This window comes from Miniopterus natalensis, chromosome 21 (genome assembly GCF_054644295.1).
Source record: "Miniopterus natalensis isolate mMinNat1 chromosome 21, mMinNat1.hap1, whole genome shotgun sequence".
Taxonomy (NCBI): domain Eukaryota; kingdom Metazoa; phylum Chordata; class Mammalia; order Chiroptera; family Miniopteridae; genus Miniopterus; species Miniopterus natalensis.
The window spans coordinates 18081054-18153142 of NC_142101.1; positions in this window are offsets into that span (position 1 = coordinate 18081054).

A 72089-nucleotide genomic window follows, 5' to 3' on the forward strand; every position below is an offset into this window, starting at 1 on the left:
CCAAAGTCCAAACCACCATGGATGCCTCTTCAGGTGCCACGTCCGACACCAGGAAACGTCAAGATCCAAACTCTGCAGACCGAAGAAAACAAAGCAGAGAGGAGTTTCCTCCAGCTCCGATTCATTCTCCCATTATTTACGCTCATGGGAAAAACATTTAAACTGCCCACAAGAACTATTATTTATTTGAAGTGAATTCTTAGTACAAACCTCATATTCATTTTTATACACTTGTGTTGGGTTTAACATAACCAGGTACTACACGGATTTTTAAAATGACTCCATAATTAAGATTACGTATCTTGACTTCCTTTCCTCCCTCACCTGTGAAGCAAATGGACTAATAATTCGACCTGTTTTATAAAACAAATTTAAATGGTGTGTTTGTGGGCAAAAGGAGGGTCTGCGGTTTCCTATTCCACCATCTTGCTGACATCACTCCTTAAATTTTCAAAGATACATTGAAACCGGTGGTCAACAAACTGGGATATGTGCTGAACTGAAGTACATGTCTTATATTCTAAAATTTTAAAATTAAAATGCACTTACCAGTTATACCTTATATGTGTATTTTTGATAACTAATGTTTCTAATTATAACTGTAATAATATTATAGGTATTTGGGTATGAATATAAAATTTCTGACATGCCTTTGAGCAATTACAATTATGAGCGCCTTTCATTACTTGTGTTACATTAATTTCCTACGATATAAAAAAGGGACATGTGAATAAAATTGAAAACTGGGAGAAAAATTTCCTTCATTATAAAGCCAGCTATTAAAGCCTATCTCTGGAGAGCCTCCGTTTTCATATTTTTCTTTGTATCCAAAGGCGTCATTATGACTCTCTCCCGCCTTTCTTGTCTGCCTGATTTTGATGTGCACGCATTCCAGCTCCAACCCGGCCGCGCAAGAGAAATAAATCAACTTATTGACAGTCAACTCTCGCAGCCGAAGCGGTGGCGCTAATGCGCTTGAAAATAACCGTCATTATTCCGTATCCACGGAATATACGCGGCGACACCGAAACACAGCTGCCACTTGGGTAGGAAAATTAAGTCACAAATGTACGTGACCGCAAAGCCGCCCTCGGTTTAGAAGCGGGTTCGGGGTGCGAGTGGCATTACAGGCCCAGTTCTCAGCAACAGCAGGAGGATGCGGCCGACGCTCGAAGAGAAGGGGGGATGAACCTGACGCGAACGCAAGTCTTGCGGTGCCTGGGCGATGCACCCGGACAGCCTTCCATTAGCAACAGGGTGGCCTTTCTGGGCTGCGACCGGGCTCTTCATCCGCAAGAACCAGCCACGTGGCCGAGCCAACCTGGGCAAAGAGCGGGGAACACAGGGAGCCAGGAGGCGGGCTCCCGGGGCGGTGGAAGCGCGAGGCGCCCTGGGCCAGCGCCCCACTGCACCTGCGGGGCGCCCGGGGACGCGGGGTTCCCCTTCCAGGCTCTCTCCGTCGCAGGCGGCGCCCACCCAGAACGAGCCCTGACCTGCCTCGCCGCCTGTCGGTGCAGACGTTGGGGTCGCCAGTGCGTTTCGTAGGCTCGAAGCGCGTCTCCGGTGCTCCAGCCACCGGCGCGCAGCGCTGGACACTGCAGGGGTCAGGCTTGTCCTTTGTGTCCTGTTTCTATCCGCGGCTGCCGTCGGGGCTGAGCAGCACCAACCCGGGGGAGCCGAGCGCGCCCTTCGCCTCCGAGTTCCTCCTAGGTCCCCGCCTCCTGTCCCGCGCTCCAGGAACTTTCTGGAAGGAGAGCAGTGGGAGCGCGGGAAGCTTCGGGAAACAGGGAGCAGGTGGGAGCGCGCGGGGGCTCACGGGAAGTCTGGAAATAGCAGGTGAGAGCTCTCTCGCAGGGGCTCATGGGAAGTCTCTGGAAATAGAGAGCTGCTGTGATCTCGCAGGGGCTCATGGGAAGTCTCTGGAAATAGAGAGCTGCTGTGATCTCGCAGGGGCTCACGGGAACCCTGGAAATAGAGAGCTGCTGTGAGCTGTCGCAAGGGCTCACGGGAAGTGGAGCGGCGCCTGCGCACAGCTTCCCGCCGGCGTGCGGCCCTCAGAGCCGGCGAGCGGGGCGCCCGGGTGGCGGTGTCCGCGGAGCGCAGGGTGAGTCCTTGCTGCCCGGAGCAGCCGGGTGACCGCGCGGCCACCGGGGTACCTGCAACCCCTGGAAGTCCGGCCCCAGGAAGGCTGCGGGGCCTGGTCCCTGGAGGTTCTGGGAACTGAGCGGCCCCAGTGGCGGCAGCAGCCTTGGGCCCCGCCGGGGTTCCGGAGGTAATGCCGCCATTGTCGTGGGCCTCTGTCCCCACTGGGAACCAGGCTGGCGGCGCCCGGTGGGCTCCGGCTCCACGGAGCCTGGGGACCCGGGCCTCGCGCGCCCGCGGGGCTCGGGACGTTGGGGGAGCTCCCCTCGGGCCTCCGGGGGAGCCCGGGCGGGCGGGGCGCCCGGAGAGGCGGGGCCTGGCGGCGCTGCCCCGCGAGGCCGCCTGCGGCCTGTGTGAGCCCTGGGCCTTAGCGCGGAAGCACAGGAGGTGCGAGGTTCGGCGGGAGGCCTGGCTCGCTTCCCCGCAGCTGTGCTGGGTTTTCTCCGGCCGTCGGCCCGTCCCTTCTGTCCCTGGGCGTCCCGTCTCCGCCGGGCTTTGGCGCGCGGACTCCAGCCGTAGCCCTCGGGAAGTTCACGTTTGGAAAAGGTGACCGCGTCCTGTGTCCTGAACCGACTTTTTTTTTTTTTTCATTACTCTGGTTTAAAAGTTTGGGTCATAGATAGCCTCTCCTCTTCCGCTTATTGTAGATGAGCCTCACACAAAAGCTTTTTCATGTGAAACCAGTTTTCAGAATGAGTCTGTCTCATCTCCTCACACGTCTCGTCCTTTTCATTCCAACGAAAGGATCACTTTTCAGAGCTCTCAGAATTTTCTCACGGATGTGGCCCCCGAGATCGCACTGTTCCGCCTTTTCAAGAATTGTTCTACATCAGAGATATTCATCGTTTTGAAAGTGGATTTTAAATTTCAGCAGACATTTATTTTTGCCTATCCTGGAAGTGAATCTCGTGTTTTGTTCTTATTGTTGATCTTTCAAAAATGATTAATGTGATTTCTGTTTCCTACGTGCACCCTCATTCACATATTATTTCACAGGCAGGAGCCTGAGTTTAAGACTCTGGCTAAAGGTACCACTCATCTCAGTCTTCTCATTTCAGTCAGAGTCAAAGCCTTAGTTAGAAGTGATAAAGCAGCAATGCTAACAAAATGTTGACAGGGAATGAGTATTTCTCTTTCCTGGTACATTGAAATCAAACACAAGTTGGTATAGGTTTCTTTTAATACCTACAACTAAATACCAGTCTTTAGGTTTCCACCATTCAAAACTATTTATAGACACAATCTGAATTAAAGAAGGTAATGTTTTAAATCATGAATAATTAATTATAGATTCTAAAACTATGAGCGGATAAGGAAATCGTGTGTGCCCTAAGTTGCATTTTCTTTTATATTATGCAAAGTAGCTATGAGCTTCGGTTTATAAATATTGAAGAGTGCTGACTGCATATTAGCAACTGCAGGGAATATTATACTTGTCTTCTGAGAACCTACATTTTAAATAAGACAATATCAGAAATCATTTTTTTATTTAATGACTTTAACCATTTCTCATAAGATTTATGAAGAATATGACCAGTATTTAATCAAGATAAATACTTGGGAAACTGTTGGAAACATTTTGATAAGTGAAGTTGGGAAACTTGAATATATAGGACTTCATGAGTAATTTTATTAATTTACAAGAAACAGCTTAAGAGCAACCAGTGCTCTTTCTGGAAATGTCATGGGAGCATTAAAGAATTATATGCATTTTGGGTGAAATAATAAATTTTTCTCATTATTTAAGTTGGTGCATACATTTCAATGAAACTCAAATAAATGCAGAAGTATTTCCTAGTTATTTATAATTTTTATTTTCAACAAAAATGTCCCCATCTTTCATACTTCACTTAGAAGAAGTAATTATGCATACCCATAATGTAAAAAGAAATATTTCACTGAAGATTCCAATGAAAAACATGAAATAATTATGTAAATATGTAATCTAAATACTTGTAAGTTACAGGAATAGGAGCATGAAATAAATTTGAAAAGTGCTCATTCTGTTCCTAGGAAAGGGAAGTCGGTTTACTCCTATGCTGTGGGGGTGCAATTTGGACTAAAGGGGTTTTATCCCAGCCTCCTGGTGTTTCCACACAATTTATAGAGACTTAGGCAAAAGTGTGCTGACAGGAACATCCTATGTGCCGTGAATCAATGGCATTGATTTCAATTACGTCTGATTTCTGCCTTGGGGCTCGCAGCTTAGAGATCAGGCTCAAGTTAACCATTAAATATGATTTCATGGCTCCCTGCTCGCTAGTCTCACATGGTCCCCAGGTGTGTCGGTGACTTCGTCAGTTCGGTAGGAAGTTGTGTCACCTTAGCTGTTCCCAGTGAACTGGGGAAGTGGAGATCGAGGACATACTGTCCTTGTTTAATGGAGGTCTGCATGAAGTAATCGGGGGCTGAGGGAAATATTTCATACCATCCGCCTTTCTTGCAAAAATTCTAAAAAATCCATGATTCAGGGCTTATCTCAGGAAGCTTGGGACAAAGGTTTATTTTTTTGGGTGATTTCAAGGTTATTTGTTGGTGAATTGGCTTGAATCCATTTACTATGTAACAGGAGTAGCCTGTGTTTAGAATTAGAGTCCCCACCATCTCTTTAGGATAAGAATGCATGGAAGTTGAAGACCAGAGACAATCATGAAATCCTGGGTTTCTTTCTTAGTGGTTATAATCCAGACTATCCATTTAATGAAGCAGTTGGAAATTTAGATTCCAATACACTTTTACAGAATATATAAATTCATATGACTACAATAGCAGATTTCCTGTGTCCTTACAGACATTAAGGCTGCCTCTTGTTATCTCCATGAGTCATAGCAGAGGCAAGAAAAGGAAACCCTCAATAACGCAATGATATTATTCATAAATAAGTAAATGTATATTAAGTGCATATAGTATTTATGTAAGTATGTGTGCGTGTATACAGGGTGTCCCCCCAAAATGTACACACACTTTGAATAATTACAAAGGCAGTGTTTATTAAAATGCATTTCATTTCCAAAATGTAATAGAATCTATAGACATAGTGTGTACACATTTTTTGGGGGGGGACACCCTGTATATGTCACTTTCTGAAAACTGAAGACGTATTTAAAAACTATTGCTCAGGGACAACAAAACCGAGGTGACACTCCCTGACCTTGCCAATGCCTATATATTTTACCTCGGGCAAGATATTCAGACTCTGTGGGGCTCAATTTTCATTTCAGTAAGATTTCAGGAGAGGGAGGCATGAGTCTCTGAGGTCACCAGATTCTAGTGTTCTTTGATTCTCCTTATCTTCAATTTAAAACTTAAAAAAAAATTTGTGCTTTTTGTAGATTATCATCAATGGCTGAAACCCTGAGAAAAATAAATGTGGGAAGGCTGATATTCCACCACAGCTTTGCAAGAGCCTGCTTCTTGGAGAGTTGAATTTCCACAACAGGCCACAGGAAACGATTGCGCTGTAGGTCCTGCCTCCAAGCGAGAGAACATGTCTCCACTCCAAGAAGGCTGGAAAACGACAGATGGAGGTATGTGACTCATACCATCCTACCCTGTTTCTATCCTCAATGACAAATGTAGCTTTTATATGATAACACTTGAAAGTCACTGGCTTTTTTTTTTTAACGACTACAGTGTGTATGTGTCTTGTTTGCACACCTGTGGACTTGGGATTTATGAGATTGTGTCTGCTAAAAGTTGTTAATGTTTTGGATTAGGAAGCAGTGGAAAAGTGAAAAATTCACTACTAAAAATGTCTTCAGTTTGGCCTAAAATTAGAGCATATCCTTGACATATGTTTCTTTGTCCGTCACATTTTAATGGGGCTCATAGCAGCTGTCTGCAGAGTCTTAGTTTGTACGGAATGGTGAGTTGAATGGAACAGGCCGTGGGGTAATCGTGTGGCTTCTTCCTTGGTCCTTTGTTACTCACCGAATCTCAGCCTTTCCTTTACCCTTACCTGTGTGCAGGTGTGTTAGAAGTGGGAGTGGAAGGACCGGAGGTTTTATAATACAACATCCTAGGTTCTAGTGCCATATGTTAAAGATGCAGGCCCATTGAAGTTACCGTCTTACCCACAAGGTCTATTTCTGCTTAAAGATGTAATTTAGGCAGGATATGACGTCATAAGAAATGAAATAAGAGTGGACACTTAAGTATCAGGCAATGGTGATTCTGAACACGCACATTTGTACTTTGAAATTATAAGGTATGAGCTATTTAATCATGATGATTTGTAAATATGTAAATAATGTATCATATCGAAAATGACACAGGGTTTTTAAATTTTATAATTTAGCCGTGCAAATATAAAATAGAACTAAAAATAATTCATATCTCATTGAATTTTAGAATTTTTTAAAAACCATAATGATAGTACAGTTCATAAGGTATTAAAATGTAGGGAACTGGCAAATATTTATTTTATAACGTATTAACATAACTAAGTAATACATCATCCATATACTATTGAATTATGTGTAAAGTTTTATAGTGTGCATAAATGTAATATAATGTACTGATATATCATGAACACTGCAATGTGATTATGAGTCTGTATGGATATGTATGTGGGGCATATGGTATATGTATATTGTAGGTAATAGTATATTGCTTAACATTCCTTATTAATGACCATCAATATTATTAACCAGGGATGAAAAGTAATATTTGTAACTCGAATAGCATCATTAAGGCTAACTTTTTAACCTCTAAAATATGCTAAGGACTAAGTTTCGTGATGAGAAATATATTTTCTGTCTCAAAGGTTTAATCTTCTTTCCGAAACTTATTTTTATTCAAGGCAGCTAGGCAAAGTCTAAATGTTCTTTCCATGAACTGTCCATCATTTGCATTACATGAGTAGATAAATAAACATAAATCAGAAAGAATGTACAGAATCAATTAACCAAACAAATCATGCATAGACTCAAAAGATGTAAATTCTAAATGCTAAAATGCATTTGACTGAAAAGTCTAGCCGAGTGTCAACATAATAATTATTTATTTTTCTTTAATGTAATTTGTTTTCATTATGGCCTTTTAACCTAAAAGTCCATTCGAGTGTCCAAGGAGACAAATGTGAGAATTCTGGTGCACAGTGATTCTTGTTTTTAAAGGTAAAAAACGTAAGACTTTTGTAGCTCATTGCCCCACATAACCACAGCTCCAATGTTCCCAGTACTAAAAGAACACTCATTTGAAACTCTTCAGTACACATAGAAGGGTCGGCAATACAAGGTAGAGCTTTGACTGAGTTTTTAGGAATGAAATTAATTCTTTGCCACGATTCTCTGCTCAGAATGGTACTATTAAAACTAGAAATTTTGAATTACTTTAAAATTGAGTATCAGTATATTTATTTATATGGTAAATATGCTTTTGCATTAATACCATGATCTTGTCTCAAACTTCTGGTTGTTAAGATTTATATATCAATGGATAAATTGAGGAAAATCAACTTCGATGTCAAAATATTTAGCTGTTCACTTGAGTACTTTCTTGACTTGATGGTCACCATTGTGAGTGTACTAGTCACTGTCATACACTGTGATACTGTATGCATCAGACACTGCATAAATCAGGGCCTCTGATACATAGTCTTCATCTTAACTGCCCTCTAAGGTACTTGCTCAGAAATTAGTATGTGGACTCTGCCTCCAGCTGAACGGGGTTTGTTAAATGGCTATGAATCCAGTAAGTTCCCAGCAAAACCCCCAATACGCTCTTGAGAATTTGCCCCTCCACTGAACTGGGAGTTGAGTTTCTGAATAATACAGGAAGCTCTCAGTTCAATCAATTATTAATAAGGATGTCTTATTAATAGTAAGAATGTCTTATAGTTGAGGTCTCTTTCAGCCAGTGTAGAAATAAGTCCCCAATTTAAAATAAAGGTTTCCATAGGCATGCCTCCCATCTTATTTCACTTGACCTTTGCAGCATTTTACCGAAGGCTGGATAGGAATGACTGCCTTTAATGTCCTTTTAACCTGACAGTTAAACCAACCAATTTCAGTGGCTGAAACTAATTTCATCCTGTTCTTTCTCTGTCCCTTCTTTGTTGTTAGAATTAACGGCTTTGTGCTTGTTTTTTTTTCCTGCCATCATTCATGGTCGCAGTCTACTGTCCAGATTCTCTGTAACATCACCTGAGAGATTAATCCCACTGCAGATTCTAAGCTGAGTCCTCTGGTGGAGATAAATTCACCAGAGCCAAGAAAAATAAATAGGCTTCTAAACCTAGGATTCATTTATTTGAATATTTTCAATTTCGTTGTTTGTGTTCTACTGATACTATTTATTCTAGACTCAGTTGGGCACCCTTGCTTGGTTTTTTTGGATCTCCGCGATAGGCACTTGTTATTTTAATACATTTGTGTTTATCTATGCTTAACCTTGGCCTTGACATTTTACTCAGTTTCTCTTGTTGTTTATCTCCAGCGCATTTATCACTGGCTGGCTCTCTTTGATGTTAATTTAGCATGATTCAAGCTGCACAATAATTTATCAATTTTTTACATCAACCACTGCTCATCTTCGTGATTTCATATGCCTTTGATACCATTTTTGATCAGTTTATTTAGTGACTCAAGTATTCCAAATTCCAGGAATAATCACTGGCCCAAACTTGACCAAATGACTGAGACTGCATCCCATTGAGTTTTATATATGTATTGTCTGGAACCCTCTTGGATGTTCTTTCACGCTCAGTGGGTCCATTGTCTTCTTTATTTAATCATATTTTATCACATATTATTTTAATTTAATATGCTTTAAAACTTTCTGAAAACTTCTCTGGCATTTGTGGATTCATAAAATGCAATCAATTTGTAATCTCACAGCACCTATCAACTCAGATTGTTTATCAAAATGACATTAATTGTGGGGAGGTCGGAATGGTGTCTACTCTCCTGATTACTGTAAGATCCCTGACAGCAGGAGCCACATTTACTGTAATATTCAGTTTTTATATCTTATGACGCGTAGATGCCAGTAAAATGGTTATCTCAAAAATTAAGAGCAAATACTCAGTTTTCTTTTCTTTTTTTACTTAATTTTTATTGTTGACACTATTGCAGATGTCCCCATTTCCCACCCTTTGCCTACCTCTACCCAGTCCCTCCTTCCCTCTGGCCATCACCTCACTGTTGTCTGTGTCTATGGATTATACATACATGTTTGTTGGCTAATCCCTTCATCTTTTATCTCCTCTTTCTAACACACAGTTCAGCCATGTGACATGATTTTAAAATTATACTTTCTCCCACCTTCCACTTGAGCTTTTGCTTTATACAACTTGTCATACTTTCTATATTCATTCAATATAGAATGAGAACCTCTTATTAACCCAATATATTAACTTAAAGATAATGATTCCATAGTTTAAAGTGGTCATCCTGTGTCTTTCTTAACCAAAAAAACCCCCAACAACTTACTTTTGAATATTAAAGGATAAAAAATTCCACTTTTATTAATAGAAGCAAAAGGGGGAAATGTTAGAATGCATGAAGCTCTTTTTATATATAGGATTATTTTCTTGGGCTAGATTCCCAGTATTGTTATTGTAAGAGCCAAGAGGGAACATTGGCATATTGAGATAGGATGATTTTCAGATTATGTAAATTGCTTCCTGAGGGTACCTCACATGTAATATTAATACGGCAGATAAGGGTTATAATTATAGTATTTTGCCATAGGAAACATGGAGATGCTTTATTAGAGAAATTACATTTTTTAAATTATATTTTATTGCTATGATTTTTTTTGTGTCAGTGTGGTATATGATAAGAATTTTTGACTGACTGTATTATTTGCAAAACAGTTTATTCAAAGGAGTACCATTCAGGCTCATTGTTATATCCAGTCATGAAGTGAACAGCCTGAGGTTCCCTTCACTGAGTCTCTTGTATAGTTTCTTCTCACATCACATCAAATAATAACAGGGTATCACGGTTGTTAGGAAGCAGCTCAGAATAGCGGTCACCAAGCACTGTTGTCCAGGTATGTTGTAGAAGAAATTAGAAGTATAATGCATTTCAAAGATTTGCAATAAAACATATGTCAGTTTAAATTGGACATCTAAGGAACAAAATAAACTGACGAACAAAATAGAGCCAGAGACGTGGATTGGGGTTCGATTCCCAGTCAGGGCACATGCCCAGGTTGCAGGCTCGATCCCCAATCTGGGGCGTGCAGGACTCTCTCATCATTGATGTTTCTATCTCTCTCTCTCCTTTCCTCTCTCTGAAATCAATAAAGATATATATATATTTTGAAATTACCTGTTTTTAGTGAAAACCCTTCAACTGCAGCATTGAGCTCCTCTCGCTTCTAATGTATCTGAGTATAAAGCCCGGCTTTTATTAATACATCAAATTCCAGTAAAACACTGCTGGCTGTAGTGAATTGCACAGGCATTTTCTTCACCATGTTTATTGTAAACGATAGGAAAGATGGGGTAAATGAGACTTGCTTTCTATGTACTCATGATTTCAAAGACAGCAACTTTGGGGCTTGGACACTCGCAACATCTGGCTTTTATCTGTACGCCCAGGGTGGCCCTTCACTTCTGTTATCCTCCAGCCATGAGGAAAAATGTGGGGGACCAGGGCAGCAAATAGTCAGTTCTTTTAAAGACGGTGTTTATATTAAGCACTAACTGCTGCTGTAGGAAGCACTAAGTCTCACAGCTCAGCAACCAGAAGGTTGTCTCATCATCGTATCCAGCCAAGGGATAGGTGAAAAGTGGGAAAATTCATGGTTAAAAGAGAAGGTTGCCATGCTACATACCTTTTCTTAAAGAAGAGGGAAACACACGGGGTTGGGGAGTGAGTCACTGTCTGCACCAAGGACCAAGGAACTGCCTTGGGTATTTTTCTTACAATTAAAAAATGCACAGGATATTATATGAGTCACTGTACAACAAATAATTATCATATTATGTCTCTAAAGAATTTTGATATTTCAAGTGACTGAAATAATTTTGATTAGAGGGCTCTTCAGTCAGGCTTTATCAGGGTTCCACATTAGAGATGGTGCCACCAGCTGGGCCTTTGGACACATGGACCCTGGGATCTCATTAGTTGGATTCAATTCCTGGTCCCATCACTTGCTACTGTGGGGATTTACACAAACTTCGTGATCTCTTTGTGGATAGGTTTCCTCACCTACGAAATTTAAACACAATACTAATATGCCATTTGGGGTTTGTAAAGATGAGGTGAATTACGGTTTCCATCTGTGTCTGGACCATGGCACACATTATGTATGGGTGGGCTACACTGCATCACGCTATTGTTACCATCTCTATGTTTCGATATCTGTTCTGATTGTGTACTTTCTAATAATATAAATCTTTATCAATTTTGAAAAGAACATTATTCCAACAAATACTTTTTTAGAAAAATGAGAACAGAGAAGTGTGAAAAAATGCATTTTTGACTTATGATATTTTCAATTTAGGATGGGTTTAGAGTGATGTAATCCAGTCATAAGTCAAGGCACATCTGCATAAAGAACTCTTAGAGCTTATTAGTGAGAGTACAAACAACCCAGTACTAAAAAAGGGTGATGATTAGAACAGATACTTCACCGAAGAAGAGAGAGATGCATGGCAAATAAACAAATGAGAGAATGCTCAGTGACATTTGAGAAGTGAAAATTAGGATCTCAACATGATAACACAAAACACCCACCAGATGGCTAAAAATTAAGAAGACTGACTATATATTTTGAATATTTCATTTTTGCTTGATATGACTATTAGAGTGCCACTAAAAAGATACTGATTTTCTGAGATCAAATAGTGATTATTTATGTATATATGTTACAAAAAGAAGGAACTAATGTGGGGTTACTTAGCAAGCAAAAGTCTCATATCCTAAGAATAAGTGCACTTACTTATTTTCTGAAGGTGTTCGTGAGTGATGATAATACCCCAAAAAGAAACCTTAATAGTAATGAGATCTCTGACTTTTCGATGTTACTCTTCATTCAGTATATGACTATAAAAAACATGATCGATCAGTTCATTTACACCCTTAATATTTGTGGACAAAATAAGAAATCATTACAATAAAAAAGACTCACAGTCCAGAAAAGAAGCTAATTAACTTTATTTTTATTCCTACCTCTCAGCATACACATTGGATTTATATAACTTCAGAGTTTCAAAGCCAGAGTTTTTCAATACTGTTTCACTTGTCAGAATTGATTTGGGAAATGGGTAGGCATGAAAAAAAAATTAGCTGCAAGAAATCTCAATACTTGCTTTTAAGTGAAGGCACGTATATCAGGCGGCAATGGAATGCTTAAATCTTAGTAACAGCTATATAATACCCAGTATCCCAAATTACATTCACTCCAATATTCCACATTTTTGCCAAAGAATTACTCCTCTCCAAGGAGAGAAAGTGTGACTAGAATTTAAAATATCTCAGATAGAGTAGAATCTTCATAATTTGACGGGAAGAATGAGATGAGATAGCAGCGATCCATGGCATGGTCACGATATGTTTAGGTTACAGGTAGTTTATTAATTATTTTTGAGAAGAAGAAAGCCAATAATGTTCCTTTTTTTGTTTAGATGCTAGCATCAGAAACCCACTTATAATTGAGTCTTTGTCTCATGATCTTCAGGGATTAAACTTTAGGAATTCTGAGGACAATCACCCCAGAGCTGTGTAACATCTCTCACTGCTTGAGTGAGCACAGAAGCCTTAGGAGTAACCCTTGGGGGGAATCTGCTCTCTCACTGTGTACTTAAAAATCATTATGCTCCCTGGATCCACCACTCAAGCAGGCCATGCTAGCAGAGCAATGCAATTAACCTTTCCAATAAATTAAATGTGCAAATCTTCTATGGAGTACTTGCTTGGAATAATTCCCATCATTCGCAGAATGTGCTAGAAAAATAATTTTCTACCAATGGCTAGGCAGTTTGAAGATTAATTGCAGGGTTACTTTATCCGTTTGTAGGGGCATGATTGATCTCTTGGCCAGGTAGATAATTCTCAGTTGAAAATACATAATTATTCTCAGAAATGAGTCTTAAAAATTTACATTTTTTTATAACACAACATTCACACACTCTTACACTTACATATATGGTCAGCTGAACTTTGACAAAGGTCTAAAGAACACTCAATAGGAAAAGGGCAGTCTCTTTAACAAAAGGTGTTGAGAAAACTGGATGTCCACATGCAGAAGTATAAAAGTGGGCCCATGTTTATACCACACGCAAAATCAAGCAAGCACTCCCTATGCATAAGAGCTCACTGACAACGGTGAACTCATGAAGATATTCTCCTCCTCCTGCAAAATAAGGGTGTGTGTATAGTCTATTGAAGATACTCTAGAATAGATTGGCTCTTGGATATACTTGTGTAATATACACCGACTTTGCTACATGATGCTACAAATATATATAAATATACGTGTATATATATGCAAAAGAAATATGACATACCCGCATGCAAACATTATTTTTATCAGTTACCTGTTTGTTACTCTACATTCTACCTTTAACCAGTGAGTACTGTTTTATCAATAATTGATTTCACAGTGCATAAAAACATGTTAATTAAAATGTATTAATTCATTAATTAAAATATATTAATTGATAAGCTGGGTTCGTCGTTTTAGATGTGCTAAAGTAATGAAGCTGGATAGCATCCATCCTTCAGTGATGAAGGAAGGCCTACTTAACTGCCAACGAGACTGTGCTTTTTCTAAATGAACCAGTAGTAATACAAATTAATGTAAGTTGATAAAGAGGAAGGTTACATAGCTTATTTCAGTTGATAAAAGGGGTTTTTGTGAAGTAAATCTAAAACATTTTCAATATAGCCCATGTAAACAAATCCATTGAACTTCTTCATTATTCATCCAAAAGGAACAAGCACATAAGAGTAAAAAAAAATTTTAAACTTTATTATAACAGTACTTGTGTAAGAACAATTCTTACACATCTATAATATAAAAATGCTCGTGGAAATTCAGTATACTTACTGGGACGGCAGCCAGGAGTAGCACATTTCACTCCTGGGTAATACAGCAGTGTAAAGCATCAGGTGTGTAGAACATCAATTAATAGTTGTTAATTGCGCAAGAAAACATCATTGCCTCGGACAATTTTCAGTCATCAAAGGCCTGGAATTTGACTTCTGTTGCTGTGGAAACTGCACACGTGCACAGTGGAGGGAGGGATTGTTCCTTAATAAGCGCAGTGACCGGCACAGAGAAAGCGGCTCCCTCCTGCCGTTAGCAGTGCTCCTCCGACCAAGCTGAAGCCGGGGGGTCCTGGGAGAGCAAGAAGGGGCCCGTGGGTGATGCCTGCGTGGTGACGCTCGGACCCTGGGAAGACGGGCGCATGGCCCCGTGAGCAGATAATGTTTTATTGAGTCATACACTTGAAACCCCTATGGTTTAGTGAACCTATGTCACCCCAATAAATTCAATAAAAAACTTTATACGTATATACATATAAAATATTTCAAGTCATTTCAGTTTCTCATGGTATCATGAAAGAAGCATTCACCGTTATCTGGAAGTAACTTATGAAAATTAGAGCAAATATACCAGCTTATGCAATGTAAAGCTATCGTGAAGCGTGGATCATGTCACTCTATAACTTGGAAGAAACCTGTCTAAAAGTCAATAAACGAAATTATCACAGAGGGAGGGACAACAATATATATTTTACATTGAATGACTGTTTTATTCCTTAAAAAAAGTTACATTGCTATTTGAGAAAATTATTAACTCCTAGTTAAAATTCATATTGCTCAATAATAAAAATAGTATGCGATGGACTAAGTAAATAGTCTTTTTACTGGGTCTTTGATTTACCAATACATCTGCATTTTACATCACGAATGAGCTTTCTGCAGTTGATCTTCATAGGCAGAACAAAGTTCACCGGTAAAGTGATTATTAGAATAATTCAGCTCAGCAACTTTGCTTTGTCTAACTAGGTCATTAGAAAAAGAAGCTTTTTAAATTGTAATTAGCTGGATAATTCTCTTAATTCTAAAATTATTCAGTAGATGTGGGACGATCAAAACAGTCTGCACTCAACTTCACTGAATTAACGAGTGGGAGAGTTTTCAGGCGGGATGAATCATAGTCCGGATGTGCTTGCTAACTGGCCTTACACAAAGAAAGACTCTCACTGATGCCATCAACCAGCTTGATGTGGTTTTCGTTAAGGAGAATGTTCAGGACTCAGGTTCTGGCCCCAAATGTCTGGGAGTTGCTCCCACCTCTGCCACTTACTAGCTGTGAATATACCAGGGGTACCTGTGTCTCAGTTTTCCTCCTAATAGGGTGGTTGTGAAGATAAAAAGAGTAAATGCATGTAAAATGCTTCAAATAGTATTGGGAACACAGTTAAAGTAAATCAGTAAAAGCCAAATATCCATCACAAAAAAAATGAATAAATTATAGATATTGCAGAGTAATCAAACAGGAATTATGGTAATACGAAACATCATGTTTGCCTCTCAAAGGCAAAACATTAAGAAATAATGGCCACAATAAATCCACACTGTACATTCTAAATTTATTATTCAGGAACACATACTGCTAAAAGTGTAGAAGTAGTAGAATGATGCATAAAGTATTTGGGAAAGTACATCATTCCTACCAGGAACATGCAGCCACTGAAGGACCCAAATGGTCTTCAGAGATATTGTTGCATCTGTTAAATGGGTTTTATGGGCACATGAGTGTGTGCTTGTATTATATAGTGTTCTTTAAAATATCTGTATTGTATATGTGAGTGTACTTGTACATTTAATATTATATTTATATAAGTATATGAAAATAGATGTTTAGCATAAAATAAGTAATTAGTACGTCTACCAAGAAAGTTATTTTCAGCAGGTTGAAGAGCTGTTGCTGTTGATGCTCTGAGGAACTATAGTTTCATGGGTTTATTAACTTACTGGCTGAGCGCATTTTTGGGGCAGTCACTGGAGTGCACCACAGATTTCCAGTCACCCAAAGGCTTCGTCAAAAGCAGTGCATGTCCTACAGTACATTTAGAAATCTTCACGATTGTAAGTTCACAAATGCCAGACATAATCATACAGTGGATTTAATATAAGATGTGCCAAGAAGAGCATCATAACCTAAGTTTAAAAGGAAATAAATGAAAAATCAGGTCACAAATTGGTAACTGTCCCATCTTTTCCCATCTTGGTTCCTCTTATATTTTTTGAGAATAAGAACATTCCTCAAACTTACTACCTCCTTATGAAATTTAGATGCACAAATTATAGCCCCATCCTACCCAGATTAAAAATGAAAATGTCATGTCGCTCTGTAACATCTAGACCACAATGCAGGCTCTCATTGTTTATTGCAGGAAACAGCCAGTGAAAGTCAAAACGCGTTCATTTATCCTTAAGAAATTGGGTAACAGATGCCAAGATAAATGGAGCCTATCAATAGTATGTAAATTTTCACAAACACAGTACACACAGTGTTTCCAAAATAAGGCCCTTCGGCAACTTTTTAGCTTCAGAATTTTTAATCTGCACTTCCGAATCCGGGCTACTTAAGAAAGGGTTCAAATATGCAAACGCTTGGAAGCCATGGAATGCGAAAGTTGGCTTGGTGCACGTGGTAAGTGCAGGAAATTCATCCCTGGTGCATAATGGGTAGTGACAGAAAACACCACAGAAATAAGGTGTGGAAGCTGGAAGCCTTACAAACCCCAGTTCTCTACCGTCTGCCCATCCACAAGCGTGCGGACGCCAAGAGAAGTCTGGCTGCCATCCCTGCGGGAAACGAATGCAATTAAAGGAATTACAAGGCACAGGTCAATACGCACCAATAGACTTGCGTGCAATAGCAGTCACATGAGAAAATATATAATTGCTCCTAATGGGATACAGAGTTATCCCAGCCAATATGTTCCCCCTCTCAGAGATGCGGATTATGAAGAAAAATTGAAGTTAAGCTGGTTCTCATAGGAAATAGAGTAGGAGTCAGTTGAAGTTTTCAGCCCAGCAGGGATCCACCAGGTCATCCAAATGAATGCCTAATTCTTGGGAAAGGGAGTGACAATCGGGAATCACCGGAACATCCATTCAAGATTAACTCGTTTACAGATCAAGGGAAATGCGCTATTTTGCCACCATATCCTTGCTATTACAACATCGGTGTCTTAATTTCTATATCACACCTGTTGTCTGATGGTTTTGAAATCCTGTATTGGGTTACCTTAGAGCATAATTTAGAGAATCGCATGAAACAGTTTGAAGTGAGCACATTGCAGGAGATTTCACAAGTCAACAGGAAGGAAGGAAGGGAGGAGAGGGAGGGGGGAAGGGAGGGAGGGCCATCCATATCTCACAACCTAAACCAGAAAAACACTCCAAGGTGACCAGAGACTTAATGTAAAATCATATAAACACTAGAAGGAAATATGGGTGAGTTTACCCATTACCTTGGATAGAAGCTGTCAATTCAAAAAGGATCTAAATGTGACTTAAAATGTAAAAGTGATACAGCCAGCTTTATAAATGCAAACACTTCTGCCTGAACAAAACAAACTCTAAGAGCAATGACAACCTGGAGAAAAAATGCAAAACATAGCAGACAATAAAATCTCTCTTTCTTACACTTAAAAACTCCTAGAAATCAAAGTGGGGAGATGAGAAAGATGGCGACAGTAGATCAACAGTTCACCGAGAGGTAAATGGCTTTTAAATGTAAGAAAAGAGAAATCAAACTCAGTTATAATGAGAAAAATACAAATTACTGCTACTCAGATACACCATTTCTCTCCAGGCCTATTGGCAAAAAGCTCAAAAGTTTGAAAATCACTTTTTGGCATATACGTGGGAAGATAACCTTCCTCATTTCATTAGATAATCATAAGACAACATTTTAAGTGACATCATAAGTTATATGAATGGATCATGCATCTTAACTAGAATTCATCTCATGCTGTAGACATCAGTGACTGTGCCTGTCTTTCTCCTTTACTGGATATTAGGTTCTTCAAAGAGAAAAATCATCAAGACGCTTTTTTCTTCTGATCCTTACACCTAACTTGCAGGAAAAAAAATTAGTTCATGAAATTTCTTTATTCTCAAAGTTGGATGATTCTTTCCAGTCCTCTAACTGGAGTCGATGTGCTGTATAACTTTGAACTATTTCGAGTAACCCTGAGGTCTGTCTTCATAGAATCTAACCCTCAGGCAGTGCCTAGTGCTGAAACTGTTCACTAATCTCTAAAATAAAGAGAATCTTACCTCTTTTTTATGAAAACTGCATGAGTAATTCTGTCCAATGTAAGACGAATTCTGAAAAACTTTAGAATGAGCTCTCTGGAGAAAAAAATGCAAAAGTCACCATATGTTCTGTTTTTACCTTTCGTGATCCACCAGTCCAGAGGTAGTTGTTATGGACATAAACTCCATATGAAACCAGACCAGTTGTTTACCCCCAGGAATAAAAATGGCTAATGCCTCCCATTAGCAGCCTCAAAGGCTTTGAGGAAATGTTCTGTGAGCTCTCAGTTCACCCAGTGCCTACACCCACCTGTGATATTAGAAAACGTTTGAATAATGACCATAAAAGTCACATATCTACTTAGGTACCCTAATAATGTGTAGATTTAAATTTTTCAAACAGATTTAAGGTATTTATATATTATTGCTTAGATTGCATTAACTAGACTATGTACTAAGAAATTTATATAAATAAAAATTTTAATGAGTGTATTTGACAAACACATTTGAAGATATGCTGACTTGCATATATATAATAGATTGTTGTGTCAAATTCCTTAATGTGCTCCGAAACTACTACTAGAAAAAGAGGCAGAAATGATCAGCAGGTGGTATTTTTATTTACAAGAAAATTTCTCTGCTTTCTTCCTTTTGGCTACTATTTCTTACCAGATGTGTTTTTAACCTTCCCTTTTAATTAAAAACTTTAATGTGATTTATATCTTCACTAGGTTTTAATACCTGAGAAAAAAATAAGTTTATATACTATTTAATCACCATCAAATATTGTAGGATCTAAGGAAATAAGACTAGGTCAATGCAATATGTAGAAAGTAACTCTGCAATAAATATTAGATAAATTTTCTATTATTAAAAAAAGAACTTCTGGAACTACCTAAAACATATAAATTCAGGTTGTAACATATGTAGTAGTTACATATTTCTAACAGTCAGTACAATATAGCTATGTCACTGTATATCGACCTTCCAGGGTTAGATAGAAAACATTTGCAACATTAAAACCGTCTCAGTACCTGTCTACATCAGATGATGCTAAAATATGAAAGTTAGTATTTTTATTCTCTTTTGAGAGATGTTTTATGACAATCATAAAATCATTTTTTTAAATAATGGAAGATTAAGAAAAAATTAAAGAGAACTCGCAGACCTAAATATTTCCTATTTAGGTTAAATAGAGGTAACTTAGTCATTATTTTAATCATAATTTTTTATTCACAGACTTTAAAATAGAAAAGCAAATAGGAAAACATATAGTAAACATAACAGGTGGCAACTGTGTTCGATCCCACAACTGTCTAGACAAAAAACCACTCAAGACGTAAGAGGAGGGGCCCCAGCGGAGGTAAATGGAAGGAGAGATTCCATATATAAAACTTAAGTGTAATGTTATGGAGACCTAAAGAAAGGTGACTGAAACTAGAGAAATTAATGAAAACATTCTGTAGAAAATAAGAATGTTTTTTATCTGGAAACATAAGCAAACATTTCCTACATAAAGTAATGGAAGGGTGTGATATATGAGGAAGCTCGGAAGGGAAGGGATCCTGGAGGTTGAAGGATGGGGGAAGGTCTAACGACCTTGGCAAGATCAGGAAAAATAGATGCTGAGAACATTGCAATGCATGTTCTAACTCCACACACATAACGCACATGCACACTCCACACACACCTCCCTTCTTTATTCTGTGGCCAAGATAAATGGAAACTTGTAGTTCTTACGTGGGGATATGTAGGTTTTTTCATAGATACTATAAATGTGTTTTCCTTATGGTTTTCTTAACATTTTACTTTATCTAGCTTAATTTATTGTAATAATGCAGTACATAATATACATACAGAATATCTGTCACATGAAAAAGGCCAATTCTTTTCAATCGAACATTGTAAAGAAACTGGAAAATTCCTACTTTAGCTATTAAAACTTATATCCAAACTTAAGTAACTTTGTTATAAATTTTTTAACCTGGTTATTTCTTATATAACACTGCACCCTGTAATTAGTAGTCCGATGATACCTCAGCTTTAAGGAAACATAATTTGATGAAAACTAGAGTATACAGTGCCTGCTTCCATGTACTATTTTACCAAGACATTTAAATGTCTCTGGGAGGCAAATCCATTTTATCACAATGATAGCTGGGTGGTACATAAATTCCTCTACTCTTTGACTACACTGTCAGTTATGCTGACTTTGCTATTAACATGATTTTCATTACCTACAGCAATGCTCCGCCTATGAGAAACAAATTACATATTCTGCTGCCTCCCCATCATAAACTAATGTCAGCCACGAAGTCTTCTGAATAACAACTTTCCACGCTGTTAGGTAAATTTGGTCGGAGAGTAATGTAGACCGACTCATTGAGCAGTAAGTAATAACTTGTTTTATTTTGGTGAGTCTGTGGGATTTAAAAAAGAAAAGATTTAAAAACATCCCATAAACTGGTTATTTTTTAGGTATAAAAATGCTCCCAAATAAAGATTTAGTCACAAATTTTTGTACTTACCAAAATATAAGTAGGACTTTTACTTAAAGGTAGCACATTAAATACTTGAATTTTGTTCCACTTCCCCTCAAACATGACTGTAATAAACATAATGTATCTTCTAATGGATGAGATCATAAGGACAAAAAGCATGGAGGGGTAAAAATAAAAAAACAGCAGCATGAATACTCACAGATGACAGGCAGGGCAAGTGATAATTATTAGCACATTATGTGTTTTCTGAGTGTGAAGGATTCCTCTCTGTGTCTCATATTTCTTTCTATGAAAATGAAATGTCTTATCCTCAGATCTCCTGCTCTTTTCCCTGTTCCTTACTCTCTTTGGGAGGTTTAGAGTGCTTTACGTAATTTCATAGTAGATACACAGTTTACATGAGAGACAATACATATGTGCTCACAAAAGGGATTCAGAGGTGTATTAGGTGGTTTGATTTGGGATAAGCTAATAAAGCAGTAGCTGGATTTAGACACCTAAGTGAGGGGGGAATTTAGCATCTACAGGTAAAACGGGATTGAAATAAAGAGCCCAATGTACAGTTCTCAGCATAAGAGTGAAAAAAAAATGGAGAGAATTGATGTGAAACTGATATTGTGATAAAATTCATCCAAATGTGTATTGATGAATAGGCAAACATTGTTATTCTTAAATAAGGGAAGTTGCACAAAAATTGGGGAAAGAGAAGTGGGAAACTGACTAAAAATAATTATTTCAAGAATGCTGATAAATGTTGTTGGCAAGACTATTGGAAAATAGACATAAACTCTAAATCTTTGTGCTTAATGAAAAGGATGAGTGGTTTATGGTATCTGTTTACCCACCTCTCTACCTACCTACCTACCTACCTAGCTATCCATCTGTCAATCTAATTAGTAGGTTTCTATATGGACATGGCAAATGCATGATGTGTGATAGGCAACTTTAAGGCTTTCGGTGGTGATGTAGCTATGAAAAGGGTTGTTAGTTACTAACAGGAATTCTAATAAACATTCCATGGGTTGACTAACAATTGCTTCTTTATTGAAAAGACAGCACTATAGCATCAGCTTAAAATTTTTTTCTGATAAAGCTGTATAAGAATTATAATTCACCCATAACCCATGCAGTTCAATGCCTCATTCAGAGTGTTTACAAGTTGTTATGAGAGTGTATCTTGCTAATAGGCACAGATTTAGTTAGGTTTAAAGTAATATGGGAGTGAATAAAACTCTATTACAACACGAGGAGAGAGCTCTGGTCACACCCCAGTGCCTGTGTTATCATGGAGCTCTACACTTTAATAGCTTTCACTTGGTGCCTGAGCCAAGTGGATGCATTTATGCGCCCATCAGAGTAAGTGGCCTTAACTTAGTATCAAAATTGCCATACATATTCTAGCTAAAACGTTCAAAGTAATTAAACGAATACAGATAGAGCATAGGTAGATATACTCTGTGGGGTAGAAATAATACCAGAAGTTTTACACACATAGTATTATTACTACCATTATTATTATTAGCATTATTATTTCGATTTTTTTACAAATTTATGCAGATAACTTTGAAACTGACTTTTATGTATTATGCTACCTAAATTAGGTCAAAGGGAAGATTTGGGGGAATTCAACATAATTTGTCAAAAGCAAAGGAAGTTTATTAGGAAATTCTACCAGAAATTGTCAGATGACAGAGAACTAAATGTATTGTTTAATTTCATGCATTTTGTACAGTATTTCTAGATTTCCTAGAATTACTCACTGACAAGAGATCATCTCACAGAAGCCTTTAATAGTACTGATCTATGTGCAGATAAGTGAAAAATTCTGATCATTTTCGTAAGCATCACAAAACATATATTAAAACAAAAAGAATCAAGTATTCAGGGAGGAAAAATACTCATGAAGGCAGTGTGGTTATTGAGAATTGATAGGCTGAGTTTTAGCCCTTTGCCCAATTACTTTGCCAAAAGCTTGGGTATTAATCAAACTAAGTGTAAAAGGTACATGGAGATCAGCCAGATAATTTATTAGCTCTTCAATTAAGTCATCAGTCTGTTCAAAGGCTAATTAGACCAATCTGTGAATGTATCAATCCCATAATTACTCAAACTAATTATATTAATCACCTAAAACATGGTCTCAAGAAACTTCGAATCTGTACCCTTGTGGTTTGGGGGTGACCTTAGTTCAGGGAGAAGATGGTAGCCATGTATGGCCTACTGTGTGTGGCTTGTGATAAGCAGACACAATAGGATTTTAAAATATTAGATGCAGCAGGGACTTGGCAAAAAAACAGACTGGAGAAACTGAGCAAATAGGCTACTGCTTGGTGCGTTCTTTCTTCAGGACTCTGTGGACGCGAGTGCGCCTGTGTCTGCACCCACGTGGGCTTGGGCCATCTGTATATGCATGTAGATTCTTATTCTCAGAAATATCTGTTAAATTCAGATGGATTCAATAAATGTATCAAACCATTTGTGATTGATAGAATCTACTCTACTTTCCATGTAGCCTTTCTTAGGTTATCATCACAATCAGGTCACCATGGCTTACGGAAGAAGTAGGTAGCAGAGCCTGACTGTGCTCGAGTCAACACTAGCTACCTTTACAGGCTGAGATTTAATCCGGAAAGCAGTAAGTTTAGCCATCGTTCTTAGACGCGAAGGATGATTTTTTAAATTTTTCCCCATCACCATTTAGCCCCTGTCCCCTTTTCCACCCCCTCCTGACCCTCCAGCAGTCAGTCACCACACCCTTGTCCGTGTCCATGAGTTCTCTCTTTTTTTTCTTTTTTGCTCAGTCCCTCCACCCACCCCCCCAACAGTCTCAAATACACTTTTCCACTCATGCTGTGAGAAATTTCCCAATACTCACTAAGTGAATATTCTGCATTTCATACCCAGTGAGTTCTGGGAACAGTTAGCAGAATACAGTCCCAGACGATCACGGCCCATGAACACGGCTCTTCACGTCTTTAAATGCCCCTTCTCAAATGTGCATGTGTGTCTTCAATGAAAAATGGCTGGCTCTTTAACACACTGCCATAGTGTGCTGTCCGTATTGAATTACAAATCCTGCTTTTGAATGTGCAAGCCTGGAGTCTCGCCGGAAACAAGCTCTGCCTTCCTGAGCCCTCTGAAGGCAGAGAGAGCTTGGGGAAGGAATAAAGTATCCCTGGGGAGTGTCCTGACAAAGCAATCATGAAAAGGTTGTGCCATTTTTCATGTGGCATTTGTCTTGTTTAAGGAGAGCTGTGTACCAAAATTAGTTTCAGTTACTGATAATTGGAAACATTATATTTAAAGAGGAAATCAGAACTACCTTCATTCTAGACTAAACACACCAGGGTGAAACCTTTAACAAAATGACATCCTTTTAATACTGGCATTCGGATTTATTCTCGAAGCCTTTTAACTTTTCCTACCGATAAAGGGCACTGAGTTCTGCAACTTCTATTTTATGGTAGCTTGAGGCCAGTTTTTAACTGTTATTATATAAAGAATCATGGCTTATGTCTGAAGGCTGGGATGGGAACAGAACATAAGCACACCAGGACATGAATTCAGATGGACACATGGAGAACCTAAGTATAGAGCTTACCCTGACAATGGACAATAATAGCAGAGTGTTTATCAAAATACTTCAGCACATTTCATTGAAGGGTAAAATATTGAAATCTTACGTGAGGTGATAGTCTCCTCAGTAAATGTTACAACATTTTATCCATCTCGTCACTAGAGATCTGGAAATTTCTAAACATTGGCTCAAAGACCTTAATATCTCTTGATGACAAATATACTTCGAGTGGTCGCAACACAAACCATCAGTTCTTCTGTGTATCCTTCATTATTTATAGATTTATCTATGTATTAAAATAAACCAAACAAAAATCTCTTTCAAACACATTTGGTAAAAAAAAAGTTCATGAACAGTTTTATATATATATTTGGTTTTACCCAATGGTCATTTGCTTATATTGTCAGTATAAGTATGCCTACAACCCACAGTCATTCACGGTAAATGAACACTGATACGTGGAGGCTTCTATATTACAGTGACAGTGTTAATTTTTCAACTCAGAGACAGCGGCGTTATTATAAGAGACAGGCAGAGAGGTGTGACATTAATGTCATTACATAGCAAATAGAGTAAGAAGCACCACAGACTAGATAATGTTATGTGAACATTCACTATTAGCAATGACCCGCTCGACCTTAGTGTCTTGCTGAACACTTGTGTTCTTTCTTGCTTTGCTCTTTCTCAGATATTCACAGAAATACCTATTTCCTTGCAAGGTGTTCTCCATTTGGCACTTCATGTCTGCACAGAGAAATTATATTGAGTAGAATGTGCTATAAAGAAACAGTCAGCAGGCAGTCCTGTCGAAGACCCAAGCTGTGCACAGATATAAAGCCAAAGAGACTTGGAGCCACCTAATTAAAACATCTACTCAGAAAGTAGACGGCTATTCTAGGAGCACACACTTATTTTTTTTTTAATTTGGGGAGGTTTTAGTTTTAAAATTTGTCCTATGAAATTGAGAGTAACTTCAGGAATGTCCCTTTTGGTGTAGAGATTGGATGAGAGAATCGAAAAGTTTGTAACAGAAAGTTGAACAAAAAGAGACGTTTGTGGAAAGACATTTTTCTATGTTTTTTCTCTGTTGTTTGTGTTATATTTGTTTTGTTTATTTTTTCTACACATCAACTTTTGTTTTAAGGAATGGTCAAATAAATACAGAGTGGGGCAAAAGTAGGTTTACGGTTGTTTGTATGGAAAATAATGCAATCAGTAAATAGTAATATAAGAGTAAACTCCATTTTGCATACTCACAAATGTAAACCTACTTTTGACCCACCCTGTACAGAATTCAATGTGAACTTGGCAATGGCAGTCATGACAATCACTGGTTCTTAAAAATGCCTGAAAATGGTATCGCTGCTTTAAACTTATGACCAAAAAAATCGTAGAGAATTCTACACTTATCAAAACACAGTTATCGCTTATATAAATTCAGTACTATCAACCTTCAAAGTTTATGTGGTAAAGATATCAATGTGATATGATAAAATATAGGAATAATAATTTATTATTATTATTATTATTAAAGTCTAACAAGAAGATGACTAAACTGACTAAATATAAATTGAGGTAATAAATATATAGATGATTTGCTTTGAAGTGAGTGAACTTGGGCAAGTTGGCTAAAACCTGCAGATACCAAGGCCAGAGATGATTTGGGCTTTTCCCTGCACATCCTGGGATAAGTTGTGTTTTTCCAGGAAAAGGGACATGTTGAGTATTCAGGGTCCTGACAGCATAGAAATTTCCCTTCACTGCTTTAAAGAGGTCACCCAGTCTGCCAAGGACTAATTAAACCTGAATATGTGTAAGTTATTAGAGTTATGACCCAACAGGCCCTTCCCACTAGGTAGCCTCCTGAGTCCTGATTGCTCAGGGGCCTTGACGTTGGCATCACCATGCTTTTCCCCAATTACTCCTGATGGAGCTTCCATAGAGGGAGAGGACGAGTGTCACTCTGCCTTTGAAACTTCGAAAGTTAATTTGATTTTAAATTTGAGACTTTAGCTCCATGAACCAGAAGTGACATTTCTATATCTTGTGAGAGGCTCGCTCTTGTCAGTGGTGTGCTAGACATGTAGGATGAACCCTCAGAAATGACTTATACAAATTCAATACTATCAACCTTTCAAAACCTACTTTTGCCCCACCCTGTATTTATCTCTTGATCATTTCTCAGTTTGTTTCTATATAGCATCAAATGAATGAAAGGAGAGGACCTAGAACTTTTAGTCATCTAGGGATTTCCAAAACTCAGTTGCTTTGACATTATAAAGAAAATGACCCAATGAATATGAAATGTCATTTTTTTGGTGGTGGGGGGTGTATGTTATCTAAAATAAGACAAATATGTTGTTATTTTAAAATTTATAATTACAGGAAACTGGATTTTGTTCATATTAAACTGCTTGTTTATGTGATCTCTTTCATTGTGTGAAAGGAAGTCTGGTAAATGTGGTGGGTGAGGAAGGGCTGTCTTCCACGCAGATATATTGGGCAGTGGACACTTCACCTGATATTCAGAGATTTTGAATATATCAGATATGGTCAGAATTTGATGTATTAGATATATCAGAATTTGAATATATATACGTATATAGTCACAAAAAAGAAAGTGACAGAAACAAGACTCAACTTTGGATTCTGCCCAACTCCATCTCCACTCTTTACACCACTACGTTCACTTGTCTTATATCCAGGTCTGAAAAATAAATTTGCTGTACTGTGTTTAGGCAATTGTAAGTACATGAAGAAAATTCTAGAAAAAAAAATGTATAAAAAGAAGAATATGTTAAGAGGTACTGATTTAGAAATCTCAATGTGTGATATTTAAATTGGGAACAGATGGCCCATATATGTTAATAAGTTTTAAATACTACATAGTGTTGTTGAAGTTAGTGGGGCGATATCCCAAGTTAATCTTGGATTTATAAGATATAAGGAGAAGGTTAGGCCTTAAGAAGTAAATGTGTGAAAAAATAAACTATTGAAAGCACAATACTTTTAAAGAAGTTTTTCAGGAATACACCAGCTAAAAGGAATTTATGAAGTTGTATTAAAAGGGAACTTGTATCCAGATTTTAAAGAGAAAATTTGGGTACAATGCTTGAAGATCTCAATAGATCTAAAGTCAAAATGTATTCTTATATTTAAAAAATAATCTTTTTAAATAAATAAAAACATTTAAATAAGTTAAATAAACAAATATGAAAATATTCCTCTGGAAAAGTAATTCTTAATTCTACATAATGGAGCTAATGTATTCCCAAACTCAACCTCTGATTGAATGGTAAGAAAACTGGCAAAGAGAGTGTGTTAGAATCAGGAATAGATGACAGTAATCTAAACATAAGATACAGGTGAATAGTTCCTTTGTAATGACAACAACAGCAGAACTCTGAGAAATTTTAATGCCTAATTTAATGGTATATAATAATACACAACATTCACAGAGAGTAGGAGCAGCATTTTAATAAAATCATGAGTATTTCTAATCTATTACCTGAAAAAAATGAAAGGATCTAAATGAAATTTTTGAGGTGCATTAGCTCCTGTCATGGGCTTTCAAAAAAGAGAGCATTTTTTAGTCCCGATAGCTACTCGTGTTTAATAAGTTGTAAATATTTCAATTATGATTTAAAAAAAGTATTTGATGGTATTTAAATTATTTATGTAGGGCAGTTTATTACTATAGTAAATATACTACTTAACTCACTATTTTCATTTGTAACAATGTGAAAAGAAGTCAACAATATCTTGTTGGAAATTCAATCCTTGAACTTAATTAAGCTAGGAAATCTCAACCCAGGATTTCTTAAGGTTCCTGCTCTAGTGACAGAATGAGAACCATAAGAGATGAGGACCGGAGACCTAAAGCCAGGAGTTCTGTTCTTATTAGGATGGAGGATTCAATGGCGTTGAAGTCCTTCTGTTAAAATACAACTAAAATTTTCATAAGATAAAATTACTGGGCCTTTACAATGTAAGGTGAACCTCTCAGGAGACAAGAAAATAACAGAATTAAGAGCAGTAAGCATTAGATCGAAGATAAATGATGATTTTATTTCTATAATACGGGAGCTTACTTGGGTGCCTTTGATACATTAAAGGAGCCACACGTGAGACCTGTGTTTGAACCTGAGAACCTACTTGATTGAAATATGTTTGTAATAGTTAAATAATTGTGCTTTATGAATATAACACATTTGTGAGACAGATTTTCCAAGTATTTTTGTATTTGGCTCTCAGCCCTTTCTTCCGTCAGTCTATTCATTCTTTGATATGAAAGTTTGAACTATTTTTATAATTTGCACTGCATATCATCAGGTAAATTTCCCAAATATACTCAGGTATGATTCTAATATTAACAGTAATATGCCCACTCTCTAAAATTAACATTGCTCTTCTATGCACATCTCTTTAGATGTGATTCACAAGTGTGAGTAACACATTAGTTTAAATGCAGACAACTATCCAAATGCCAAAACCTGTTTAAATTCAGCTCATCCCATCTGACTTTCAAATCAGAAGAGACATATGGCTTTAAATGTATATTAAACACCATAAAATAAAAACTCCATAAAATGAGAGGTATCAAAACGATTTCAGAAACATCTCAACTGTTTTTGAAACACACACACCACTTTATTATGATCAGAAAACAAGGATAAGATATTAATTTTCTTTTTTTGACCAATCACAGTTGTATTTAAGCCATACAAGTGATTCATAAATAAGTTCAGACAGAACTAGCCACACTCAAACATCTTTTCATTAGAAACAGACATGAAAATACCTGCTGATAAATGGCACAGTAAATCCCTGCTCTCCCTCCAAGGTCCCACCCTCCTGCAGGTGCTGAGTCTATAATGAGCATGCCCAGCCTCTGCCAGGTTCACGGCCAGTTCTGAATAGATAAGCCTGACATTAAATTAGGCCTGAGATATGCCTGGCCCACAACCAGTGCAGGCATTCTAGGGGCCTGGGACCGAAGATCTACCACCCACTGTGGGTTCTTGGCTTTGTGCAGGAAAGAATTCAAAAGTGAGCCAGCACAGAGTTTAAAATGAGTTTATTAGTGAGGCAGTGGGATAGAGAGAAGGCTGTTCCACAGGCAGAGCAGCCCCTCCCTGGGGGGATTTACTTCTTTTACTGAGGCTCATTTAATCGAGGAGTAGGGCATTCAATAAGGGGATGGGATATTCAGGATTTTTCCAGGAAAAAGGTAGAAACTTCTTGGAAGAACCCTGTCTGCCACGTTGTGTCCTTATATGGGCTTCGGTTTCCTTTCACAGGGACGTGGGGTGTGCCCTCTAGTATGTTAAAAATGTACAAAGAGCATGTAATGAGGCTAGGGGTTACCACAGGCAAGATTAGTGGCCGTGTTGAATGGAGCTGGTCTTCTGGCTGTTCTAAGCCATAAATCCCTTGGCGTCGGTCTTACATCTCCTTGTAGCCCTAATCAGTTACAGCCCTTTCTCTACATACCCTATCTCCCAAAGAGGCACCAGTATTTTTCTGACTTTAGAGATGTTAAAGAAAATATTAATCATGACATTTGTTAAAACAATGAGATTGACCTTATTCATGGAGACGATTGCAGTAGGGAGTCAGGTTCTGCAGAAGGATGCGAAGATTAGGCTTAACTCTGATTTCTTTCCCCAACAAGGAAGGGTAGGAATTTATAGCCAAGGAACAGGGTTGTGTGTGTGTTGAGGGGGTGTGATCGGTGGATGAAGAATTACTAAAAGCAAACCTCAGTGATAAGGGGAGATTCTGGCTAACCTGCCCTAACAGGATAGCTATTGAATGCTCGCCAAAGCGATCTGACATCTCCTGGGCGTGTAGGGAATGAAAAATTTGCTCAGATGTCGAGGGTAATCAGATATTGAGAGTAGGGTATTTTCTGTCCATACTTAGCAGGACTCATGCTAGAATGGGGCTCTTAAAGATGTATGTACCCAAGGACTGGGCATAGTTGAAAAAGCTCAGAGCCTGGCTAGAGTTTGCTCAAGGAGAGAATCTTACCTCTGGTGACCATAGACAATTGCCCATCTTCAGCTATTTTTGAACTCAATGAATTTAATATAGTTTATGTGCAATATTAGTTTCAGGTGTACAGTGTAGTGCTTGGAAATGTAAATGCCAACAAGGCGATCACATTAGATCTAGTAATCATCTGATAAGGGTAACATTTTATACAGGTAGAGGGAGAAGGGAGAGGCTCTTTGTCTAAGAACAAAAATCAATTTCATTCTGAGATACTATCTCCTTAGAAATTCAATTTCTAATTACACTATTTCTTAAGAGGTCAATAACCTGGACAAAGATGAAAGATGTAATAGAAATAAATCACTGTATCTCTTGCATTCGGCAGAAAAATATCTGTTGTTCATTCACTTTGCCTTGTGGTTAACTATTCCCGTGCACTTTATGTTGTTGGATTCCCCAGTAGAACTGCATTTCAAATTTGGGATTTTTAAATTTGTTTTCTTTCCAATATATACCTTTTACTTATTTGAAATTGAGGAGAGATTAAAAAGCAGTGCAGTGTTATCTTTAAATATGATACATTCATTATAAGTTAGATCAACAAACAGTGAAAGATCCAAAATTAGAAAGTAACTTCAAATGTGAATATGGCAGGATTTAGTCTTAACTTTATTCAGCAACAGGTACTAGTAGTTTGCGTAGTGCAGAAAAGCAAACAGAAAATTGTTCCTGGTGTTATAGAAAATATAATAGAGGGAAAGATACCAGAATTTCAAGACGTTTAAACAAATCCATTAATAGAAAGCCTGGTTTGTTTTGGATGAAGGAAAGGGACTAGACAAAGTTGAAAAAACATACCCATGTTAACCAATACAAGAAAATTTGTTAAGAGTTATACAGTAGTGAATTGAGCAAGCTTTAATGTTTAAGTTTTATCCATTTTCCACATGTCTCCTCTAATAGTGCTCAGGAAGGCCATAAGTCTAGATGTATATATTCTAATTCCAATAAAAACGACAAGTATTTATTAGCATCATTATGTACTAGACAGTAAGATACACTCTCATGAGTTATTTAGATATATTATCTCATTAATGTTCAACAGAACCCAGTGAGGTAGGAATTTATCTTTAATAAATAAAGAATGAAACTGAAATGCTAATTATTTTGGTTATGGTCACAGCTGGTAAGTGGTAGGGTTGGGTTAGAAATTAAATCCATGTAACCAGCATCCTGGGCTAAAGAACTCCACTCTCTGGCACTCTATGGCTTCCTTCCTATGGGCTAGCACAGTGCTACTTTCCATTTGAATGAGAAAGTACATCTTGTATTTGAGATGGTATGTAAAGAACACATAATGATTATTAACAGAAATGTGTATAAGTTTAGAGCAATAAAGCAAATGCAAGTTGCCATTAGGCTCTAGGCTAACATCAGAACTGTGAATGAAGCCTAGGCAGGGCACATGGTCACAGGTAAGGAAAATTGAAAAGAACAGAGAACTCAGGTACTTCAGTGGTGCTTCAGGCTATAATCCAAAATACTGGAAAAGTGGAAAGACTACTGGCCATTTTTTTGCCAGTCTCTGCATAGAATGCTACAGTCCTATTTACTGCTAAGAATTCACAGGAAGTGTGTGTTCCAGTTCCTGGGAGTGCACCCTCCAAGAGTAAGACAAGAGAAGAGAAACTGAAGCAGAATCCAGGTCCATGGAACTGGCTCTGTAGTCACGCTGACGTGGGTGTGAACTCCGGTACAGCCCTTATTAACAGTGTGACTTTGAGAAAGTTGCATAAAACTTGAGCCACGGTGTTGCATTTGCAAGTGGATATAACAGCACTTAATTCATTAGGCTATGGCCAAGCACTGTTTTACATAAAAGGTATTTTAACTACAACGTTAACCCCCGTCTTCATGGCTCTGTGCTGACATTTTATTGCCACCCAGCCTGGGTTGAGTAAATAGCATGGAGCCGGACAGGATGGTTCACCTCAGGCTGTCAGGGGCATGTGCTCAGTTCAGTCCTTTATTCAGCGGCCCTGTCTTGCTCTCCTGTGAGGAAGACTCTGCGAGGAGTCATGATTACTGTTCCTTTTCTGTACAAAGATGATACTCTCTATGCACCTGAAAAACAGTTTGTTTTTGGCAAACTGCAAATGAAACACCTGCTTGCAAAATACATATGGGGATTGTGCAACGAATGGCTCATATGCCGGCCGCGCGTTTCGCCTGGCAGTTTCCGTAGGTGCAATGAATTGGGAAAATGTGTCGTTTGCAGAAACTTAATGACTTCCCATAGCAAGAGCAGGTAGAACAAAATATGAGGAAGCTGATCACTTCAGCACCTGTGTTTGTTTAATCCTAGCCAAAGCAACTACCTGATGTGTGTGGGCAAAAGTGGAAACATTGGCTGAGAGAAAATAAATGAAAATCAGCTTGATTTCAAACTCCAAGAACAAATGTGCAGCAAGTTTTGAATAATTAAAAATATCCCTCAAGAGCACTAAATAAATCCCAGGCAACATCCCTTGTTTAAATGATTCCTTGGCAAAGATTTTTCTTTTTAATTCCTAGAACTTTTCAACAAATGTGATTCTTCTTTGTGGTACCTAATGAAACACTGCTGTTTACGTGTCTTGATTAAGAGTCGTGAATCTAGCCCGGTGTGGCTCAGCGGCTGAGCATCTACCCATGAACCAGGAGGTAACAGTTCGATTCCGGGTCAGGGCACAGGCCTGGATTTCAGGCTCAGTCGCCAGCAGGGGGCGTGCAGGAGGCAGCCAGTGGATGGTTCTCTCCCATCATTGATGTTCCTCCCTCCCTCCCTCTCCCTTCCTCTCTCTGAAATCAGTAAAAACATATTAAAAAACAATGAAACAAAAAGAATTGTGAATCTTTGGGGCAGAAATAAAGAATTAAATTTCTTTAATGTACTCGAGTAGACAATATCACATTATTTTTATTAAAAATTCATAGGTAATTGTGGTATTTCCTACACAAAGTACATGCATTAGAATCTGACACACCTGGTCACACTGCTTATTAAGTATTTATAATTTAAGAAGTTACTTTTCCAAGCCTCAAAACCTTAATTTCTTTTTAACAACCTTATTGAGGTATAATTAATATACAAATTACTGCACATACAGTTTGATGAGTTTGGACATATGCAAATCCCTGTTTTCCTATAAGGGCAGCTATTATCACTTCACTCTGTGTGTGTGTGTGGATGTGTGTATGTATGACAGTAAGAAAAGTATGTTCTAATGCAAAACAGTATATTTGTAAAATACTTGATTAGTAGCAGCTATTTTTAATGAGTTAGAAAAGCCTAAAGATACCAAACTTAGACATGTAATTAGAACAAACATAATGTCAGCTATCTCGAACATTCAGCCTCCACCTAACACTTAATTTTTAGTTCACAAAAGCCTATAATTTTTCATCAGTTCAGATAATCTTAAACACAGATATCTCAATGTAGTAGAGAAGACTAAATTTTTAGAAGAAAACTATGGACAAATGTCTTAATATATATTTATTTTTGACCTCATGTCCAAATACTTATTGATGACAGAAAAAGGGAATGATCAAACTGATAAAAATATGAAAAGACCTGTGATGGGATATATTCATCACTAAAGTGATTTACCAGGAATAATTCCCGTTTTTCATTACATGATTCAAACCTGATGGATGGGCCATTGGAGTATTGACAGGCTTGTTTATATAAAACCTTGCAGGAAATATTTTCAGAACATTTGTGTTAAGAGGAATTATGAAGAGGTACATGAAATTATTTGGCAAGGAGATGGTGGTCAAGATCAGAGGGTAGACTAGGAAGGAAAGCTAACAGCTGGGCCATGGTTTATTCCTCTTGCTTGGAGGCTGCACAGGCAATAACTGAGTTAGACCCTCCCTCCTTGTAAATAAGCTAATAGCATTTACAAATTGAAAGATACTCGAGAGTTCTTCTAAGTAATTGCATTTTGGCAAGAAAGGACTCGTCTATCTGGCTCTCTTATTGTAAATAAACCCGGAATCTAAGGTTCGTTAGGATGTGGCCAGCTGGAGAATGCATCAGCAAGCAGATGGGGTAAAAATACTAAAAAACACCTTTATCTAGCAGTAGTTTTATGGACACATGTCTCAGTGCCCATGTTTTTATCCCAATGTGGGAGAAAGGGACCCTAAAGACCTGCTTCTGATGGGTTTTGGCCTCTCCAGACAGAACCTGGTGCCTCTATTATTCTGTTTCTTTGCATACACCCTGAAGTTGGTGTTGGAGATGATCTATGATGTGTGTGAGTTGTTTTCGACAATTCAGTCATTTTATGGAAATGCAGCAACGTTGGTTTAGCATTTTAAAAAATCAATATAAATTACCACGTTAATACGATAATGGAGAAGATACATCTGATCAACTCAGTTAATGCAGGAGAGTATTGACAAAATTTAATGCATATTTATGATAAAAATATGTAGATCAGAAATATTGAAATAGAAAGGCACTTTCTCAGTCCAAGGGATATATTTTTTAAATCTATAAATAAGGTCATACTTAATGGTGAAATATTGGATATTTCTGCCTAAGAGTAGGATGTCTTATCTCACTATGTCTTCTCAACTTTACACTAGATATCATGGCTGCTGAACATAGTAAGAGAAAACAAACCCCAAACCATAAAGACTGGGAGGGATAATTTTAAGTAGAAATTCTGAAACTATAACAAAATTGTGATAACTAAGAAGAAAATTAACCAGTGTCATGGGACCAAGGAAAATATTCAAAAATAATTGTAGTTTCACATACTAGCACTTAATCACTGGAAACAAAATTTTAAAAATAATACAATTTATAATAACATTAAAACATAAACATCTTTGGGGGACCATTCTTCTATGTCACAAGTACATGACTGTATTGGAAACATCTACAACAGATATTCTGTGAAAAAAATGGTTGTCTTCTGACTGGGTTAATTTGCTCTATCATATGTTTTCAAAGGATCATGTTCAACACTTAGTTTACGCAGTTATTTAGATTCTATGTCATATATCACCATTAAGTCTTTAATATCTACCTCTTACCATATTTTAAGCTGACGTATACATACGGTCAGTGTCTACATTTTTCTGTCCTTGTATTCCCAGTAGTGAACATAGTCTCTGGTACGTTTTGAGCATCAAATAAATGAATATTTGATATTTAAAGATTTTCCTCATTTAAAATAAAATTTTAGCATGTTAACAGGTGCAATAGAATGTTTTCAATATAAGGCGAATGCCATTTGATATAAAGCTAAGTTCCTATGTTGAACAGTATTTTCACCCCAGAGGGTAAAGAAGAAAGGAAACGCTAATTTGCAAAACTCTACATTGACAAAATAACACATGGTGATGTGGGCTGCAAAGAGTTGAGACTAAATCAATCAAGAAAATAGCACATATTTAAAACCAAAATTTTCCAGTCATGAACCCCCTAAGCTCTGACTTCATGGACTGCATAAACAATAATTTGCCAGTCATAAAAAGTTCAGAGTGCAGTTTTCTACTTGTTAGAAGGTAGGCAGACTCATGATATTTCAGATTTATGTAGGACAGAGATGAAGTGCGAGTAATTTAGGGCTAAAATTGGGCTTCCTGAGCTTTTTCTTAGTGTAATGTCCATGATTATCTAGAGATTTGCATCAAAAGATCAAAATAATGAGGTGATTATGCACAGATTCAAAATTTCAATCATGCCATCTGTAGGTGGTCCCGATAATGAGATCTTCATTGCCTAACGGGAATGAAAAATTGGCCGGCTTGTTTCTTGCAAAAATTAGAGGAAATAATACATCTAGGATAGTTTCTCCAATCGTGAAATTAACTTTTGTTATCATTTCTCTCGAATAATAGCTCTTTTTAAACATGAAAATACACAACTTCAGAGGTACAAGAGGTTATTTGTAATGCCACCTACACGTCACATAATTAAATATGTAATTGTGTGTCTGAAATTTTACAAATTATATACAACTCTCACCAAATTTAATCTCGATTTACAAAAATTTTACTTGTAAACATGTTTGAAAATAGGTGGAGAGGCGATGGCAGGCATTCTGTTTCACTTCTTTGTTGCTCACCCAGCAGAATGACCATGATTGACTGATCATTAGATTTTGCAGGGGAAATGGATAACCCTCGGGCCTACTCTCCTTAGGAACAGGTTTTGCTATGGGTTATGATTTGTTCTGCTACAGTGAAGACTGAGAACTCAGCATATTGTTAAATAAATTGTCAAGCTCTGGTGTCTCAGGGCCATGCTTATGGATCAATCCATTTAGTAGTTAAAGTGATTTTATATCCCGGAGACATGAAGGGAGAGATTACGAATAAACACCACTCAGAGAATTCAGAATTGGTGAGACAAAATATCCTTAAAATAAGAGTCTTTGGTCATAGGTCACTAGCACCCCTAGAGTATCCATCAAAATAAACTTTGGGAAACGCTGGAAGAATGTTTCCCAAACCCGGGTAACACGGCACTCCTGTGGAATAGGAGTTCATACCCTCCACGGGCGGTCTGGGCGGAGTAATTCATGGACGTGCACAGAAGGCCAAAAACTCCAGTCGCCCTGTGCGCACAGTCCTCGCTGTGGGTGAGCAAACAGGATCTGCTTCCTGTTTCCCCTCTGATACTAAGTATCTTTTTAAAAGTCTAGTTACTACCACTTTTTTGCATTTTTGTGCTTTTTGGTGGTGCTTTACTGATTAAAACATGACCCCCAAGCCTAGTGGAAAAGTACTGGCCAGTGATCCTAAGTGCAAGAAGGCTGTTAGAGGGGTGCCGGATGTATTTTAGATACCCATCGATAAAACTGAAGCACATGGAGTTAAGTAACTGACTCAGGCTACGTAGCTCTAACCCGTGGATCCGAGATGGACATTTACTTGCAAATTTGCAACTCAAAATGTATGTCTTGTCACGCCATTCATTCATTTTAGGGGCAACACAATATGTTTAGAAACAAACAGTAAGTCCAAACATTCTTACATATTTAGAATTCTTGGAATGATTTTTACTTATGTCTACTTGATTTTTAATAGTTTTTACTGAAAAAATCTGCAATTACAGGAATAAAGTTTTAGTATTTTGTCGTCTTGTTTACATTAGATGGGTAGCATGCAAATCAATTAAGGAAATTGGAACCGGGGAACTCATTAGGGTACATTATTGTGTTTAATTGAACTTCACTGATTTTACTACGACACCTTGAATTAACCATATTAAGCGAAAATCCACATTGCTATCTTCGTGATTGTAAAGCAATTACGTACTTGTTGAGATATAAAGTGATTTTATTAGAAGATTATTTTCCTGAACATGAATCAGGTTTGGGTCCACATATCTATTCAGTGCTGATAAAGGGTAAAGCTTCCCTGAGCAACCCCAAGAATAGGCAAGATAATTCACCAGCAGAGCATGGCAGTAGGAGAATTATCTCATTTATTTAGATGATGACTTTGCTTTCTTGCATGAAAGCAATTTTGTGGGTACACGGCTATGAAACAATGTAGTACATCCCTCTTCCAGTGCAATCACAAAAGGGAACAGGACACGTGACATCAATTTTAGCTTTCAGTTGTACAAAAAAATTAAATAAAATCATCTTCCCTTTAATGAAATCATGGCATTTTATTTCTGTTATTAATAAGTTCCATTCGTGGAATGAGTCGGTTCTCTCCAGAAATTATAATTAATCTCTAAACATCTTAACCTGTAGGTTAAGCAAAATATTAATAGCACGTGACCTATTTTGCACTCTAATCTAATTTATGAAAATACATTTAACTTCAAATATGCCAAATTACTGCTAAGGGCCCTTAGACTGTGGGTATGAATCTCCACCCGTATAAAAATTCACTGTATGTGAAATTGTAAAACTATTTTGAATTTCTAGCACAAAACCACACCAGCAGGTTTTGACGGTCCTTTGAAAAGACGGAGATATTATACAGAAACCTTCATGTCCTACCAAGTAGTTAGAGAACGTGTCATATAATTCTAAATTCTTCCTATGTAAATATATATACACACAAAGTCAGAGGAGCCTCTTATTTCTGGGTGAAGGATTCTGGTGTGTGTGGAGGGAGGGGTGCAGGGGGGAGAGAAAGGGAAGCTTAGGCACCGTTTAGAAAACGTGTTTCCTATAGTGTCCTCTATTTGCTCTCACCGAAAACTATGAAATAACCCCAAATTGCAAACTGGATGGAATTGAACCCACACAGAGTGAACGGTTCGACGTGAAAAAACCCTAAACATGCAGCCAGCTGGGTGCCCGGTAACCACCGATTGCCTGGGGTGTCCGATAGAATTCAGGCGCAACTTCCCGTTCGGCTGGTGACACCTGGGGCAGCAAATATCCCTGCACTTCTTATAGGAACAGGGAGGCACGAGCCGGAGTTTTCTGTCCTTGTAGAATGTGTTTACCGAATGTAAACAACCGTGGCTGCCAGAGCAGAAGGAAGGGTGGACCGGCCGCCGTACAGAGGGCCTCCGCGGGAGTCATGTCTTGGCTCGTGGTAGTTGAATGTCTAGCGGATTTTCTGTTACGCTTAAATAAATAACCCACAGTGAAATGACTAGTGCAGTATGTAATGAAAAGTTAAAATATGCCAGGAGCTGTTCTAAGAATTAAAGGTACTAAAATCAATTAGAAAATGACTGGCCTCGAAGAGATCCTGTTCTGGGTGTTGAAAAAGACACTTGAAGTCATAATTGCAACCCATTGTGTTCGAGGATGTGATTAATTAAAAAACTGTTCTATGGGAAGACAGAGAAGGAGTTGCCTGAGGAAGCATGGGCGTCCTGTATCCCTGAGATAATGAAGAGACCCCCTAAGACGAGGGGAGACAACTCCGGTGGAGAGCGGGGATTTGAAACACACAGGGGACCGGCCCTGCGTCTGCTGCGACAGCTCCGCGGGGCCTGGGGAGGCCGGGACTCCAGAGGTGTGGGTGCAGGAATACGAGGCAGTGCAAATACCTCTCGCCCCATATGTCGGATCCCAGTTTGACATTCGTTTTGTTTGGAGCCCACCCGCAGCTTTAGGCTCTGCTGGGACCGATTTGGACGACTGCTCCTGCTGGGAAGGGGCGTGGGTGTGGCAGTCCCCAGGGCAAGATGTCCATGCCTGTGAGACACCATCGTGCCAACGGATTAAGACTTGTGCTTTTCCATCCCAGCTCAGCAAGAAGAAGAGTCACCGCCGAAGTTCAGAGCCGCTTGTCTGTAACCCTTCACAGCACAGGCGTGTTTCTTATCCATCCCTCATGGAATCCTCATGCCAGTCAATGCCCACGTGCTTTTGAGGGAATTTAAGGCAAGGAGAACTTGAGCACCCAACAGAGAACACACAGCGTCCTCTGGACGAAGGACCATTTACCCAGACAAATGACACCCTTACCGGTATTTTCTCCTCTCTGAAATCCAAATGCCACCACCACCGCTATTAATAATAAAAGTGCTGTGTACTCCCAGAGTTATTTTGAGGTTTAAATACATTAATCATTAAAGACGCTTCGAGTGGTGTCTTGTACAGAGTAAGCACTATATAAATGCTGGCCTCTATTCCTGTTGTAACTTATCAATATTATCATTATATCAAGGAAACCTTTATGTCCTCCTGTCATTTTTCATCCAAAGTGTAATAATCACTCGAGGCATAAACATGCTTAGATCCGGACCATAAAGTATCTGTGGACATTATACTCTGTTAGTAGACACATACGAGTTTTCATTCTAATAAAATGACTCCTGGGAGCCTGCAGATGGAATTATGTGTAGGAGTGACTGTGAGCAGAGAGCCTAAGGAAAAGTCTAGTAAAACTGTGATTAAAGTGATAAGAATGGATAATGGAGACCAATGAATTTCCCTCCATTTTAGAAGTGAGATTTCGGCATTTCCAATGTGAAGGCACCACTATGAGAAGCCAGTGAATCAGTGAATGCATTCTTTATATTACACACCTACGGCGGAATCGGAATTTTTTGGTGCAGACGTGGAGCTAGATGTGGGGATCGTTTAATCTGAAGCATGTCATGTGACCTCTGCAGAAGTTATTTTTTCCCTTTGAAAAACAGCAACCTGTGTCACGCTCATGTTGTAAGGATGAAATGAGATAAACTTCAGGAGTTTTAAAAATGATGAGAATAGTAGTAAGCAGCGATATCCTAAGGTCTAATATTAACATTCAGCAGGCCCAAATCAAATTTATTGGAAGAATGAAGGTGAAATGACCATTCTGAGGATGGTATATGGACATTATAAGCTCACAGATGGATCTCAAGTGTTTTTAGCAATTGGTTGTCTGGAAATAGAACCAAAATACACTGTAACTGCTCTCACTGGACTCTAAGGAATGTGCCATCTGATGCACTGGAGCAATTGCTGGGTAAGGTCTGAGACTAAGCTCTCATTCAGGCCAACCACTCAGTCGCTATTTTAAATGGAATAGCTAATATGTTTACGACACTGAGGTACTCGATTCTCCATCTGATTCGATCTTCATGATACTTGGAGTTTCACGCTAACTAGAGCAGCTTCGCGTGAGAAGACTAAAACCAAGAGAGGGTAACCAATCGAAGGTCCTACACAAAGTAAGCGTACGAGTCAGGGTTGAAACCCACAACGGTCTGGATAAAAATATATAGGTTTAATCACACACCACGATGCTTATAGGACTGCATTAGGCAACGTAATTAGAAAGATAAATATCCCACTCAGAAAAGAATTATGCAAAGGCAGTATGTAATTAAGTAAAAAAAGTTTTGCACAGTAATCAAATGATTATGGGAGTAACATTGATAATAATTAGAAGTGATAATTGGTAATAATTAACTGTGCTAGGAATAATCAATGAAGTGTTAAAGAGCAGAGATATATTTATCTGAACCTTGAGCGATGGGTAGATTGTGTAAGAATCTTCAAAAACAGAATAGACAATATCATCGATCGGCCTTGGACATGCTACTGACCACTGCTGAGCACAACTTTATCTCTGTGGTTACATGTTTTGTTATAATGCTATATCCTTGTTTTCTTACCAAAATGATTTGTTTTTGATAAACAAGAAACCACATATAATCTTGCAAAGGTGAGATGTTTTCTAATTAGATACAAAGAATCTCTTTTCTCCATTTATAGCTGTGCTTTATTTTGTAGAGCCCAATGACTTGTAGTAAATCAGGAGTAACTATTTGGAGTTATTATTTAGGCCAAAATAGAAAGCTTCCCTAAATTGTAGACTACAATCATCACAATACACAACTTGCTATTTAAAGGGGTTTGCCTAATATAAAAAGCTTTAGGCTTCAGCAATCAAAGCTTTGATTCCGATGTTAAGAGGCAGAGTGTTTTCCAAGTTGAGATGCCTTCCCTAGGCCTCGGCCCGCACACCTACCTGACAGCCGATTTGAGAGTTCTTGTCACGGTTGGATGGCGGGCCCCATCTGAGAAATAACAAACACTGGGACCTGGGGACAGATGGGAGGCTCTCACGCATGGTTTCCCCTACTTAGGGGGTCGGTCAGCTAACGGAGGAGTTCGGGTTCTGATCTGGAATAGCTGCGCGCAGCGCCTCTGCAGAAGCCGCCCGCGACAGCTGCCACCTCCAAGTGCTTCAGACCCTTAGTGATGCCCGAGTTCTCCATATGCTTCTTTTTACAGTCGGAAAATAAGTCCTGGTAACGGGGGATTCTTTTCACACTTTTTTCGTTTTATTCACTTTTCTTTTGTTAAGTCATTTTATACTGAAGAGGGAAAATGTTGGGTTATGGGTGGGACATGGGGGGGCTCTAATAATAATGAAAGGAAGAGGCTATTTAAAAAATAATGAAATTCGTGGATAACACTAAATGGGGAGCAGTCAGCTGAGGAAAGAGCAGGAACGCGAAAGTGTTACCATGATACAGAAATATGGGAGAAAACAGCGCAAAGGATGCTCGACGTGAGGAATGGGACTCCTTGGGGAGAGAGGGCGCCTGGTTTCACCTGCCGGCGGCTCTGCAACACCCATGTGCTTGTGTGAATCCCGGTCAGACCCCTGCGAGGCAGGGAACAGGCGACAGCTGTCCCCTTGGCGCGCTGGGAGGTGGGGTACCTGTGGTCCCCCTGCAGACACCTCACCTGCATAAAGCCACGTGGAGTAAATTACACCCCGTCCTCTTTAGGCTGCGTTGAAGGTGTAATTCATTTCTAAGCACAATTCTATCTTTTCATTTGGGACGATGCATGCCATCTTTAAGACAGGATCTTCAGCCCACAGCTTTTAAAATTAACTCGATTTGTGTTCACGAATAACATTTATATTTGCCTGAACTTCCCTCTGAAAGCTGACTTAGGAATTACTAGGAGATTTCATATTGTACTTAGTGATTTTTCCCCTGTAGGTATCTCGATCAAAAGCATTAATAAAAATCTAAATGAACAGCATAATCTTCTATGGTTATTGGGATAATAAAAACAATAACATCAGAATAGTAAGTACTGATACGTTAAGCAGTTATAATGAGAAAACATAAATGTGCATAGCACATGTGTAACAAATACGTATATAAAATTGAGATGATGGAGAATAATTTTTCTTTTAAATGTACATTTAAAAATAAGTTCATGTGATGAAATGATGAGAGAGTCAGGGTATTTAACAAATTAAGTAGGTAATTTTTAAAACCATAAAGTTTAAGAGCTGAAAGAACTATATGATAATCTAATCACAGAGCGATACAATCCTATATCAGTAAATAATCTTTGACTTTTTGGCGAAGAGGTTGTGGCCAAGAAATAACTGAATTATCATAGTTTAGGAGCAGCACTAACATTAGAACTTAAGTATTTTGATCTACATTCTAATGCTATAGTCACTGTACCTCATGGCCAATGGACTACATTTCTTGGGGCCAATATTGTCCTTATACCTGGATATTAATAACCCTTCACTAAAACATGCATTTCTCTTTAACACGATGGAGCAGGGATCAATCTGTCAGCCATGAAAATATCAACCTTTCGCTCAGCAACTCCCTACAGATCGCAATAAACATTATCCAAGAGATGGGGGACAAATGTCTGATACATGACTCAAAATATATTAATCTCAAAAGAATCATGCTAAGTGGAAGAAGCTAGACACAAAAGGCTGTGTGTAGATGGCCTTCTAGAGGAGAAAGACCTATGGGCCCAGTAAACAGAATGGTCTTGTCAAGGGATGGGTTCCAAGGGGAAGGGACAGAGTGAGAAGGCGCAGGAGGGACTTTTGGAGGTGACAGGCTCTTCTATTTCTTGATTTTGGTAGTGGTCACACACCTGTATACTTTGGATAGAGCCCATTAATGTCTCCTCTAAAAAACAAGGAAGTTTATTAAATGTGAAATTTAGTTCAATAAATCTGATTTTAAGTAAAAAACAAGGATTATGTGCTATCAAGCATGAGTAAGAATGGTTTATCTGAGTATAATTTAATTGTGGAATACATCCATATATATGTAAGATGTTTTTTAAATATGTTTTTATTGATTTCAGAGAGGGGAAGGGAGAGGGAGAGGGAGATAGAAACACCAATGATGAGAGAGGCATTGATTGGCTGCCTCCTGCATGTGCCCTACTGGGGATCGAGCCCAAAACCTGGGCCCTGACTGGGAATCGAATCGTGACCTCCTGGTTCATGGGTTGATGCTCAACCGCTGAGCAACACTGGCCAGGCTCATGTAAGATTTTGAATGATCGTTTTAAGATTAGATACTAGAGCCCTGCCGGGCGTGGCTCAGCGGTTGAGTGTCGACCTAGGATACAGGCGATCAGGGTTCGATTCCCCATCAGGGCACATGCCCGAGTTGCGGGCTGCAGCTGATCGGTGACTCTGTCATTGATGTTTCTATCTCTCCCCTCCCCTTTCCTCTCTCTGGGATCAATGAAGATATATTTAGGAAAAAAAAAAAAAAAAAGATAATAGAGTGCATTTTATCATAATTTTTCCTTAGTGGCTAATATGGTAAAACGAACTAATCCTTAAATTTATTGGATCCACATTCTAAAGTATTAGCTTTGTTTCCTGGGTTAACACAAATGCCCAAACCTAAAGCTTAATATAAAATTCTGTGGTTTTTAACAATCTATTGTGTGTGTTTTTTCTTCCTACATGCTCTGAAAATTCATTAATTTAATTTTCCTATAACGTCCCATAAGTAGGACATGCTATTAATTTATTTTCTTTAAAGATGAGTAATTTGATATTGAAAATATATTTGCCATTTTCCCAGGGATTACTCCATGGTTAAACATCATTAATATTATCACAGTAGCTTCATAAAGCAGATCAGGATTAGGTTTATTACCATCCATATAATTATATCAAAGACACTTTATTTAGTGTCTTTCTCCACTGTGGTATGTTTTTTTTTTTATTATGGAGGCAGTGTGGGAAAGGTTTTTCTAATTTATTCCACATTTTATTTTCAACATGAGGTGCTAAACCTATTGAACCGTAGACCTTCGGTGAATTGATCTCTTCACTTGCAGTATTTACCGCTCCGGTAAATTAGGTGAACATAATAACCAGCTGTCGACCTCCAGATGCAAAGGAGTCAAGCTGCATAAATTGCCATCCTCTCAGACACCCGCGTCCCGACGCCTGTATCTGAGAATTCGGTCTACTGCCACTGTGAATAATGTCATACTGTGGAAACTAATTTCATGCCATCTTTGTTTTATTTATTTAAAAATGAAGGGATATTTGTGAGAAAAGTTCAACCAGAGTGGCAATACTCTCCAAGTTTTTTAAAAGGACATTTTGTCCAACAGACGTTTACATTTAAAATTACTGCCCATAAAATTGTGTATCAAATGAGAGCCACCATTTTTATTTATTTATTTTTTGAGACTGTGTTTATTAAAGCTGGGGACAGTGAAACAAGGGAGGGCCCAGGATAGAAGCAGCTCCAGGAGAGCCCAGGCAGGGCTGCTGTTAGCTCCCTGTAAAGTCAGAGAAAAGGGGCCTTGGGGATGGTTCAAGGGGTGAGCCTGGGCGGAGCTGCCACTGCCCGTTGCTCCCCTGGTTGCAAGTCTCCTGGGGTCCCTTAGAGTTTAGGAGATGCGGGCCTGTGCGGGAAGGAAGGGGAAGGGAAAGGTGCTGGCGTGTTCCTTGGAGGGAGAGTGCACCCCATTTCTTAATATAATCATCCATAGCTTAGAGTATTATCCATTGATTGAGTCACAGGATTGTTTATACTTTAACTTTGCCAATGAATGAATAACTAGATGAATTTTTTTTTTTAAGTTGGAAGGGTTGGTCCCTGAATAGTGGTGAATGTGTAATATAAACGACTATGGCAAGTAGGCCCAGTGACCAGGGAAAGAAAATTGTCTAAAGTCACAGTTTCCTTAAGTCCCTATATGTGGTTAGAGGCAAAAACAATGCGTCACACCTACAGGCACGCACACAGCGGATCAGGCTGCCCCGAAGGTCCAAGCAGTGAAATCAGGGCAGGTGGACTGAATTAAGCTGACTCACCTGGAAAGAGGAGCCACGTGTGATCATGACTCAGTGGAAAGAGGAGCCACGTGTGATCGTGACTCAGTGGAAAGAGGAGCCACGTGTGATCATGACTCAGTGGAAAGAGGAGCCACGTGTGATCGTGGCTCAGTGGAGGAAGAACTACCCTGGCAAACAGTGAACAGCGTGAAGGGCAAAAGCCAGCATGAAAGGACTTTGGTAATTACTGGAAAGTCCAAACCTGCCATTTTGGAACCGCGCCTTAACTTGAAAAATTGATGATGTTATAGTTATAAATAGATTAATCAATAAATAGCAAAAGCTGACTGAGCCAGTCCAGGGCCAGCTGGTCTTTCTCAGTGAGTGTGATGAATGGGGCACAAGGCCCTATCGACAGTCGCGTCAGGAGGTTGTGTGATTGACAAAGAAGACGTGATGTGAAGCTCAATATCACGTGCGTGTCCGTGATGAAACACTTTCTGATGCTATCACGGTGCTAATCGTTTCATGAAAGTGGAACTATTATCATAGCAGTGATGAGCAGTGTCATTGAAAATAAGGGGTTCAGAATGAGGGCATTTTTCAGAATTCCTAATATCATTCTAAAATAACAATTGAATTTAAAAGCAATGATGGAATACTTTCTTTACCTGCAGTCTCGGAATACCAGACTTCGGTGGCACAGTAGAGGCAGCCACGGCGCCTTAGTACTGACGGACGGAGCCCTGGTTCCAGCATGAGCCCCCACGGGCATTGCTCGACGCCGCGCCCGCCCTCGACAGAAGTGGAGCCCAGCTCCGGGCACCAGTCGGACATTCGGTTAGGGAGCTATTCCCGTCACACGCAAAATCTACAAAAACAAAACAGAAGAACAGATTCTAAAGGCATCATTTCACGAATGTGCAGAGCCTGAGGAAATTGGGGAGTGGGCTAAATAAAGTACCGAAGACCACTGTGAAAGCAGGAGTATGGTTTGGGGAAGAGGCGAGCTGTTTGAGTTTTAATACTTTGGGACTCATGTCCAAGAGGAAATTTTGAGTACCCATTACCTTCATAGCACCAGATCTCAGAGCAGAATCGGGCTGGAGGAATACATTTGGGAAGTGTCAAAATACAGTCGTATTTGAAAGCAAAGGGCGGAGGAATTAGCTTAGGTGGAGGAGTAGGTTGGATCAGAAACCAAAACCCAAAACATATGCTGCCTTCAGGTGACACATCTCGCTGGAAGGTGAATTCACTTAGGTTAAAAAGAGATGTATGTAGAAGAGAGAAATTGCTTAAATATTTAGCAAATACGTGAATGTTTATGAGAATAATTCAGGAAGGAAGACGGGATACATTTGGCCAAATCTGTAAATCTGTTGACATTTTGAGTGAGATGAGGCTTTTGGAAAGTCTCAGTGACTGACAGCTGTTGTCGTGGGGTGGGGTCAAAGACAGGCGAGAGAGCAAATGCTCAAGGAAGCACATGGACGAAGTAATTAGAAACTGTGAATATGGACAAGTCTTGCAGGAATTTATTTTTATTATTTTTTTTTTTTTCCCCAGAAAATGGGAGAAAATAGAGTTCAGGTTTGTCTTTGTTTTTGTTTGAGATTATTTTATTGAAGATGGTCAATATTGCTTGTCATATGCTGGGAGGATAGGTTTACTAGAGAAGAAAACAACAGATGATACAACAGTGAGTAAAGAATCGTTGGGGCAATGCCCTTGAGTAGGAAATAACGGAGAATTGATTTCAACAAACAAGTTGTGGAGGGAACACGAACATTCAGACTATAGCCTAGAGTCTGACTCTAATAGTTTCCTTAGCGTTGCAGTCTTCTGTTTCATGGGGCTGTGTCTCTTCAATCTCTCTAATACAGCGATTAACACTTGTTTGTTTTTGGGTCTCTCCGGTTGTTGGATTAATTTTGTCAAATTTTATTTTATTATTTTATTATTTTATTTTATATTTGCCTGTAAACGCTTTCTCCCTCACTTAGATGTCAGACCATCTCCTTCATAACCCCACTTTTTTACACATAAGTAAAATTTTGTAGCTGCTGTGGGATTCCCCCCGCTGTTGGAAAGTGAGGTGTTCTCTGATAGCGGCTCCCTGAAAGCAGACTGGCTTTAATCAGGGGCGGAGGCGGGAACTTACCCACAAGCAGCAAGGCCTCCAGGGTTCTCTGGTACTTTGCTATGAAAAGTGGTTTGAAAGGGTGGCATCCTCTTCAGAACTGAGTTTCACAAATAAGTATGCTTTTTCTTGTCAAGTGTGGGAATAAATGTCAGCCTGGTTTGAAGGATCTCACAGGAGGAAGTCAGGCAGAGCAGGAGGCAGAGCACAGCGTCTGCGTGTAGAAAATGACTTGTTTGTCTCATTAGTAAAATCAACTCAGCGAAGCCAGACTGGATGCGCCTGAGAGATTCCCTCGGGCCGTTTTTCCAAAAGGGGACATCCATGGTAGTGATGTGGAATGAAACAACTAAGTCTTTTGCTTATATCAGATTGTCTTACGTATATTAAAATCTGCATATAGATCTAACCTAAATCACGTGTTTGGACCTCATGGAACCCTTGCAGATTGTGGAAACTATCACAGTGCTCACAGAGCTCTACTAGGAAACACGCACAAAATTCTATCTGTGAAGTCAAAAGTAATATGCTCATTAAACAAAACTTGTCAGGAAAATAAATCTTAAATACTTGCAAATTTTGATACATAATTTTATTTTATGTGCTTTCCAAACAGCAGTGGGTTACAGAATGGCTGTAAGTCTTCTGTAATTAAATAAGATTTAACGTGTGTATGTTGTAATATTAATATCAATTAAACTACTATAAATCAGCGTACACGCACATATCTGTAATTGTCCTTCATTTGAGTTTTAAAGCTAGAATTTACATATGGCGATGTTTGTCACTTCAAAGATGATAAATTAAACTTCTTGTTTTGCCATCGCATTTTCTCACCAGTAAAATCTGGCTCTTCACGTTTATGGGGATTCTCCCTCTCTTTTTAGTAAATACTATGTCTCTCTCAAGGTGACGAACAAATGTGCATTATTTCCCCTATTTTTGACATTTTCTTAATGCCTGTAAGTGCACACTGTGCGTATCTTAGAGATAATTTCTTCATCTTACTTTTCTGTGTAAGAAGGCTGCAATGGAGTTTTATTTTGACCTGTGAGTTAAGAATGACTTCGTAAAGATGGGTCACCGAAGAGCAGAAATCCGCTGACATATTAGTATCACTAAGAACGAATTAGAATGATTTTTCAGGTGAACGTAATTTCCCCAAAGAGTGGCAAGTCGGTCGAGTAGCTTTTCATGATTTAAGAAGTCTCGGGAGCAGTTGAGGAGAGAGTATAACTTTGAGGAATTGAAGGAAAGATTCCTTGCCTGGTAGGATTACAATGGGAAGAAAAATTGCAGCCTACAGTGCTGATGTTCTCCGACTGCTTCCGGAGCAAACGACCCCAGGAACAAGGAAATTGGATGCTTTTACAATTTAACACACCCAATTCATCAATAAATACCTTGACAATAGAATAGTTGTGGACTTTTTAACTCAAAGTCATAGGCAGCGATTTTCTTCCCCTCAGAAAAGCTGAGCTATCAAAGGAAGCAATATCTTGTCTCCTTCCAGAAAACACTGCTATAATCTTCTCTCCGAATTAAATCACAAAGCAAAAATATTCCATCGGCAGTTTGTGATTCTAATTCAGGTACACTGTGCAAACCCTTCTGAAATACAGGTCAAATATAGAAACGCAGGAGATGGTTAAACCATCACCTCTGTCAGATAACTTAGATTCATATTTTGCAACTATGCCTAAGATGTAAATTAACAATATTTTTGTCCTGAGTATTCTTCTTGATGCCTTCCACCAGGCGGTCGGGTAACTCTTATTAGATGCTTTTTGTCCGTCTTTTTTTCTCAGTTCTCTCTTAGAAACTCCTGATTCAGTCACTCATCATGCCCATACTCACTTAGTAATAACATCTGTATTTAACCCTTTAACAATAAGTAAATTATAGTATGTATTTGTTGGTATAAAATATAACTAAAAGGGCAAGACTAACACTTGTTCAGTTCCTGATTCAACAAGATGTGTTAGTGCCATTTTGAGAAATGTTCTTATTACAGATGTTTAAAGTTATCAAGATAACTGGCTGAAAACAGGTTCAGGTAATGGTGTGGTGAGCTCGCTTGCAGTAGATAGAACACATATCCAGTCCTGTCTCTCCTGACTTCTTCGTGTTAATTTTTCTCTTATCGATGCCTATGGGTTGCTCCAGTCAGCTGCTTTACGGCCACCCTGCTCCCAGTAGGACTCTAGAGGTCACAGGAACACAGGCCTAGTGACTGATTTTAAACCACTATGTGCAGTCACACTAAAAAGCGGTGGATTAGAGGAAATGTTGTTAAGGGAACCCCACCCATTGCAGCATTCAGCTGGACTTGACTTCAGGCTGAAGGCTAAAAGCACATTCAGGGTATTAAAAAGCACAAATCTGTACTCCATTGTTCCGCGCACGGTTATTACTCCCAGTACATCATTTTCTATTCACACGTTCGCTGAAGAAAGTTTTAAGAAAATGATTGCAATCAGTCTCTTAATACCTTGCATATAGTTCTTCTAAAGCCTGATGTCTATAGTTGAAGGAAAGGTAGGTAGTGAGTCTTTTTTATTTTTATTTTTTTTGCCTCAGTTTCTTCGTACAAAAAGAATTTTAACTAGACAGCTAGTTCAAAAATAATTTTTTCCCTAAGTTATACCCCAACTCGAATAACCAACAGGTACCTAGGGATAGGAGTCGGAGTCGGGTGTGGTGGCTCGTATTCTCCCATCTTGTCCACTGCAGGCCAAGGGGCTCTTGATGCTTTTGTTCCCTTGCAGGTCTGGGTAAGACTTATTGAAAGTACTGGATTCTGTGGAGTGAAAGAAGACAGGAGGACAGTAATTTACAGCCCAGACATGAACCATATCTCAGACATAAGATATTATTTAATTCTAACAGATGAGCATTGTGAGTTTTGTTGATGTTTCCAGTACTAATGGTTTGGTTAGTAAATTGCTCACTTCTATATGGCATTGGGGTTCTTCACCACGCTGTGGTCTGTGTCCGTGGGCCATGCATATATGTTCTTTGGCTGATCCCTTCAACTTCTTTTACATATTGAATTTATGTATCGTTACAAAGTGATCCCCACAGTAAGTCTAGGTACCATCTGTCGCCATACACAGGTTTTACAATATCATTGACTAGATTTCCTAAGCGGTGCATTGTATACCTATGGCTTACGTATTTTGTAACCAGAAGTCTGTGCCTCTTAATCCCCTTCCCCCCCTTTCCTCCCTGCCCGCCGCCTCCCCTCTGGTGACCACTGGCTGCTCTGTAGCCCTTGCCTGGAGAGAGTAGTCCAAAAAATATTCCTAAGATTGATACCAAAGAGCTTACCTGCCTGAGAGCAAAGAGTATGTATTTTTCAAATCTGCCAACTGAATGTCAAAAATGCAAAACATATATTGGAAAGCAGGAGCCCCTGAATTAGTAAATACAAGTGGCATTGAATACACCTTTTGTTGAAGATTATTCAGAGATGTGGGCAGCAGGAATCATTGGAGTGAAATAGTCAGCGACTTCCCTTGGTGAGAGAAACCTTCTCTACTATATCTCAAATCATTTTGGAATGGAAAAAAAAAAGCAATTCAAAATGCATTTTCTGCTGAGAAGGGCTAGTTATCTCCTCTTTAAACACAAAGAAAATATGAATTTTCCATTAATAGCAGGATCACTGAGCAGCCATGCCTAAAAAAAGGTAACAGTTGGCGCTTCATTTTCTCCATTTGAGAGTTCCTAGACTGATGGATGCCCCCAGACAAGCAAATGGAACTGGCTAATTAATAGGCATCTTATCTTGAACATTAGACTGCATTTTAATAACGTCCACCATTCAGTTATTCACATGATAAATATATATTTAGCTTCTAATCTTGGTCAGGCAGTGTGCCCAGTACTATAAATGAGTAAACACAGGGGAATACAGTATGGTGGGAAGACATACGCATATGAAATAATTGCACCAATAAATGCAAAACATCTGAACAATGCTACAGATGATGATGATGAGGTGTCTTGAATTTTAATAAATGATCAAGAAAAGAATATACAATTTACGTTGCCAAAGATGTCAGAAATATCCCTGTGAAACCTGATTGCATTTTTTCATTTCTTAAATATGGTAATAGCTATGTTCATGTGCCTGTTAATTTGTTGAGTATTTCACCACGCCAAGTACATCCGGGAAATATATAATTTGCAATACACACAGCACATCAGGTATCTCAGTGGAGATCACACTCCATGGCCCACATTCAACACACATTCTTGCAAGCGCATTTATTGTGCTGGTAGAAATCTGTCTTCATGAAAAAATTTTCAGCCCCAAACAAAACACTGGTTATCTCGGGAGAGTAATGATTCTAAATACAGTGCCATTGAAACTTGCCTTCAGTCTGAATTTTTGACACACACGGGAGGATTCCATGGCCAACCGGGAGACACGTGAGGCCAGGTGACATTTATGACACCGTGTCACGTAAACCCAGGGGAGGAAAAGAAGCCACAATTTTCCAGTGATTACTACACATTTTATATATAATGTAAAAACAGAGCAGATCTATCACAGTTTTCATTTAAATTGTCTATAAACCACCTGGCCAGCTCCTCCTCTCTTCCCCAAACTTGAATGAATCTCCTGCAAACTTTTCTAGCAAATGGAGTTGCCCCATTCTTTCTTACTGGGGCCACTCAAAACTAGAACTTTGTATTTTCCTTTTCCTTCCTTCTGTTAGTCAAATATTAAGTCACCCATTAAGATCCTACCTCCTCCTCGCGTTCCTCCAATGCACACTGGATGTTGAATAGTCTGTTTCGCGTTGAAATTTTCTCCAACCTCAGCACTTCGCGCACTCCCTGTGGTGGACTATCAGGTACCCCCCGCTCCAATTCCACGTGGAAAAGGAGCGTGTAAAATGCCGCAGTTACAAATTCTAGGAAAATAAAACACTGGCAATGAAGACATGAAAAACGCAAATTCTGTTTTTATCAGATGAAAGGGAAGAGGCCACGTTGCGGTAAATACGTTCGGGCAGATGTAATATGAGAAGAAAGAAGCGTAAACATTGATGCCTTTTCATGGAAACTGCGTACAGGTTATCGGCATAGATAGGCTCCTGCAACGAACACACTTTGTCTCCTGCAGTAACAAAGGAAACTGGGGCCCCCGCATCACACACCTGCGTGCACTCACTGGACAAGCCCACTCATCACATTAAGCCCGAAAACATCGATACGCGCAGAGCTGCCCACGGTGTACCTGGAGTTGCAGCTCCGGGTGTAAAAATGTTGCTTAACAAACCTGTCGTGTGGAAGGCGGGATCAGGCCTGGAAAAGGCGGCGTGTCGGCACCGAGGCTCGGGTTTGTGTTAGGCGCTTATATTAAAACAATCAGTCTCGCAGAAGCTTACTGACGGGTCAGGAAAGGGATCTGAAAGCACGTTCGGCAAGCTTATGAAATTCATTTTTAACTTTCATGCAAAAGGAAGCAAGTGTTGCCCTATTTTCCAAACCCGTCCTTAATCTTCCGTTCAGCTTCAATCATGCCTCTTATGTGGTTATAATTAAATTTGAAGCAGCTCCCCGCCGAAGAAAAGAAGCGAATACCGGGTTTTACACACTTGCGAGTTGCAGTTCTTAAACTGAACTTAAATGAGAACAAATTAAAACACGACCCTGCTGCGGGTCCCCTGCCCTGGCTCCGTCACTCCAGCCTCTTCAGAGAACTTTCTTGCCCCTGCCCCACCCTTGCCCTTCAGGCCTAGGACCCTGACTCTGCTCCCCTCCGGTCCCAGGGTCCTGCGTTCGCCTCTGTGGCTCGTCGCACGCAGCCAGCGGTGCCCGCACAGGCCCGCACCCGGAGCTCCCCGCCTGCTCTGCCGCCTGGTCCCGGCAGGGCCCTGACTGGCGCAGGAATTAGTGTGACGAACGGCCTCGGGGGGAAAAAAATCTCAAGTTAGATGATGAATTTGGGTTATACACATATTTTAAGGTCACACAAATTCCATATGCATTATTTTAAAGTTACGATAATTAAAACATAGTGGAATTGGCTCAAGTGTAGAAAACTGGCCACGGAGGAGAGACTTAAGAAACCCATCAGTGGAGACACAGTCACCAGGCCGAGAGATACTGAAACCCAGTGAGGAAAGCGTGGCGGTGACAATAAGTGGGCTGAGTAAGTAGATATCTTACAAAATAAAGTAAAATCTAGCACCTTCTCACTCCCTCACAAACAACCGAAGTTTTCATATGAAGATGTTAGAAATATAATGAGCTTTGTGTCGGAAAATATTTTTAAAAGGTCGTAAAAAGAGTAATAAATTCGATTTTGGGCTGGAAATTATCCATAAAAAGAATATTATCAGGATACTAAATTTTTTCCCCAAAAAATAATAAAATTGCTTGAGGTTGATAAACCAATTTTTAAAAAGCTGAAAGATTTGTTTTTTAATTCAGAGAAGGAAAGGGCTGACTCTCCTTTTTTATGCAGACATAAAATAAAACAAAATACCTGTGGATGAGTTAATTAAGCAGTAAATTAGAATATGTGAATAGTTTTTATTGAAAAAGTGAAGAGAATTCCACTGAAAGGAAAAATATCTTTAATAATATTAAGGCACCTAGGTTAGAAATGTCCTCTATGTTTTTTAAACCATGTTTTACTTGTTCATGAACGGATTCAACATTTTTGTGTGGGGCATCATGAGAGGCTGGGGTGTCACGTAGGAACTCAGTCCTCCGCCCCGATGCTCCTTCCCCAGAAGACGGCACAGGCAGGCCCGAGAGGCTTCCAGCGAGGGGACGGGAGGCGGGGATCGCCGTCCAGGGACGGATTTCCTATCAGTCATCCTAACATGTTCTCTGTAATTCACTGAATTAGAGGAGATACCGCATTTAAAAAATACATGTTTCTATTGATTTCAGAGAGAGGAAGGGAGAGGGAGAGAGAGAGAGAAACGTTGATGAGAGAGAGTCATTGATGGGCTGCCTCCTGCTCGCCCCCCCTGGGGATGGAGCCCACACCAGGGCCTGTGCCCCCACCGGGAATCGAACAGGCGACCTCCTGGTGCGCGGGACGAAGCCCAGGCGCTGAGCCACACTGCTGGGCCAGGAGATACCAAGGGCACGAGATGGCTAATCATTAAATGTGGAATAAGACCCATTAGATGTAGAGCCCTTCCTTGCAGCAGAGAAACCAATACTCTAAGCTTATTTTTTCCTTCAAATTGCCATCCACTCTCCTTTGTAGTCCAAGCTTCCCCAATTCTTTGCAGACTCATCTGCCATAGCTGTATCTTGCCTTCCCAGCTACAGTCTAGCCAACTCCTAATCAAAATATGAGTCATTCCCCCCCCCCCTTGGACTACTCTTTATTGTTTTTTTCATGAATCTAGAAATTCTATGTATCAGTGCACTGCTGACCCATGACCTGTGGGTGGCCCGGCAGAGGAGAGTGCTCCGGAAACGGAGAGGAGGCCACGCACATTCTGTGTGATTTTGAGAAACAGAGCTAAAAAACGCTGAAATATCATGATCGGAAGGTTTAATTAATAGTCTGGCAAATAGTAAACGCCAGTCATTGCGCCACATGCTTTCGAAAATATGCTGTTTATTAAAGATAGGTGTAGTGATCCATGTATCGTAAATGCAAGATCACTGCAGGAACTGCGTTTTAAGATTAATCAAAATAAACAAATCTAAGCAGCTTAAAGACATTAGCACAGGAATCGTCTGTTCAGTTGAGGCAAAGGTGAGGAAACAAATAAATCTATAAAGATGAACAGAAGTCTACGTTTGGCTTCCTCTCTGTTCTTCATTTTTTCCAACAATTTTGTGAGCATATGTCGTCTCTGCATTAAATCTCTTTCAGCCAGAAACAAGTAAAACCTTTATTAATTTATTTTTCCCCTGTATTGAACTCTTAAGGATACACCATGGGACACTTTTTGGCTACCTGGTACATTTTATTATATTTTGTCTTTTATTATTATTAGCTATTTATTTGTGATCTCTCCCAATAAAATATTTTTGTATTATTTTTGTTTTACATTCTGTAGATCCCTATGCAGTCTCTTGTCTGTGTTGGGTGCTTAATAAATGCTTGTTAAATTTAGGCAATACACATAATTAGTGATTTAATGACAGAAATTAGGGAGTTCAGTGTTATACTCATTAAAACAAACATCACATATTTTATCCAAAATTGCTTTATGTATGATTACCTTTACAGTTAAATAAAAAGAATGCTCCGCACACTTACTAGTCTATCCCATCCCATCACAATGGTGATTTTTAACCAGTGAGCCACAAGGACTTTTACAACATGCAACACCTGACTCTTTAGTCAAAGGCACTGACCTCTTTTCTCTTAGATTTTCAAATAAAAAAAATGACAACAGCCAACATAACAACAGCTGTCAGGTGTGAATGAATGAAAATTATACCTATTTATTTTGTCAGATCGGCAAAAAAAAAATCGAATGTTTTCAGCTTGGTGCAGAATTTTAGTAATTAGTGTATGTGGGCCATGAGATAAAAAGGTTGAAACTGGCTGCATCACAAGTAAGTAACCGGATCCTCTGCAGGAGGGGGCACTCTCTGTCTCCAGAAAATTAAGCAAATGTACTCCTAGGCTTCAGTTCTACTTTACCTTATCTACTGCTAAGAGCCTTATCTTAAAATGCCAGCCTGAACTTTAAAATGCTTTATCGAGAGCAGGAAATGCAGTGCCTCCTGACAAAACATGCCACGCGAGTTAGTGAAGTTTCTGAAAGGCAGCCTGGCTCGCACCTTCCCTGGAAATGAGAGAAAGTTCTGAGCAGTGTCCCATCGTCATTGCCATGCCTTACGAAAAATCATTGTCCCTATAGACTTAATTGACAAGTCAGACGTTATCTTTAAATTTTTTTATTAGATAGGTACTATTTATTTCTCTATTTTTCTAATCTACCTTTCCATCGATTCTCCTACCTAGTCTTCTCTTAAATTCTAATGCTGTCTTGCTGGTTGCCCTCGCCTCAGCCTCCAGGAAAGTTAAATGCTGTTATTTAAGACATCCCCGAATAGAATTAAAAAGCAAGAAAGTTGCAGGTCTTCTCATCCAATTGGAAAAATAAGTCCATGTTACGCGCTACGCCTTTCTGTGCGAGTTTCAATGTATAACAGTAATGCAAGAGTAAAGTTAAATATGTAAACCGCACAGCTCAGGAAGTCTGAAAGAAAATCTCACCATGATATTCATCCTGATAGAAATGAACTCCTAGGATGTCTTTTTGTTGAATTACAGTTTATTTGATTTGATTTTCTCGCTAGTGCTATTGCACCTGTACTGGGCAGAGATATACTGGAGGACCTCAATTAAATAACAAAGACCAAAAATTAAAGAAATACATTTTGCATCTGTCAAAGACATTATAAATGTGAATATACTGTAATTTGATTTTATTCTCTTAACTCTGACCCTAAACAGTGGTTTCCTTTATGTTTTTAATGACAGATTTTAAGATAAAATTCACAAATATATACTCACAAATTTGTGAAACAGAATTACAGCAGGTTGTCCAGGATGAATTCCTGCTTTATCTCCCAATAAAACGTGATGCCTAAAAATGTTATCTTTTATTTACGGTTTTGATAAAATGCTGTTGACATTGGGAAGGTGGTTGGGTGTGAAGTGTAATCAGTTGGCCTCTTCCAAAGCTGTTGTATTCTGCGGTGGGATCGGGGAAAAGCAATTGAAAAAGGCAGCTATCTCTGACCACGTCCCCCCAAAAGAGTAATCAGTTGGCCACATTTGAGGCTCTCTCTTTACAAAACAGGAGGTAAGGTCACCCGTGTGTCCCAGAGGCTGCAGAGAGGAGCAGAGTGGAGGGAGGAGAAGCCCAATCGTCGAGTGGGTCGAAAAGGTCAATTAGCTACAACAGAAAGGAGGGAAGTTCTCCTGGGCTTGAGAGGCCCTGTGCTGTGAAGACCCCTCGGGCAGAGCTCAGGCTGGTTTTCTGTGGTGTGGACGCTGCGCTGTGCGGAGGGAGCTCACCAAGCCCGTAAAGGGGAACATTTTGGATCCTCGGAATGATCCACGCAAGACGACTTTAAGGTAGTCTCTGTCTGTACAGAGAAAAAGGTAAAGGGACTTCAACAAGTGGTAATGATGGGAAAAAAGTGTTTTCAGACGACGAAGTGAAGGTGACCCCCTAAGCGGCAACCCCAGTCCTGGGGCTGAGTGCAGTTACCACCGCGGGTGGGACGCCTGCGTGACACGAGGCCGCCTGCATGGGGACAGCTTGGCTTTCTGTTTCCATTCTGCAAAGCAGGAAGGGTGAGTCCCTTTTATGTTACATCCTAAGAGCAGCTAATGACTCTTAATTTTAATCAAAGTGCCTCTCATGAAAAGAAGTGAAAAGATTGAAGATCACGAAGAGCACAGAGAAGGGGCGGCGAGAGCCCCCGGCGAGCAGTTTACTGTTGACAGGCCTTTAGCCCCACGCCCTCGGAGCAGCAATTTCATTACAAGAAGATGGATCAGAACGAGCGCCCTTGTGTTATTTTTAGCTAAGTCAGTTTTTAATGCTTCGAATCACAATTTGCATCTCTTACCGGATGATGTTTTTATTTTCTTTTAGAAGTTAATGTTTTTGAGCCACTGTCTTTCTAGATCCTAAGTGCAACGAGAGATGATGATGTGACATATAAGTAACGAGGAGCTTTGAAGAGAACATCTTCAGTAGGATGTATTTGGCACAGACTCTTTAGGTTTGGAACAATCTCATTTCTTTTTTCCTGAGATGTAGATGCCAAGCTGGAGGCCTCGCTACTCGAGGAGGTGGATTGGGCAGTAAGATTATAGTGGACGCCCAGGTCATTAATGACAAGCGTTGTGGACAGTGTCAGCCTGGATCTGCCTGCTCACCCACTCTGAGACTTCTCATTTCATGAGTCACATAAATACCAGTCTTTAAGGCACCCCTAATTGGATTGTCTTTCACTTTCAACCCAATGTAAATCTTCTCTGAAACAGTTTCTAACAAGTAGATTCCTTATAAACTATAACTGTGGCTACGGATCCTGCCTTTGTCTCTCAAACAAGCCTTATTTAAAATACAGTGCCGTGTTTTATGGAAGTAATAGTGGTACATTACACTGAAAATGTGTTCATCTTCTTGACTTTAGAGGACAACATAAAGTCAAGTTCAGTTATTGCACGTGGAGATGAGCATGTATATAAGTCCATGTTTGTGTGAGTTTGTATTATCCAGTTGACATTTATGTGTCCTCTGGTGTCATTATAATCCTAATTAGACTCTGTGCAATCTTTAGACTAAGTGTTATGTTTAATAAAATCCAATACATACTAGCACAAAAAAGATAGCGGTATAATCTTAATAAACATCCCCATTTAAGAAGAGGGCAGCCTTTTCAAAAAGGTGGTTCTGATCTGAAGAAGGAATCTCCCAAAGCTGAAGCCAAAATGAAGGTATGGAAGGCCAAGAAGGCAGTGGTGAAAGTTGTTCAAAGCCATGAAGAAATAGAAGCTCTGCATGTCATCCACCTTCTAGCTCCAAGGACAGCTCAACTATCCTCAGAAGATCACCTGCAGGAGACATAAACTTGACCTGTGTGCCGTCATCCAGTTCCCTGACCAATGAGTTGGCCACTAGAAGACACAAGAGAAGAACACATGGTTGTGTTCATTGCGAATATCAATGCCAACAATCACCAGGTCCAGCAGGCGCTGAAGAAGCTCTGTGACCTTGACATGGCCAAGGTCAACACCCTGACCAAGTCTAATGGCAAGAAGAGGCGTATGTTCCTCTGGCTCTTGAACGAGATGCTTTGGATATCACCAGCAAAATTGGGATCAACTAAACTGAGCCCAGCTGGCTAATTCTAAATATATTTTTTTTCATCATAAAAAAAGAAAAGAAAAAACAAAGAGAACAGAGAGTGGGCACAACTCTGTAGCGTATACATTGCGCTAGGGTGAAATACCAATGCCTTCAGCTGCGTGTCCCAGTTCTGACAACCCCTCGAGAACCACCTCTAGGAGCTCAATGTCATCACTCCATGATGTTGCAATGTCTACAACGTCACTAGGTAATGGCAGTTTGTCAGCTGCATTATAGTCTTATGGTACCATCCTGTATATGGTCTGTGGTTGACTGAAATGCCATTATGTGTCACCTGACTCTGTACGACTCGCCTGAGCACTCTAGAAAGACTAGGACTTGAACTTATGGCCGTTGCCAACTCAATAACGATCCCCCACCATTGTGACCAGGAAAGGACACCTGTTTCCCAACACTACTGCAGGTCTGTTCCCATCCCCCTGGAGAACCAAAGGCACTAGTTTCCCAATAAAATCCAGGTGATTTAGGATTTTTAATGACTAGAGTATGGCAACTAGTGAGTCAGCTGAAGTGAAGTATCTGTAGACAAGAAAAGACCTATAGGCACGCTAAACATTAGACAGCTTTCCTCGGGCAATTTTTATTTTAGGGTTGCCATGGGAATAAGACTGGAGAAGCTATTTTAAGGTTCACGAGAAAATACGTGTAGGCTTGCCTCTCTGAGACTAATTTGTAGTGAGCACTGCTTGATGTCTGTGGTTTGGTAGCGGGAATGCAGGCAGCGATGCACCCTGAGATTGCTTGAGTCAAGTCCTGTCTGTCTACCCTGGAGTTTCTTGAGACCGTAGGTTGCCAGCGTTAATGGCAGGATGCCTGCTACTTCTGGCCCAAACTTGAGTTTTCTGAGCTCTGGGATCCTGGTTTCTATGAAATTGTATTGATTCCAAATAGCAAATATTAAAAATGTAAAAAAACCCAAAAGTTATGATTTTACCTTTCTTCTTGGTCAATAAAAATTACTTAAAATACAAAGATACAAACTCTACAAATGAAGACAAAAACTTGGAACACACCCGCTCAGGGTGATGTTTTAGGATCTGAGTTTTGCTGTTTTAGAACCACCTGTATCCCAAATAAAAACAATAATAAATCAGTTGTGCATTTTAGTGACATTGGAGTCCTAGAATTTTTTAAGCACCTTCGTAAGAGTGCTCTACTGGGCGTCAGGGCCAGCCCCGGCTATAGTAAGTGCCTTTTGCTTCAGGCGGACTCAAAAGAGCCACCATGGCTCAGTGATGATGGAGCAGAACGTTAGAAAATTCTAGGTTCTTTGACATCCTTGGGCCACGGCCATAACCAGCTACTGAAGAGGAGTCTCTGAACAGGAGAGACTTTTTTTAGAAGTGGTTTTCTGCAATTTCCAACCAAATAGTGAAGCAGTATTCCTTTCCCTTCTCAGAATACCAGCAGACGACAGCTACTTAAACAATTGACGCCAGTCCATACTTAAAACTTCAGCTGACATTTGCTTAGGACATTTACTCGGGGTGTATAAATGGGGAGTGACAGGGACCCTGTGGCTATCATTGACAGTTGTGAAAAACCCATATTTTCATGATGTTGTGCTAAACCACCAAAACCAGTGACTGTCACTAAAATAATGTCACCCGAAATGGAACCGTAGTATTGAGCTTAACAGGGTTTGTGTGCATTTGTAGTTTTCTCGTTTAATAAAGTGCATGGCATCTTGGCTATTAATTTTATATGATGAGCTCCAAAACCAGAATAGAAATATATAAGTAAGCAATGGTATTTCTGTTAAAATATTTATCTGCTTTCAAGGGGATAAATGAATACTTAAAACATGAACAGTCCCATGTCCTCTCTCCCCCGCACTACTCAGTTCTACTGCTTTTCTTCTTTTCGCCCTTTTTAGAAAATGTTTTTAGCCTCAGATTCTTACTCCGGCTCCACAAGGATACTGAACCCATTGCTCTGTGAACAGTGCAAACGGGAACTGCCAATAGCAGTTATATTTAAAATACTAACCAGGGCACAATGGGAAACTTCCTAAAAACCTCAGATGCTTCCCAACTTTTGATTTAGGGAGCCCGGCTTCGAATTGGACAGAGAAGAGCAGTTAATGAGCAGCCTGTGGAACAAATATACTACATAACTCACTCTTTTGCTCACCCAGAAAATTCGGAGCGCTGGTTTTAAACATTCTTCTGGTTCCCAGATGGAATTATTGTGGAGAGTTCAAGTAAGTCTTTTCACAACTCAGAGGCTCTAAAATTGCGATGAGATTTTAGACAAGACAATATTAGGTATGAACGTGGTTGGTTCTTATTTCCTGGATCTCTGCATTTACCCCGTTTACAAAGAAGGTCTTTCCCCTGGAAAATTTTGGTCGCCAAAAATAGACGTGACTAGTAATCTTCCAGATTCACTTTGAGGCCCTTTGTAGAAGGTATAGCCATGGAGCATGGAAGTAGAAATGAAGCTGCTGCGTTTCGTGCACATACATTTCGTATTAATATTGAAGCCGAAAGTCACCCAGTTGTCAGTAGCAGATTCCTTGGGACAATGGGAATCTTAACGTTTTTAACACAAGTTATTTGATGCAAATAACTAAGGGTGAGAGCTGAAGGATAACTCACCTTAGAGTCGCTCAGATATGATCATGGGCCGAGGGATAAAAATACTTCCATGTTACTTCCCTTTTCTGTGTTTATGTTGTATGTCGAGACCAGTATTCAGGCCTGGCTACTTTTGTTAGCGGGAACTTCTACTCTAAGTCGCTACGTTAATTTTGTTGGTGGCAGTGATGTTGTTACACAACAATTATGCTTGAGGCCGCGATGCTTACGTACACACCCAACTCAGACACACGCGCCCTTTCTCACGAAAGTGCGTGTTTATGTTTTGTTTTTTTAATCTAGTTGAATGAAGCTAGAACTAAGATCAGGAAATGAACTGAAAGCAAAAACGAATTGTTAATTTTTTTATTTATATCTAAACCTAAAGAAGTTTCTAGGCTTTCATTGAATTTACTGATAGGATCTTTGGGACTGGCTGTTGCCTTAAGAACAAACTAACTTTCTTAATTATGGCAGATATTTATTTTTAATTGAAATATTTATGAACATTTTAAAAGTAATGAGTTAATATTTCCCCTTTCTGCTTTTACTTTTTACAAGAAGTAAAAATAATTTGTCCTGTACACTTATTTCTATATGCCTATGAAACTGACCTTATAAACATTTTTATTTAGCAATAAGAAAATTAATTCGGCTTCATCTTCAGAGATTATCTACAGAGTCTACAAGGACCTATTTACCCCTTATCTCCAATTAGGTCAAAGTGCACCATTAGAATGGATAATTTGGGCATTTTTACTTAGTAATATACCGAAATCCATGGATTCTTAGCTGTAGAAATATTTACAACCTGTCCCATTTTAAAAGAGTGGCTGTATTATTAAGGTCATGATAAATTAAATGAGACCACTTTAATTGGTTTAATGACACACTTGCTATCCATATATCCTAATATAGGTGCTGAATGTCTCTTTTCCTGTGTTGTTTGAATTTAATTTCAAGATTCGATTTCCATAAAGGCTGGACATTTTGCCCTTTGTCAAGCTCTCCAGCCAAAAGGTTGGCTGCCTCATTTCCATTAATAAAAGGAACGTGCTTCTAAAGTTTAACTAGATTACCTTAAGGGCAAAAAGCGAATATACTTGTGAACTGTGATTTTTCAAGAATCTAGATTTGCAACTTAGAATGGCTGCTTGCTCAAAAAATGATTTTTGTATTATTTCCCTTTTCCGTTAATGTTTTTGTTGGTTTTAGTTATTGAAAATAAGGAAAATATCTGTCTATCTAAATTGAGATAAGTCATTTGGTTAAAAATAACAATGCATCATTCTCATGTAGTTAAGCACTTACATATTTCCTGTTTCTGAAAAAAAATTTCAAAAGCGTGACCTGCCGAGAGAAGAGATCACAATGGAGTGAAATTAATTAATGCTTCCAGGAGGTCTGTGAGCTATCTCAATAAATTACTTATTTAATTCAAATAACATTATAATCATCATAAGCTAGCGAACACCCCACTGAGCAGAAGCCTGCACATACCCACAGAATACCAAAGGGGTGTTGTTAAAAAAGCCCTCAAAGGAGAGACTTCACTTTCTAAGTGGAAACAATCCCTTTGACAACTTCAAAAGGCACAGTTTGAACATCCAGTGGACATTTGGAGGGCACGATTCACCCGAAGAGAAAACCAAAACTTTCAGTGAGAACAAATGTCCATAGAGAAACCACTGTCTAATGTGCTTACCATGGGGGACAGATGTCAGCAGAGGGACACAGGATAAACATGCTCACCTCAGAGACCTGCAGCAGCTTTCCCGGTGGAGGGAATGAAGGCACTGGGGGCAGAGCATGTTTTATTATCATAGAGACATGTCCTGCCCAGCATAGAACAATTAGTGAGGTACATAAATATTTTTGAAACTGTGATATTTAATAGAATTTTCTTTTTACTGACCCAGACTATTTTAGAGAGCCTGCTTCCCCCTCCCCCCGGGAGCTCATCATGATGGAAATGGGACAGGCATTTCACACAGTGCAGGCACACGAGTGGCACTTTGAGGATGGCAACAGGCCAAACTACACATCAGAGAAGCTAAGTGCATTTTTTAACTGGGAAGCAGGCTGGTTTTCTGTTGGTATTTATACTAACAGTGAGCAACGTGCATGAGGCACTAATGAAAGTAAAAGGCAAAATCTGGATGATGGCAGCAGGCACCACTCCTGGCCCCGTGTGAGCACTGGGCGCTGTGCCCCCATTCCTTCCAGAACGTTCCTTCCCCAGCCCTTCATCACAGGTGTGTGCTGATCAGTTGCATCACATGCTCCGCGTTTGAGGGGTAGCCTCTCGGATCCCTGGGGTGCTGTGTCTGCACAGCTCTGTCCTCTCTGGTCCTCTGTCTTCTAACTCTGGCTGCCCTGGTCTCCCTGGGTGTGGGCTCCATCTCCCAGGCTCAGAGAAACCAACTTTGAGCTCCATCTGGACCCAACCCCTCTGAGTTAAATCCTGGAAACTCAGCAATAATCAGGGTGAATGTAGGTCTAACCTCCTAAGTCTCCCTCTCTCAGGGGCCTCTTTCCTGTGTTGCCTGATGCCCAGCATTGAAATACCGTCTTTTTTCATATGTTGTCCTGATTTTGTGTGTGTGTGTGTTTTCATGTCAAAAGGTAAATTTCATTGCTGTTAGTTCATCCGGGCCAGTGGGGCAGGCCCAGCTGTACTCATTTGGTTCCTCAAGTCACCTCTTTAATGACACATATCAATGAGAAAAACCTGAATTTTGAAAAAATTATTGTATGAACAATGTTTTGAAATAACTGCAACATACTCTACTAAAAGAATTAGCAATAAATCCATCACTCATACATGCTATAAAAAAGTATATAAATAAATGCATATGTAATTTCTCCGCTAAGACAAAATTTACACATTTAAAAAATTTAGAAAAAAAAATTTTAATGTAAAAACAGATACATCAATCTATGAAATCTCATTAATTATACTTTAACTAATAGAAATGTTGCTATTAGCATTTTGTTAAATATGTAAACATTTTATTCAGATAGTTTTGCAGGTTTCCTTGTAAAGACAGTGATTGTAGGAGGAAAAGATGCTACATTTTTAAAAGAGTATGACATTAATGATTTTACGTGAAGTCTTCTAGGAGCAGGTGGCAGGGACCCTAAAGGCTGGAAGTGAGGAACCTGAAGGCTGACAAGCCAGAGGCCTGGGAAGATCCCCCCAGGAGGTTATTACATCACGAGAAGTGATGACAGTTAGCGCTGGGGAGAGAGCTGGTCGCCCAGGTGTGGCGAGTTCGAGGCACTGCCCAGAATGCAGGGACATGCTTGCATCAAGATAGACCTGTCTGGAAGGGGCCTCTAAAACCTTCCGTTCTTTCCCAGGGCTGTGCATCACCGGCAGGTCTGGAAGCGACGCCCACCGTGACCCAGGCCGGCAAGCGTGAGTACTGCGGGCAATGTCACGCGATTCCCTCACTGAGTGCGCCGCGGGGGTCCGTCGCCAAGGGGGCTGGGCATGGGGCAGACAGCCTGGTTTCAGAGACGGTCAAAAAAAGGATGATTTAGTAGACTGATGGAAGTTATTTGAGGATTTTGCTACTGACGAACCTTCAGTTTCCAAGGGGGCAGAGGCTGAATTTTCACAGGTCCCAGGGTGGTGGCGGTGATCTGAGCAGAACACACGCACTGTGGGCAGAGGGGCTGTGCAGAGAGGGGCTGCTGCTCTGCTAGGTCTGAAGAGCTCAGGCCTGATGGAAAGGCAGCTCTAGAGGGTTCATGCTGGGGCCTGGGTTCCAAGGCCGTTTGCGTTTGTGGCTGGAGCGGGGAGTCGATGAACAAATGGGTGAAGGTGTTGCAAACAAATCTACGGATACTGGAGAGAAAAGGAGAGACTTCATTCAGGTAAGTCTGCACATCGGGAGAAGCAGCCTCCGGCAGAAACCAGAAGTGTGCCCCGCGGAGAAAGGTGAGTGCACTTATTTTTTATACAGAAAGTTCCTGCCCGGGTTCCTAATTAAGTATGTTTTATGTAAATGAGGTATCCAAATTCCTGTGGTTCTGATAGATCTGAATTTCATAGTTCTGATTGGTTGGTATTACCCTTTGTGATTGGTTAGTATTATACTTTCTCATGGGTTGGTATTATACTTTCTCATGGGTTGGTATTATACATTGTGATTGGTTGGTATTATACATTATGATTGGTTGGTACTATAATTGTGATTGGTTGGTATTATACGTTATGATTGGTTGGTATTATCCTTTCTGATTGGTTGGTACTATACATTATGGTTGGTTGGGACTATACATTATGATTGGTTGGTATTATACGTTATGATTGGTTGGTATTATCCTTTCTGATTGGTTGGTACTATATATTATGGTTGGTTGGGACTATACATTATGATTGGTTGGTATTATACTTTATGATTGGTTGGTACTATACATTATAATTGGTTGGTATTATACATTATGGTTGGTTGGTATTATACATTGATTGGTTGGTATGATTGGTTGGTGTTATCCTTTCTGATTGGTTGGTATTACACTTTATGATTGGTTGGTACTATACATTATGATTGGTTGGTATTATACATTATGGTTGGTTGGTATTATACATTGATTGGTTGGTATTATACATTATGATTGGTTGGTGTTATCCTTTCTGATTGGTTGGTATTACACTTTCTGATTGGTTGGTATTACCTTTATGATTGGTTAGTATTATACTTTCTCATTGGTTGGTCTTATGCTTTCCCATGGGTCGGTACTATACATTATGATTGGTTGGTATTACCCTTTCTGATTGGTTGGTATTATACTTTATGACTGGTTGGCATTATACTTTGTGATTGGTTGGCATCACCTTTTATGACTGGTTGTTATGAAGCAGTATTGATTGGACGGGACAGGTTTCAGTCCATTGGTTGAAAGATCAAACTACTAACTCCCTTCTAATAGTTGACTCAGAGGCATTAACAGCAGGTCACAGTGTGGGAACCAAGAATTCAGAAGCTCTTCCTGGTGTACAGAGTGGGCGAGAAGCCAGTTGGCATATGACTGCTAGACTCTCATTATTTATAGAATTTGGGCCCTCCATTGACCATGGGGAGTCCATCTCAGCAGATGAATTATTTCTCAGGGTTCACATCAAATGAATCTCTCCTTTCTGGGTCCACAGTGTCATAAGGAGAGCATGGTATCTATGGGATGGCTGTCAATTCTCTTGTTTGCTGGGGGTGGGATCTACATATCAGGCCCACTGGGGGGGCGGGGAGCATCTTTGTTTCACACATACTTAAAATTTAACATGAGGATGCCAAAACTTAAATTTTCACAGTTTCCTTTTCTTATCCTTTTTCACTTTAAAAATATTGACAGACTGTATCACATTTTCAGTGTATTAGAAGAATGTTACAACTCTATACTAACATTAACTTGAAAATGAGTTTTAATAATTTGATCATGAGCAAAGAAAAGGCAAATAAAAATGTATTTATTACCAGCATGCTGGTAAGCCAGTAGTTCTCAAACTGTCTAAAAGTTATCAAGGATCTTGGCAAAAATACACATTCTGGAGCTCAAACCCAGAGATTGTCCTCTGATTATTATGAGATATGACTACAAATTTGCATTTATATCAATCTCTCTAAGGAATCCTGATGCAAGTGTTCAGTGGGTCAGATTTTGAGACACCCCTCCACACACCCCTACACACTCAAAACCACTGTGAGGTGCACAATAGGAAACAGACAGTCTGTGCCACGCTCCAAAGCAAATCATACTCTTGCTTGAAACTTTTTCCAAAAACTTAGAGACCAGCCGAAGACATCAATCAGCCCCTAATACATTTGAAGTGAGCGTCAGCTCACTGTGTTCTCTGTGTCACCCTGTTATACAGCCCCCCGGGGACCCCTATTGCCAGCTTTCCTTATTTTCTTTCCCATCAACTAAGAAAAAGAGAGAACTGGAAGGGAGCCAGTCAAAGAATTGAAAGAACTGTATAAAATAAAACGAATGAAAGATGTGTCCTTGAGACCTGTTTTAAAAAGCTGTGGCCGTGACTCTGTAAACGTGTGACTGAGGCATCCCCTCTTTCTGCACAGCTTCCTATAAGGCAGGGGGGGACAACTTAGGCACCATAAGCACATTTGCATAGGGCACTTACAGGGAGAACTGGAGGTCACCGCCACCTCGGGAGGAGCCATTGAAGCGGCATCTGCAGGCGCCCCTCAGGGCACTCGGCAGACAGCAGCTCCCCCCGTCCGAGGCCCTCTGCATATTTATTTGAGAAATGTTGCCCAGAGGAACCACGCTCATTGGGGTTCACTGTCCTGTGGATGTCCCGGCTTCATATTTCAAAACTCCTACGACTTATTTGCTGCATTGCATAAAGAAGTAGACTTTGATGTGGAGAATTCTAAGAAAAGGGAATATTGTAACATTTTTAACAAAAATGAGGAATTGCACAGCAACGAATTATTACTTTTTTTTTAAAAAAAGTGCTTGACAGGTTTAGATATCAGTATACCATATATGTTGTTTTGATGGATGAGATATATAAATAGCAAACATGAAAATAGCTGTTTGGGAAATGTGAATTAAAACGTTTCACAGTGACAGTAAGACACAGCTTTGATAAAGGGGGATATCACCGCCCCTGGTAAAGTATCTATAAACACACACACACTGACACCCAGTGCCGGTGAGAATGCAGAGTACCTGGATCCCCCATACTTTGCTGGTGGGATCGTTAAAAGAAAACAAATATTTCTGCAGCTTTCCTTCAGAAAAACTACACGTTCAGCTACCATATGACCCAGTGGACACAGTATAAGCTCCGGAGCACATTGTCATCTTTAATAGACACCAGTGTCTGCCTCGCCCCACCCGTGTTTTACCCCCTCACTCCTTCCTGCGCGTCCTGGCCGGGTGCTGAGACTCTGAACGAGCCGCTACGTTGAAGGCCAAGAAATGGAGGCCAAGGAAAGATGGGCGAGTGCATGAAACTAATAATTCTTTTTTGAAACTAATAATTCTAAACATGGAACGAAAACACTACCAAAGAGATTGTGCGCGACCCGAGAGTGGCAAGCGAAGAGGGTGGTGGCTACCTCTTAAGCAGAAAACATAGCTGGACTGGAGATGTCACGTAAACAGCATAAACACGTGATATATGATGATAAATATTTTTTCCACAGCTATGTTTACATGTTTAGCTGGTAATTTTTTAGAAACCCAAATAGGGGAACCAAATACTGTGATTGAGGACAGACATAATAACTAGCAATAGGGCCTTATTGATTTAAATTATACAATCTGAGCCGTCACTTGGGATTTATTTGATCTATATTTGAATCACAGAGTTTTCAGAAATCTGAACTATAATCGTTGAAAATGGTTCATAAGTACTGATGAAAGTTTTAAGCAAACATTTATCTCTAAAAGCCCATTATGTAAGCCGCTTGCAATTTTTAAAAATTTAAATGCCCTTTTGGAATGGTGTAGACATTCTTGATAGAGATTTGAAGATAAAAGATGTTTTTAAACATCATTTTTTCCATAAGCTTTAGAAAACAGTGTGTCTTACCAGCATGCTAGTAGACTAGAAACCCCCGTGGAGCGCAATAAAAAGATTCCTGTGTAGTTCATATGTCTTTTTTCCTGACCAATGGAAAACAAATGACATGGTGAAAACATCGCATTAGAGCCAGTCACACACCATAAATTGCCTTTCTTAGTGTGCCGTGGTGTAAAATGACTTGATGTGCCCCAGGGGAGAATTCCATTAGGGCAGGGGCCCTGTTCATTCAGAACCTGAGCTTCGTAAAGCAGGAGACGTAGGAAAGTGCAGTGACCCCATCTGGACGGCCCAACGCGGTGACAGGCTCGGCTGCCAGGTGGGGCGTCGGCCAGGCCTTATAAAGGAGGGAAACAGCGGCCCTGCCTACCAGGAGCAACGGGTTTATTTTACTAGGCTGCCTGAAAATACCAATTACCCTGAAACTATACACATTCCGTGGTAATGTAGCTATCCTTGTGCATATTCATCATAAAAATATTAAATTTTCTTTTTCCATAAACATCATGTAAATGGTGTTAAGTGCTGGGCCCAATACCAGTAAACCTTGCATTACATTCTGTGTTTGGCCTGGCCGGTGTGGCTCAGCGGTTGAGCGTTGACCTGGGATGCAGGAGATCGCGGTTCGATTCCCGATCAGGGCACAGGCCCGGGTTGTGGGCTCGACCCCCAGGGTGGGGCCTGCAGGAGGCAGCCGATCAATGACTCTCATCATTGATGTTTCTCCTCTCCCTTCCTCTCTCTGAAATCAATAAAAACATATATTTTAAAAAATGAATTAAAAAATTCTGTGTTTGGCTGATTCTAAGTGATTCTCTGTCACTAACACACACAAGTTTAAAATCTCAAAATGAAAAGTAATGAAACGGCACTTTTGCATTCCTCTCGTGATACTTGTACACTGTGTAATGCTTACAGCCCACTTAACGTTATTCCGCTCTCAGCATCACAAGTTGACACCCGCTGGTTTCCACGCCACCCAGACCCGGGAGGCACCCCTCAGATAGCCTCGAACCCGCACAGCCACATGCCATGGCCTCCCTTTTTCGCTGGAATGCCTGAAACATTTCATTTTGATGGTGGTGGGCACGGACGCATGGGGAGCAATCTGGAAGGTGGCCTCCATACAGGTGGCTGTACCATTTAATTTGAGATACTAGCCAGGCGTGGCTTCTGTCACTGTTTGACTCTTTTATCACCTAAGATAGGTCCTTCCTTATTTGAAGCGACCTTTTAAACTATCCGTCCATGGAGAGCCATTGTTTAGAAAACCATCCCTCAGCCGGGAAAGGCCCGCAAGGAAACAGCACGGTAGCCACGCGGGTGCATTAAGTTTCCATCCCGATTCCCGCTTCCACGCCATCTGACCCGTCTTTATAGGCCTCAGTCCTTTCAAGAACATTCTCTCGTTTTTCCCGCTGTACTTGCCTCACCATTTAGCTGTTGCCTAGTGACAACTGTCATAACTTGAGCATCTGATTTACAATCTTTTTGCCCACCACGGATATTGTGATTTTATTGCACAAACACATTTTCCACACAGTAATTTTCCCGCGTCCCCTAAACTCCAGTTTGAATAATCTTTTGCTCTGTAGTTTTTTAGCTTCTCATGCTCGTGGTCAGATTCGCTGTGGTCTCATCCAGCCAAGCATTATCCAGTAGCAATGTAATAAGAGTTTTATTTTGTTTTACTGTAGGAGACACGTGTGTGCTCACACACACACACACACACACACACACACACACACACAGTATGACCGGGGGAAATTATCTTTAATTGTCTATTAATTGTCTCTTGGTTTCAAAACCAACATATCCAAACTCTTGGATATTGCTAAAAATTTTTCTAGATAAATGCTCTTACAACATATTTTATCTGTTCCAAGACTAACAAGAAAATGTATGGTTTATAAGCTCCCCATGACTTAGGGA